The following is a 72,089-nucleotide window of genomic DNA, read 5'->3' on the forward strand; positions in this document are numbered from 1 at the left end:
CATAGACAAGCCTCCCCCCACTCCCTCAACCCCCTGCCCCCAAAGCTGAGGAGATTTTCAGCTAGAGAAAACTGACAACTTTGCCTTGAGGCTTAATTTTATAGCTTTTACCAGGGGCAGCAGCTGTGTTTACTGATGGCCCTGCGTTGCCTCTGAACAAATTCAAGATTAAGTAAAGGATTGGTGTTCTCAGATAATTACCAGCCAAACGAACAATCTCTTACTGTGTGTGGAGCTCCAGGCCTCATGTCCTTACCTTTAAAAATTACCTCAGAAGCTGTTGCTTTTAAAGATAGAAGTTGGTATATCTGCTGTAATAGAATGTTTGTAGCCCTGAGGCTGTGGTTTTCAACCCCAGCTGCACGTTGGATTTACCTGGGAGCTAAAAGCAGGAAAACACCAACCCAGTGCCAGAACTCTACCCTGACCCAAATAAATCAAAAGGCGGGAACACAAATCCTACTTGTTATTAGGTGTTTGATCACTCGCTGGCTGATTCCAACATGTGGCTCTGAGAACCACCGCCCTCTGGCCCAGGATACAGTGTGCACCTGAGTTCCATCCTGGATGGGGTGTCTGGTGGGGTTGCTCACTGATCCTGCTCGCAGGCCAAATTGTGAAGACAGTTAAATTTATCTTTAGTCTCTCATCTGCCTTTCTGTACCCCTCACCCCACCCCTGACAACTCCCCTCCTGACATATTTCTCAGGTGCTCTTATCCTGCCCTGTGCCCGCATTTAAGCACTCAGGCTCCACGGCAATTCTTTCTTGCTAAAAGAAAGCTCTCACCATTTCCAGTGTAATAGTATTCCACTCCCCAAACAAAAAACATGTAACAGAAATGTGGAATGCTCCAGAATGCAACTGGTGAGTTGAGGTAAAATTAGGGAGAGGAGGCACATGCTTCTGGCTCCCATCAGGCCCCTTCTTGTAAACAGCGGTCTACTCAAAAACACCCAGTTCTGCTGGGTGACTCTGGCAAGTTAGTTGACCTCTCTGTGCCTCAGATTCCTCATCTGTCAAACGGGTGACCCACAAAATTGTTGCATGGATTATATACGTAAAGCATTTGGAGAGTGCTTGACACACCATAAGCAGTCAGTGCACATTAGCAGTTATTACTATCACTGTTATTATTATTATTATAATTTCAAATTCTTGAGTTTAAGATTGGGTGAAGGAGAGTTCCACATGCAGCAGGAAAATAGAGAAGGCATTATGATTGACTTTCTTTTGCAGCTGACACACTGATTGAATTTCAAGAAATATTTTGAGCTATGGCATCCTCATTGGTACACATACATGTCTTAACTCCTGTATCCCAAGACAATGTCTAATTTGTGCCATCCATTTAGATGTATAAATTCCAAGATCTAGGAAAAAAAAATCCCCCCATGTTTTTTGTTTGTTTGTTTGTTTTTTGCGGTACGCGGGCCTCTCACTGTTGTGGCCTCTCCCGTTGCGGAGCACAGGCTCCGGATGCTCAGGCTCAGCGGCCATGGCTCACGGGCCCAGCCGCTCCGCGGCATATGGGATCCTCCCGGACCGGGGCACGAACCCGTATCCCCTGCATCGGCAGGCGGACTCTCAACCACTGCGCCACCAGGGAGGCCCTTTTTTTTTTTTTTTTTTAAACTGTATAATCAACCTTATACAACTAAGACTCTTGGGAAATGAAAGTGAGAGTGAGCAACTGCATAGCTGGAGAGAAACAAGTGCCCCTCTAATTGACTAGTTAACACATAAATTAATGAATTCCACAAACATTTAATAATAAACTCGGTGCCAGATGTCATGCTAGGAAACGGGGGTCGGTGTAGGGTGTGGATACTACAGGGAGGAGGCAGGCCGAGCCCTCATGTAGCTCAGAGACCAGTGAACGTGTAGAAGGAGGTGTCGTCCAAGTTCAAGTCACAGACCAGAGCCATGAACACCTCATAGGCCCTGCTATTTTCAGTGCTGGGAGTTGCCCACCCCACTTTGTTTTAAACCTTCCAGGTCAACCATAATATGAGGATGTTGAGAATAGGTTGAACTCATTTCTCCTCTGAAGGATCTTACTTTTCCTTTTTTTGTTGGATTCCATATATAAGTGATATCATATGATATCAATATTTGTCTTTCTCTGTCTGACTTACTTCAATCAGTATGATAATCCCTAGGTCTATCCATGTTGCTGCAAATAGCAAAATTTCATTCATTTTTATGGCTGAGTAATATTCCATTGTATATATACCACATCTTCTTTATCCATTCATCTGTCGATGGGCATTTAATATTCCATTGTGTATATATTCCATTGTGTATATATACCACAACTTCTTTATCCATTCATCTGTCGATGGGCATTTAATATTCCATTGTGTATATATTCCATTGTGTATATATACCACAACTTCTTTATCCATTCATCTGTCGATGGGCATTTAGGTTGCTTCCATGTCTTGGCTGTTGTAAATAGTGCTGCAATGCACATTGGGGTGCATGTGTCTTTTAAAAATATATTTTCTCAGGATATATGCCCAGCAGTGGAATTGTAGGATCATATGGCAACTCTATTTTAGTTTTTAAGGAACCTCCATACTGTTCTCCATAGTGACTGCACCAATTTACATTCCCTCCAATGGCGTAGAAAGGTTCCCTTTTCTCTGCACCCTCTTCAGCATTTATTGTTTGTAGATTTTGATTTGCCTTTCTCTGGTCAGAATGGCCATAATCTCTCATAATTAGTGATGTTGAGCATTTTTTCATGTGCTTGTTGGCCATCTGTTTGTCTTCTTTACCAAAATGTCTATTTAGATCTTCTGCCCATTTTTGATTGGGTTGTTTTTTGAATTAATCCCTTCTCAGTTTTCACATCATCTGCAAATATTTTCTCCCATTCTGTAGGTTGTCTCCTTTGCTGTGCAAAAGCCTTTAAGTTTAATTAGGTCCCATTTGTTTATTTTGGAAAAGATACAATGTATTTATTTACAAAACAGAGACTCACGGACATAGAAAAAAAATGTATGGTTACCAAGGGGGAAAGGGCTGGGGAAGGGATAGATTAGGGGGCTGGGATTAACCTATACATACTACTATATATATAAAAGATAACCAACAAGGACCTACTGTCTAGCACAGGAAACTATATTCAATATTTTGTAATAACCTATAAGGGAAAAAATCAGAAAAAGAATATATATATATATATATATAAAAATATACACACACATACATGTGTATAGATATATATATATGCACACACATATATATAACTGAATCATTGTGCTGTACACCTGAAACTAACACAACATTGTAAATCAACTGTACTTCAATTAAAAAAAAAGAAGGGTCTTACTTTTCCAAACAGGCTGACTGGTCAAACAATCTATGCATTCCTTTGTAGGAAATACGCTTTTTACCTACCAAAGAAAAAGTAAGAATACTGCTTGCAAAGAACTGGGAGTAAAAATGCCCAGGGATGACCTAATTAATTGTCTCTGTCCTTGGAAGAAACATGAATGTTCATCCCTTGACACAGCAGTCTTTTTATCTTCTTAGTGACTGATCTGAATGCACTGAATGTCAACTTCAGGGGGTGTTTCTATTGCTTTCTTTTTGGAAGTTTCCTAGAGAAGGCTTAAAAGGGTATTTTTGTTTTACTTTGTTTTAAAGTTCACTAAATTCTTAGAAGCTTCTGGATGGCTTAAAAATATTTTTAGGTTATGCTAAAAGTGGAGTCAAATTTTATACAAAAGAAGTTCTTAAAATTGCCTAAAAATCTACTTTGGGGGCCCCTATAGGTAGCACAAGGGATTCTTGTGATTGAACTTCTCTGTATCTGATTGTGTTGCTCACATGAATCTACGCACGTGACAAAACTACACAGAACTAAATACACACACAAACGAGTACATGTAACTGGTAAAATCTGAATAAAGTAGATTGCTTGAAGGGTAAAAAAAATCTAAATTTTGTAAATATAATCACTTTGGGACTGAACATTTCTAAGTTTCCTTTTAAAGAGTTCTAAGATCTACACCATAATCTAAGGGATCTTCATTTAATTTTGAGCTTCAACTCACAGTGACCTTCCACACTTGACATTATTTTACCTTTTTCCTATAGCCTCTCTGTTATGAGATAACAAGATTCTAACTCACAGGAAAGTGACTTAAGTGAGCTTACTGTCTGCTGTAGCATCACTGTGACTTTTCTTTAAAAAGTCATTTTTATTTCTATCAAATTTACTCTCTCATCTATTTGTTTTATAAGAAATAATTTGCTTTTAAAACAGTGGGGTGCCATGTCTCAGAGATGGACCCCGATAGACCACACTTTGGAATTGATGCCTTGTGTAGCCCCTTTTTCATTGCCTGTGACCTGGCCTATGACTTGTAGTAACCAATCGAGTGTGTGTTGGGGGGCAGTGATTTGGGGCCCGTTCCATGAATTAGACTTAAGAGGATGGGCAGCTTTTCCTCCTCTGGGAACGTTTGCTTTGGGGACCCCTGGGCTGACATAAAAGCAAATTCACTACCCTGCAGGAGAGAGCACTTGGGGAATCCACATGAGGAGGCTCTGGGATGATACAGAGAGGGGGTGAGGTCCAGCTGTCTCAGTGTCCTTGTTGAGCCTCCAGAGGACTCTAGTCCTAGCTGCCACCTGGCTTCAACAGCATGAAAAACTTCAAAAGAGACCAGCAGAAGAACCACCCAACTGAGCCCAGCAACCCACAGAAAAGTTGGACAATAAGTGGCTGTTATTTAAGCGCTTAAGTTTTGAGGCAGTTAGTTATGTAGTATAATTAACAATATATCTCACATGTTTAATCTTAGGATTTCAAAATGAAAAGAAAGTGAATTGGTGTCCTCAAAATAATTCATATACTACCTTGGAGAATTTTTAAAGGAAGGTAAGCTTTCAATGCACTCAGTTTCTAGGTTAGTGAATAGTATTATTGTTCTTGATCAAAAAACTCGTCAAAAAGTGGAATTCTCTCTGTCCTGGTCCTCACCAGTGCTCGTGGTTTCTTCTCGTCTTTCCCCAACTCATCTGAGTCAGAGCTGGAACTGTCCCAGAGAAGCTGTCCACGAGCCTCTTGTTCACGGAGCCATGTTTCCAATTTGCCAATTTTCTGGGCACAATAGTCATTACTTGCTTGATGTTCCAGAAATTCTGCATTCTGTGTGTTTTCTACAAAGAATTAGAAGTTCATTTAATTTATTTTTTCCCCTGACAATGGTGTATTTGTTTAAGTGCTTAGGTTTTTAGGAACACAAAATAATCTACTTCGTGTTCTTTAAAAAAAAAATACCCACACACACACACACACACATAAAGAATTTCAACTGGTATTTCTGTAAGCATTAAAAATGCTTTCCTTGCTATTTAAAAAACTTTTTAATCTTCTGAAAGTCACAAGAATGGCACAGTACACACTTGTATACCCTAATTCATGAACATTTTGTCACAGTATTGTTTTATACATATATGTACACACACACACACGCTTTTCTTCAGCTGAACCATTTGAGAATTAGTTGCAGTCACTTCCTCCCAAAATACATCACCACAAGTCTCCTAAGGACAAGGGCAATTTTCCTATGTAACCACAATACAATTATTACACTTAAGATATATGACAGTGAGACAACATTGTTTTCTAATATACGGTCTGTATTCAAATATCCATGGTTGTCCCAGTAATGCCCTTTATAACGGCTTTTTGTTTGTCTGTTTGTGTTTTATTTTTTAGATCCAGGATCCAATCTAGGAATATGTGTTGCATTTTATTTTCTTGTCTCTTAGTCTCCTTTAATTCAAGAACACTCTCTTATCTTTTTCTTCTTTCTTCTCTTCCCCTTCCTTCCTTCCTTCCTTCTCTCCCTCTCTTCTTCGCCTTCCCCTCCCCTCCCCTCCTATTCCCCTCCCATATCCCCCTTCTTCTTCTCCTTCGTCTCTCTTTCTCTCCCCCTCCCCAACGCTCTCATTGGCTCTTTTCCTCCTCCACCTTCATTATCTTCTTTTTTTCCCTAACACTGACATTTTAAAGCATCCAGGTCAATTGTTTGGTAGAATGGCCCTAAATTCGGGCTTCTCTGATTGTTTCCTTGTGATTAAATTAAGGTTAAGTGGTTTTGGCAAGAATATCGCACAGGTGATGTTGCGTGGAGCTACTTATTGAACATCTACTACATGCTAGGCACATACTATACACTTTTCTTAACCTTCACGTTAGCTCTGCCTTTCTTAGCAGAATCACCTATGGAGCTTTTCAGAGACACAGATGCCAGATCTACAGAACTAGGGAGCTCAAAGGGTCAGGCACTTATTTTACCTTCTTTTTTTTTTTTTGGAAGAGATTTAATTTATTTTTTGGTGTGGGATTTTGTGCATGTATGTCTTTACTTTAGCTTTTTATTTAAGTAGTACCCAGTGTCCTTTTAGAATGCACTTCAGAACAACACGGCTTTATGCAAGGAAGGTGACTTTTAAGAAAACAAAATCTTAACGACCATTTTCAAGCTTGGAAAATCATCCTGGGTCAAAGTCCAGATTTTCCCCTCAGTCTGGCGGAATCTGCTGTAACTTTATGGATGTTGTTTTCATGATAGCTGTTTATCAAATCTTAAGGCATATTTTATTTAAGCCCTTGATATCTGAATTTGCATATGGTTACAAAAGAATATCAAGCATTTCAACGTGAGGATTCATGCCTTGTGACTCACGAGTTCCCTTTCTGCCTCACTGAGGGGCTACCCTGCTCTCCCCTTGAATGTTACTGTACTTACTAGCATTATCTATTTACACAGCCCCGACAGAAAACTATAGTTAATTTATCCTGCAGCCCTAATCTGTCTCCTGAGCTCTGATACATTTTTTGTACAACTGGACACCTCCTCTTTGATGTCTCCTGGCAATATGTCAGCTCCACCTTCTTTTTCTGTCTTAAACCTGCCTCTTCTCCCAGTTACCCTAGTCCAGCACTTGGTCGTAACTTTGTTCCATCATCTGCCTAGTTCTTCAGGAGAAACCCAAGAATCCTCCTGACCACCTCACTCTCTCCACGTACCCATGTGTAATTCATCACCAGGTTCTGCCAATTCTCTCTCCTAAATATCTTATATCTGGCTCCTTCTCTCCCTCCTCTGTGTCACCCTTCTCTGCTGGTCCAGATGCCACCTCTCTCTTGCACTACTGCTATGTACTTCTCACCTGTCTCCCCACATCCTCGTGCATTCCTCTCCCATCCATGCTCCACAGTTCAGACAGAGTAATATTTAAAATATAAACCCAATAGTTCACTTACTTGCTCTTTCAGTGGCTTCCCATTGATCTTAAGATAGAGTTCAAAGTCTTTATTTGACATGATTTATGAGACCCTGTGTGCCCTGGTCCCTGACTGTGCCTCCAGAGCCATCTCCAATCATTCTCTATCTCAATGTCTCTTCTCCATCTGGTGTCTGGAATCTGTCAGGCTCCTTCCCACTCAAGGGCTTTTGCACATGCTCTTATCAATAACAGTTTAGGATGTCCCAGGACTCTGTTCCTTACGCTCACGTGCTCACCCGCTCCCTTCATGCAGCTACTTCCTGTCTCAATTTAAATATCACTTCCTCACAGAAACTGTCCAACTCCTCAGATTATTAGGTCTCTCAGTTATACTCTCATTGGACTTTCCTTTGTTCATTGTGTGTGCTATTTTGTAAGTACCACATCTACTCAGTTCAGTATCTGTTGAAAGAGTAAATAAGTAAAGGAATGAACAAGTGAGCCATCAGAAAATTTTGGCAGGCGGGAAGTATTGGTAACTGGGACCTGGGAAGGACTTCATTCACTGGGGCCAGAGCGTGTCAATCATCTCTGCTCTACACATGAGCCAAGAACTATTAGAAGCATCACTCAGACTGAGAATAGGGATTTTCTGCAGACTAGAGGCAGGAGCTTTGAAACAGGAAGAGACCATTTGTTAATGGTGGGATCTAATGTAATATTAGCAATAGCTTGACTCTCACTACGCTCTTGGTGTTATGATATTTCGACTCTAAAGTTAGTATGTGAGGCAAAAGTCACATGTTCAGTTTTATCCTTGAAAATCCCTTAAGTCACTCACAAAGCACTATATACAAAGTTTTGTATACTAAGCATTAAAGTCTGAGAACTTCTGAGCTAGATGTCTTATTACTTGTTACATTTTGATAAATCTCTGTTTGATTTTTTATGGTTGCTAGACTTAAAGAAAAAAGAAAACAAGAAAAACACAACCTTTAAAACCTAAATGTGTTTTGGGTGAGCAGAGTAGAGGAAAGTGTATCCTACTTCAAAATTAATTTGGGGAGAGAGGAAAGAAACAGAGGCCAGTGTGGGAAAAATAGGGATTGATTTTAGGTAGTACAAGGATCATACCAACCATTAAAAATGTTTGATGGCTATGTATTTTATAATACGTGTTTTAGAAAAATGTATTACCACTATATCGAACCCATAATGTCACAGGTAATTCACAGGCAAGGCTAAATTATAAAAATAAAACAAAGCAAGATACCTTAAAGGAAAATACTAAGTAAATAATAGTACAAGTGACCAGATAAGAACAGAGTTGTGAAGGTGACATTCAAATGATGTATATGGAGTGACACTTCCCCTGAAGCAGGTAGTTATTTTCACTATAAGACATCAGTTCCATATTTCTTCAGTTTTGTCCCTATCCATATGATACTTTACATTTTACATGAGCTTTTACATGCATCATTTGAATTTTATATAAACTCTACATGGTAGACACAATGCTTTATTCCCATTTTATAGATGTGGAAACTGAGGTTCAAAGAGGTTAGACAACTGGAAGTTAGCTATAATCTCTCTGTAGAATAAAGCTATATGAACAAATACATAGCTAATATTTATTTATTTATTTATTTATTTGCGGTACGCGGGCCTCTCACTGTTGTGGCCTCTCCCGTTGCGGAGCACAGGCTCTGGACGTGCAGGCTCAGCGGCCATGGCTCACGGGCCCAGCTGCTCCATGGCATGTGGGATCTTCCCGGACCAGGGCACAAACCCATGTCCCCTGCATCGGCAGGCGGACTCTCAACCACTGCGCCACCAGGGAAGCCCAGCTAATATTTATTGAGTGGCTACTCTTAGTGGTACTATTCGGGCTTCTATTATTCTAATTCTATTCTAATAGCGGTACTATTGAGCAGCTATGTACCAGGCACTGTTCTAGGAACAAGAAAAGATCCTAGCTCCCATGGAGCTTACAATTAGTGAATGTAGTGTCAGGGCTCAAATAAAGGACTTTGATTCCAAGTCCAGTGCTTTTTCTACTCACTAGACTCATATGGCTTCTGGGAAGTGTAGGAGCCACATTAACTTGTTAAAACTCATAGAATTGTATACCTAAAAGAGCAATGTTCACTTTGTGTAAGTTATACATTATCATGTATTACACAGATATATGTAATTTACTATGTAAATATCTATAACATATATGTAAGGCATGTGTGATTTCATTTTAAAGAGGCAGCAAGAAACAAAGACTGATTTTTATCTCACAAGAGAGCTGAAACTCTCATCCTACCTTCCAAAAGAGGGAATAAAAATGGACAAATAGAGCCTTAAATAAGAGGGACCGGGTACAGAGGAACCTTAATTACCAGAACCCAACTAGCAGAATGCTCATGGAAGTCTATGATCTTAGCGACGTTTCATTTTTAGGAGAAAGCAAAGTGAACTGCTTTTAGAAGACAAAGAAGGAAATCAAAGATGCTACTTGGGAATATGTAAAAAGGAACCATTGCTTGAGCATATGCCTACAGAGTGGTGAGGTCTATAAGGCTTTGCAGAGGGAAACCTTCTCTTGAGAGAGAAATTGGAGGAGTCATAATCTCTACATTTGCAGACTTTCCCAAGGTTTTCCTGGACACAGCTCTGAGTCGCTGGAGTCCTGATGAGGCTATATGAGGGGGTGGGTGGGAGTACACCCTTTGGAATCAGAAAGACCCGGCCTTGAATCCTGGCTCTGTCACATGGGGGCTAATAGTAACTCCTGTCTTATAGGTGTGAAGCTTAAATGCGATAATTCATGTTAAGGGTGGACCACGGTGCCTGGCTTAGAGTAAGCACTCAAGAAGCCTTAGCTGGAACTAAATGAAACAGCTTTAAAAAGTATCAGGAGAGCAGAGGAGAACCCCCTTCTCCATGTGCCTCAGTCTCCCCTGGCCTCTCCAGATCTGGAGCATCTTCCAAATGTTAGGGTTTTTTTGGCCTAATCTCAAGCAATGACTCTAAGTGTCTAATTTTAACTGAGGCACCTTTCTTGGTGGTTTTGCCAATATTTTTTAAATGGTAAAAGTTGTTTTTCTATGTGACTACACAGCATATTTCATTCTGGGATGTGGGGGTATAGGTTAAATAGATGTCCCAAGTAGATTTTTCATTTATTCAGCCTTTTCTTATTTAATTAACTTATTGATTAAGCATCTCGTTCCTCTGAGCTGGGGCAGTGTCTCTTTCAGCTGGTAACTTTGCATCTTAGAAACTCAAGACCTCCAGAGACATGGCCAGCATTTCTGTAGATCTCTAAGTGGTCAGTCTTGCTAATGGGGGATTGACCCACAGCGCAGTAAGTTCTGTATGTGAACAATACCATGCATTTGCAGTGGTGGGTTTGCTCTGGGGGAGTACAGACAGGGAAAACTTAATGGGACGCTAATTGATGGGGCGACACAACACAGAGTTTATGAGCAAAATGTCTGTTGGAAATCACAGAGCCATCTGAGGCCCCTGAGCAACCTGGCCTGACTGCAGTGTGTGGGCTGGGAGTGATCATAGCAGGAGATGAAGCCAGGAAGGTAGGGAGAGGGTAGATCCTGAAGGCTTAGAGGGCAAGGAGTTATACCTTGTCCTCAGGCTCAAGGAGACTCACTGAAGGATTTTTTTTTTTTTCAGCAGGAGAGTGATATGGTCAGATTTGCATTTCATAAGATTATTCTGGTATTAGCGCAGTGCTTCTAGAACTTTATTATGCTTGAGAATCATCTTGGGAGTTTGATAAAATTCAGGTCTTGATTCAGTAGATCTGGGATGGGGCCTGAAATTCTGTATTTCTAATCAACTCCCAGGTGATACAGATGATGCTGGTCTGTGGGCAATGCTTTGATTACCAAGTAGAGCAGTGTTTCTTCAACTTTAGGAGCATTGGGACCATGGGGGGTGAGGGGTTGTTAAACTCAGATTGCTGGGCCCCATCCCTACAGTTTCTGATTCAGTCACTCTGGTTGGAGCCCTGACTAGTTCTCAGTTAATGCTGGTGGTCTGGGGACCCTACTGAGGACTACCAAAGTGGAGGATTGATGAAAGGAGGGTAGGATCTGAGGGAGGATCTCCATCAGGAGGCTGTAGCAATAGCCCTGGGGTGACATGCTGACCTGAGGGTGGTGTGGGGAATGGGAGAGGGGGGAAGCTTTCAGCGCTAGGTGACACCAGCAGGACTTTGTGACTGACCATCTGCTAGGAGAGGGGGCAGCGGGGCTGGAAAGGTGCTAGGTGTCCGGCAGAGCAACAGAGAACAGGGAGGCCACACCCACTGAGATAGTAGAGGCAGCATGAGCAAGCCTGGAGAGGGCAGTGATGCTGGATTCAGTTTTAGACATTCTGAGTGAGCCGAAGAGGGCTGCAGGGGAACGCGTGGGTGGGGAGAGAGTGTTTGCATGTGGCACCAAAGCGGCAGATACCAGTTTGCTGTTTAATGTATCTCCACGTGCTTCACTCTCTTTAACCACAAGATGAGGCCCTTTTGCCTTTTCTCCTCATAGGGATGGTGCAAGGATTGCAATCATGCATGTAAAGTACAGTACATTTCTAAAAAGAGTCATCTCACCACAGTGCTGAAGCTTCTGCCTTTTCTTCCCGGCCATCCAAAACTACATGATATTATATTCCAGGAGTAAAATATCAACAGGAACCCAAGGGCAGCTCTGTCCTTCCCCACTCCACATCAGAAGTTTATCTGATGAAGTTTTTAAAATGCTTGAAATATTTTACTAAAAAAATTGTGTGCCTTACCTGGACTTCTGTTCAAGGTTTCATCAGGCAACAAGGTTAGAAAGTCACTGTCATCATTTCTTGGGATGCTTTGAAGGATTTTCTTGACTTTATGGTCCCTCTGTTTCTGCTTATTAGTTCTTGCCTCCTTGTGAAGACTTGTCTTCAATTCCACTTGGGACTGAAATTGATCAGCTATAAACAGTTAGTATTCTCTCCTCAAGCTACTTTCACCAGAGTAGGTCAACAGATCAGGTGCTTTGCAAATGGTGTGCTTATCTGTAGACATCTGTGGTCCCCTAAATAGAACACGGTTCTCTTTTTTCCTGTTAGAAGGTATGGAAACTTTCTTCACGTGCAGGTTTGTTAGGAGAAAGGGGAGCATGCCTATAATCTCAAAATAGTGAGGACCTTTGTAAAACCATTTCACCATAGGCTAGATGATATATTTGGATTTGCAGAAGACAGGGACTTCAGGCTTATTCACTAGAGTGAGGAATTTGGGTTATGACATTTACAGGAGACATTAGTGTGAAGGGGTTTGTTACAAGAGATCTTGCTTATAAAATGATTCTATGGCTTAAATTATAGAGAGATGCCTAGGTATCAAAATACAGACCAATTCACCACCCTCTTCCTTTTTACTAAACCAAGAAAAATTAACCTCATTTTCCTGCTGGAGCCAGAATGTCATAGAAGCAACAGTTAAAAAAAGGGAGACTTGAGACATGGATACATCCTTGAGAGGATGGAAAACAGAGGAAAGACTCAACAGAATTGGTAGCAGAAGGGATCTTCCTGCTTCTTCTCAACCCCAGTAGTTGAAACTTCGTCTCCAATGACTAACTTTAAAATGCTAGGCAAAGACTGGAGATGAATGCTTAACTATATTCATGTGCCAGGGCGGTGATTATGTAGAGTACATTTGGTAAATATGACCCTCTTCTTCTCATATTTACCTCTTGTCTTTTACGGTTCATTTCCAGCATTTGCATCTTATGTAAATATTGTCTTTTCCCAGAAGGATACATTAGAGTTTGCATCTTCTTTTCCAATTCCTGCTATGAAAGATGACGCACTCGTTAGCATGGAGTAATTAGTTTCTGACTCTGCAATCACAACTTGAAATCCTTTTTGGAACAGAGTGAGATCTTAATCATCAGTCATAATCCACAGAGATCTCTTGTGATGTCAGAGATGGACCATTGCAGCTTCCTGACCAGTTCTTAGTGAAGCTATCAGTGAATGAAGTGGCAATTTGCCATGTGTATCATATCATTTTTAAGGTCCCTGTAGAGTTTTGCAAACCTTGAATGGAAATATGTTACCATATCTCATTTTGACAAGATATCACTTTCCATGTCAACAGCTGCTTTAACTATCTTCCCAGAAATGTGTTCTGGTTTGATGAGACCTGCTTCTCTCTCCCTGCTTCTTCTGTCATTGAGTAATTGTCTGGCTATGAAACTAGAGGGGGGCCAACCTATTTCTGTAGGGTTTACTCCCATATTCCACTATAAGCCCTAGTACACTGCAGTTTAGGAAGGATTTTAAATTGATTATTTGTGACTTGGGTGATCTCCCCTGGTGTATCATAAACTCCAGTGAGACAATGTGAACAGTTAATGGGGCAGCCAAGGGTGAATATACCCTCATTCATCACTTGCTGTGGCCAGGAAGGGGAAGGGACATGCAGCCAAATGTGTTCAGTGATCCCTGTTCTGTTGCCCTGTGGACATGGACTGTGGTGGCTATATGAGCCTCAGGGAGGGGCCCATCTCTATGGGCACTGTCAGTATCACAAACATGGCCTTGAGGATCTAAAAGTACCTGGACATCTTTTATCAACTCAGTCATCTGTGGATGGCAGCATCTAGATGACTCTGAAATGAATCAGGGGAGGAAAGTTCACAAATTCGAACACTTCTAGAATCACCAATTTCCAAATAAAATTTCTCTCTCTCATCTACATCTCCCTGTTTTCACCAGGCAGCAGACAAGGGCTCAGAGTTCAGCTGAGAGGCAAGAGTAATCGCCAGTTGGAAGCAGGCCCAGAAGAGAATGGATAGCTTTGGAAAGTTCTAGCTCTGAATGACTTAATAGCTCTCTTTGCCTTTGAGGTCTTCTGTGTGGGGAGTACAGGAAAAGGATGGCCAGCATCCGAGTTACCCACCCCCTCCAGGTTTTGCTGCCGCTCACCTTGGCTTTGTGAGTCCTCCCAAATTCTTGCTGGCTCAGGAGCCTTTCAGAAGTAATTACTTGTGGCAGGTCAATGGGTTCAAGCTTCTGGAAGTCCAACATTTAGAGTATTCAGCATTCCTCATGCCATGAGATGATGAAACATAAAAGCCAGATATTAAACTATCTTAACACTCTGCACATATTCATGAGAGCACACAGGGAAGGCAGTTTCTACAGGATTACAGCTGTATCTGTGTGAAAGGCTTTTTGACCTATCTGGGTTCTTCAGTGTTCTCTTGCACTGTTGCCAGTGACTCATTGATCTAAATATTGGTCATAGAGTTAAAGGATTAAGAATCATTTTCTGTCTGCATTGAGGGACTATGTCCACAGTTATCAAACAACAAGGGTCTTAGAATATTAGAGATGAAAGAGGCGCCAGGAAGCTCCTTTACTTTATTTATCCCTTAACCACCCAGCTAAACTATTCTGGTCCTTAGGGAAGTAACCTATTTTTAAGCTCTCCAGAGAAGCTCCCTCAGCCTCCTCAGAGGTGCTCCTCACTGGTGCTTATGAGGCACATTGACAAAGTGCACTGTGCTAACAAATCTTAGACATGGATTTTTCCAGCAGGGCCTTGGCTTTATTGGGGAGGTGATGCTGAAGTTTCAAGCGGTCACTAAGACTAGGCACCAGTTGATGAACTAGTGATTTGCCGCCAGCTCTACCTGTCTTAGATGACTTAATTTGGAGCACTAGGAAGTTACTGAGTAGGCTTGGGAGACAAGGGCTGGTCTCTTCACATTGACATGCAATCAGGGACCTGAATTTATTTGTTCACTCAGTGATTACTTATTGAATGACTGCTACCGGCCAGGCATTGGGATGCAATGCTCAACAAAAATGGGCATGGTCCCTCCTGGGGCTTACGATCTATGGGGAAACAAGTACACTGTTGCTTGTGTGATTATTCGATGAATAATTACAAACTGCGATTGAGGCTTTGAAGAAAAAATCTGCAGGGTAGGACTATGACAAGATATAATGGGAGGACTCCACCTTGGGAATGAGGGGTTTTATGAATTGGATTATGTTCCCCCCAAATTCATATGTTGAAGCCCTAAACCACCTCCCCCCAGTACCTCAGAGTGCGACCTTATTGGGAAATAGGGTCCTTGCAGATATAATTAGTTAAGATGAAGTCATACTGGAATAGGGTGGACCCTCAATCCAATGTGTCTGGTATCTTTATAAAAAAGGGAAGTTTGGATGCAGCCATGCACACAGGGAGAATACCACATGAAGATAAAGGCAGCAATTGGGGTGATGCTTTCACATGTCCAGGAATGTCAAAGATTGTCAACAAACCACCAGAAGCTAAGAGACAGGCATGGGACAGATTCTTCCACGTAGCCCCCAGAAGGAACCACCCCTGAACACACCTTAATTTTGGACTTGTAGCTTCTAGAACTGTGAGATGATACATTTCTATTGTTTTAAGTCACACAGTTATTATACTCTGTTACCACAGCCCTAGAAAACTAATTCAAGGGACAGAGGGGTCAGGAGGCAGTCCAAGAAAGTTTCCCGAGGAAGTAATTTTTTAGCAGCAGTTGTAAGTTTGGGAGTTTTCAGGGATTCAGGAGCTCCAGGCAGAGGGAATCACATGGGCAATAGCCCCAAGGCAGGAGAGAGCATGATCTCTTGAAGGAACTATAAGAAGTCAGTTAGCTGCAGTTAAGAGTGAGAGGAAGAGTGGCTCACATGGGACTGGAGAGGTAGGCAGGGGCCAGCTCATGAAGGGCCTGATGGGGCATCATGAAGACGTTGTCTTCTTAAGAGGAGCAGGCAGCCATCAACACATGTTCAGCTGAGTAGGGACATGACTACATTTACTTAAAAAAATGATCACTCGAGCTGCAGTGTGGGAACTATACTGAAGAAGAGCAATTGTGGATGTAGGTGAGCACTTAGGAAGACAAAGATGATGGGCTGGGGGCTCATGGGGGGGGGAAATTGATGGGCTCTACAAATGTTTAGAACAGACCAAGCAAGATTCGTGATGGTTATTGAAGGAGAGTGACATGTCCAAATGACATCCAGATACAAGGGATGGATAGTGCTGTCATTTGCTGAGGTGGGGAATCCTGGAAAAGGGCCACGTTTGGGTGGAATGTAGAGGGGAGGTCTGTGCTGAAGATGCATGCTTGGGAATCATCCCTGGGTAGAGAATAACTGAAACCATAGGATGAATGAGGTCCAGAGTGAGAAGAGCAGAGTCAAGGATATTCCAACACTGAGAGCTGGTGGATGGGGATGGGCTGGCCAAGGAGATGGAGGAACGATTGCTTCAGAAGTAGGAGGAAAACCAGGAGGACACCATGCCACAGAAACCAGTGTAAGCACCACATCCACCTTAGTCCAACACTAAAAGCAAATCCTAATATATTTTGAAAGTATTTTCCATTGTAGTCTGATTGGTTGCCTTATCAAGGGGTAGGCCTGGAAGCCAGTTTGTTCTTCAAGATGACCAGAGTGAAAAGAGAGGAAGAGACCATGGAAAATGGCTGCCGAGCATCCAGCACTCATAAGGGGGAGCATGACTGGGGCCTCCTGCTCCTTCCCTGTAGAACAATTTCCTGGTCCCTGGGCTGGGCCTGAGCTGTTCTAGGGAGAACAACCAGCAGCCCTTTCTGGTAGAGCAGCCCAAAGCTGAGCTGGCAAGGAAGGAAAGAAAGGTAAAGGATGTGGAGATGGGAAGGAGAGACAAAGTGGCAAAAACTCACCTCTGTGTTAGATGTGCCAGGCCATTTGCATTTGTGGAAGGAAGTGGTTCTCTGTCCCGGTCTCACCTCAGGTGAGGAAGTGAGGGATTTTTTTTAACATAATAACTTAGCAATGAGGTAATGAGAGGTAATTAATACTAGCTAGAAAGAGGCTTGTTTGTTGTCCTGTCTCTCAACTCTGCAGAACCTAAAGATGCAGGGTAAATGACACCTGCTGGCACAGGAAGCAGCCACTGATCAAGTCAGAACCCTGAAAGAATGGAGAAGAAAAGGAAGGGGGAGGGAGACCAAGAGGAAAGGATATGCGGGAACCTATGTGAGGAAGACTCAGCAATGACTGAGGGGGATTTCAGGGTGAGGAGAGAACAAGGAAGTGTTTGTGCCGTCCCCTGGACTTGGTTCAAGATTTGGTTCTGTCTGGTGATTAGGCCCATATGCCTTTGCAGCCACTGCCGTCCATCATGCCACGCTCACAATATGTCATTCAATCCCCATGTGAACCCTGTGTATAATTATGGTGATTCTCTGTTTCACAGGGGTTAATGAGTTGTGCAAGTTTGCAGAGCTAGAAAGTGCTGATTCTGGGATTCAAACTCAGGTCTGTCCACTTCCAAATCCCATGTTCCTTTCTCCATACTTGTTTCTAAACCTGGTTTATTGTTAGACTCTCCTGGGATTAAAAAAAAAAATTCCTAGACTATTCATTGGGGATTGAGATTCAATAGGTCTGGGATATGTCCTGGCAGGAGGGAATATATACATATATATATAAAGTACAGGGTTGTTTGGCCTGAGGTGATCCAGCACTGGAAGCTACAGGCCCTTTCTTGAGGCTACTTGTGGGCTCCGGGAGGCCTCATGCCAAGGAGTACTTCCCAGAACTTCTGCTGCCAGTGTCCTTGTCCCTGCAGTGAGCCACAACCAGCCCCAACCTCTGCAGAAGACCCTCCAACACTAGCTTGGTGCTCCAGCTGGCTGTCAGGCCTGAGCCTCTGAGGTGGGAGAGCCAAGTTCAGGACACTGGGCCACAAGAGACCTCCTGGCTCCACGTAATATCAATCAGTGAGAGCTCTCCCAGAGATCTCAGTCTCAACGCTAAGACCCAGCTCCACTCAATGACCAGCAAGCTATAGTGCTGGACACCCCATGCCAAACAACTAGCAAGACAGGAACACAACCCACCCATTAGCAGAGAGGCTGCCTAAAATCATAATAAGTTTGCAGACAACCCAAAACACACCACTAGACATGGTCCTGCCCACCAGAAAGACAAAATCCATCCTCATCCATCAGAAAACAGGCATCAGTCCACCAGGAAGCCTACACAAGCCACCGAACCAACCTTACCCACTGGGGGCAGACACCAAAAACAACGGGATTAAGAACATGAAGCCTGTGAAAAGGAGAACCCAGCACAGTAAATTAAGCAAAATGAGAAGACAGAGAAATATGCAGCAGATTAAGGAGCAAGGTAAAAACCCACCAGACCAAACAAATGAAGAGGAAATAGGCAGTCTACCTGGAAAAGAATTCAGAGTAATGATAGTAAAGATGATACAAAATCTTGGAAATAGAATGGAGAAAATACAAGAAACGTTTAACAAGGACCTAGAAGAACTAAAGAGCAAACAAACAATGATGAACAACACAATAAATGAAATTAAAAATTCTCTAGAAGGAATCAATAGCAGAATAACTGAGGCAGAAGAACGGGTAGATAGACCTGGAAGATAAACTAGTGGAAATAACTACTCAGAGCAGAATAAAGAAAAAAGAATGAAAAGAGTTGAGGACAGTCACAGAGACCTCTGGGACAACATTTAATGCACCAACATTTGAATTAGAGGGGCCCCAGAAGAAGAGAAAAAGAAAGGGACTGAGAAAATATTTGAAGAGATTATAGTTGAAAACTTACCTAATATGGGAAAAGAAGTAGTCAGTCAAGTCCAGGAAGTGCAGAGAGTCCCATACAGGATAAATCCAAGGAGAAACATACCCACACACATATTAATCAAATTTTCACAAATTAAATACAAAGAAAAAATATTAAAAGAAGCAAGGGAAAAGCAACAAATAACATACAAGGAAATCCCCATAAGGTTAACAGCTGATCTTTCAGCAGAAACTCTGCAAGCCAGGAGGGAGTGGCAGGATATATTTAAAGTGATGAAAGGGAAAAACCTACAACCAAGATTACTCTTGGTTGAGCAAGGATCTCTTTCAGATTCAGTGGAGAAATTAAAACCTTTACAGACAAGCAAAAGCTAAGAGAATTCAGCACCACCAAACCAGCTTTACAACAAATCCTAAAGGAACTTCTATAGGCAGGAAGCACAAGAGAAGAAAAAGACCCACAAAAGCAAACCCCAAACAATTAAGAAAATGGTAATAGGAACATACATATTGATAATAACCTTGAATGTAAATGATTAAATGCCCCAACCAAAAGACACAGACTGGCTGAATGTATACAAAAACAAGATATATATGTATGCTGTCTCCAAGAGACCCACTTCAGACATAGGGACACATACAGACTGAAAGTGAAGAATGGAATAAGATATTCCATGCAAATGGAAATCTAAAGAAAGCTGGAGTAGCAACCTCATATCAGACAAAATAGACTTTAAAATAAAAACTATTACAAGAGACAAGGATACTACATAATGATCAAGGGATCAATCCAAGAAGAAGATAAATCAATTGTGAATATTTTTGTACCCAACAGAGGAGCACCTCAATACATAAGGCAAATGATAACAGCCATAAGAGGGGAAATTGACAGTAACACAATCATAGTAGGGGATTTTAAAAAATTTATTTATTTATTTATTTATGGCTGTGTTGGGTCTTCGTTTCTGTGTGAGGGCTTTCTCTAGTTGTGACAAGTGGGGGCCACGCCTCATCGCGGTGCGCGGGCCTCTCACTATCGCGGCCTCTCTTGTTGTGGAGCACAGGCTCCAGACATGCAGGCTCAGTAATTGTGGCTCACGGGGCTAGCTGCTCCGCGGCATGTGGCATCTTCCCAGACCAGGGCTCGAACCCGTGTCCCCTGCATTGGCAGGCAGATTCTCAACCACTGCACCACCCGGGAAGCCCATTGTAGGGGATTTTTAACACCACACTTTCACCAATGGACAGATCATCCAAAATGAAAATACATAAGGAAACACAAGTTTTAAACGATACGTTAAACAAGATGGACTTAATTGATATTTATAGGACATTCCAACCAAAAACAACAAAATACACTTTATTCTCAAGTGCTCATGGAACATTCTCCAGGATAGATCGTATCTTGGGTCACAGATCAAGCCTTGGTAAAGTTAAGAAAATTGACATCATATCAAGGATCTTTTCCGACCACAACGCTATGAGACTAGATATCAATTATAGGAAAACTGTAAAAAACAGGCTTCCCTGGTGGCACAGTGGTTGAGAATCCACCTGCCAATGAAGGAGACACAGGTTCAAGCACTGATCGGGGAAAACCCCACATGCTGTGGCACAACTAAGCCCGTGCACCACAACTACTGCGCCTGCGCTCCAGAGCCTGCGAGCCACAACTACTGAAGCCTGCGCACCTAGAACCCATGCTCCACAACAAGAGAAGCCACCACAGTGAGAAGCCCACGCACTGCAACAAACAGTAGTCCCCGCCCACCGCAACTAGAGAAAAGTCCGCGTGCAGCAATGAAGATGCAATGCAGCCAGAAATAAATAACTTAATTAAATTTAAAAAAACTGTAAAAAATACAAACACATGGAGGCTAAAAAATATGCCACTAAATAACCAAGAGATCACTGAAGAAATCAAAGAGGAAATCAAAATATACCTAGAAAAAAAAAGACAATGAAAACATGACAACTGAAAACCTATGAGATTCAGCAAAAGCAGTTCTACGAGGGAAGTTTATAGCAATACAGTCCTACCTCAAGAAACAAGAATAATCTCAAATAAACAACCCTACCTTACACTTAAAGCAATTAGAGAAGGAAAAACAACCCCCCCCCCCCCAAAATTAGCAGAAGGAAAGAAATCATAAAGATCAGATCAGAAATAAATGAAAAAGAAATGAAGGAAACAATAGCAAAGATCAATAAAACTAAAATCTTGTTCTTTGAGAAGATAAACAAAATTGATAAACCATTAACCAGACTCATCAGGGAGAAAAGGGAGAAGACTCAAATCAACAGAATTAGAAATGAGAAAGAAGTAACAACTGACACTGCAGAAATACAAAGGATCATGAGAGATTAGTACAAGCAACTCTATGCCAATAAAATGCACAACCTGGAAGAAATGGACAAATTCTTAGAAAGGCACAACCTTCCAAGACTGAACCAGGAAGAAATAGAAAATATAAACACACCAATCAAAAGCACTGAAATTGAAACTGTGATTAAAAATCTTCCAACAAACAGAAGTCCAGTACAAGATGGCTTCACAGGCGAATTTTATCAAACATTTAGAGAAGAGCTAACACCTATCCTTCTCAAACTCTTCTAAAATATAGCAGAGGGAGGAACACTCCCAAACTCATTGTACGAGGCCACCATCACCCTGATACCAAAACCAGACAAAGATGTCACCAAGAAAGGAAACTACAGGCCAATATCACTGATGAACATAGATGCAAAAGTCCTCAACAAAATACTAGCAAACAGAATCCAACAGCACATTAAAAGGACCATGCACCATGATCAAGTGGGGTTTATTCCAGGAATGCAAGGATTCTTCAACATACAGAAATCAATCAATGTGATATACCAGGTTAACAAATTGAAGGAGAAAAACCCTATGATCATCTCAATAGACGCAGAAAAAGCTATTGACAAAATTCAACACCTATTTATGATAAAGACCCTCTAGAAAGTAGGCATAGAGTGAACTTACCTCAACATTATAAAGGCCATATATGACAAACCCACAGCCAATATCATCCTCAATGGTGAAAAACAGAAACCATTTCCACTAAGATCAGGAAGAAGACAAGGTTTCCCACTCTCACCACTATTATTCAACACAGTTTTGGAAGTTTTAGCCACAACAATCAGAGAAGAAAAAGAAATAAAAGGAATCCAAATCAGAAAAGAATAAGTAAAGCTGTCACTGTTTGCAGATGACATGATACTATACATAGAGAATCCTAAAGATGCTACCAGAAAACTACTAGAGCTAATCAGTGAATTTGGTAAAGTTGCAGGATACAAAATTAATGCACAGAAATCTCTCGTATTCCTATACACTAATGATAAAAAATCTGAAAGAGAAATTAAGGAAACATTCCCATTTACCACTGCAACAAAAAGAATAAAATACCTAGGAATAAAGCTACGTAAGGGGACAAAAGAAATGTATGCAGAAAACTATAAGACACTGATGAAAGAAATTAAAGATGATATTAAACAAATGGAGAGATGTACCATGTTCTTGGATTGGAAGAATCAACATTGTGAAAATGACTATACTTCCCAAAGCAATCTACAGATTCAATGCAATCCCTATCAAACTATCACTGGCATTTTTCACAGAACTAGAACAAAAGTTTTTAAAATTTGTATGGAAACACAAAAGACCCTGAATAGCCAAAGTAATCTTGAGAAAGAAAAACAGAGTGGGAGGAATTAGGCTCCCTGACTTCAGACTATTCTACAAAGCTACAGTAATCAAGACAGTATGGTACTGGAACAAAAGCAGAAATATAGATCAATGGAACAGGATAGAAAACCCAGAGATAAACCCATGCACATATGATCACCTTATCTTCGATAAAGGAGGCAAGAATATACAATGGGGAAAAGACAGCCTCTTCAATAAGTGGTGCAGGGAAAACTGGACATCTACATGTAAAAGAATGAAATTAGAACACTCCCTAACACCATACACTAAAATAAACTCAAAGTGGATTTAAGACCTAAATGTAAGGCCAGACACTATAAAACTCTCAGAGGAAAACATAGATAGAACACTCTATGACATAAATCACAGCAAGATCCTTTTTGACCCACCTCCTAGAGAAATGGAAATAAAAACAAAAATAAACAAATGGGACCTCATGAAACTTAAAAGCTTTTGCACAGCAAAGGAAACCATAAACAAGACGAAAAGACAACCCTCAGAATGGGAGAAAATATTTGCAAATGAAGCAACTGACAAAGGATTAGTCTCCAAAATATACAAGCAGCTCATGGGGGTCAATATCAAAAACACGCCCTCCCCTCGCCCAGAGGTGGTGGGGCCGTCGGCGTCACTTCCGTCCAGGCCGGAACCCAAGATGGCTGCGCTCTGTTTGAGACGTGTTGGCCATCATTGCCTCCGTGCCCACCTTAGTCCTCTGCTCTGTATCAGAAATGCTGTCCCTTTGGGAACCACAGCCAAAGAAGAGATGGAGAGGTTCTGGAATAAGAACACTGGTTCAAACCGTCCTTTGTCTCCCCATGTCACTATCTACAGATGGTCTCTTCCCATGGTGATGTCCATTTGCCACCGTGGCACTGGTATTGCCTTGAGTGCAGGGGTCTCTCTTTTTGGCTTGTCAGCCCTCTTGATCCCTGGGAGCTTTGAGTCTCATTTGGAACTTGTAAAGTCCCTGTGTTTGGGGCCAGCGCTGATCCACACAGCCAAATTTTCACTCGTCTTCCCTCTCACGTATCATACCTGGAATGGGATCCGACACTTGATGTGGGACCTAGGAAAAGGCCTGACGATTTCCCAGCTATACCAGTCTGGAGTGATTGTCTTGGTTCTTACCGTGTTGTCCTCTGTAGGGCTGGCAGCCATGTGAAGAGCCGACGTTCCCGGCATCATCTTCCTACCAGTTATCGCATTGACCCATCTTCCTGTTTGTTACTCTTATCTTAAGCCAGGGCAAAGCTCTCTTGATTTGTTTAGACCCTTTTGTGCTTGCAGATCCCCTTGGAGCTCAGCAGTAAGAGTACCTTATAGAACCAGAGTAGTGGAAAAGGATCCAGTTTTCTCCTTATTTCTAAAGATGGAATGACTGTAAAGACTCCCCTTTCCTGCCCCCAGCTTGCAGCCTACTCTGGGCCTGGGAGCCCTCATTCTCTCTCCATATTAGGCCTTGATTTGTGCTGAGGGTCAGCTTTTGGCTTCTTCCTAAGACAGTGGAAACAATGCCACTCTGTGGCCTCTGCCATGGGGACTGGGAGTGGGGCTGGGGTTGCCACTGCCCGTGGGTTGCTGGCTTAAAGGACAGTTCTGTTAATTGGTCAGCCCAGGGTCTTTAACACCCACACAGTGTGACTGAAAGAAGAGGGGTGGGGGTGGAGGGGAATTAGCCTGTCCTGGCTAGAGGGAGATGAAGAGAGTAAGTTGGCTCTTGGAGCACATGCTTTGGGGAGAAGAAGATATATAGCTTTTGATGCAAGAGGAAGATCCAGAAAACTATCATTGAACCTATTAAGGATTATTTCTCTTCCTTGCATTTCCAGAAAAACCAAGCCTCTTATTGTCATGTTTTCTAATCCAAATTCATGTGACAGCTTTTTCTGAAACAGAATTAAAATTATTATATTGTCAAAAAAATATCAAAAACACAAGCAACCCAATCCAAAAATGGGCAGAAGACCTAAACAGACATTTCTGTAAAGGAAATATACAGATTGCCAACAAACGCATGAAAGGATGCTCAGCATGACTAATCATTAGGGAAATGTAAATCAAAGCTACAGTGAGGTATCACCTCACACCAGTTGGAATGGCCAGCATCAAAAAATCTACAAACAATAAATGCTGGAGAGGGTGTGGAGAAAGGGGAACCCTCTTGCACTGTTGGTGGGAATGTAAATTAATACAGCCACTATGGAGAACAGTATGGAGGTTCCTTAAAAAACTACAAATAGAACTACCATATGACCCAGCAATCCCACTAGTGGGCATATACCCTGAGAAAACCATTATTCAAAAAGAGTCATGTACCACAATGTTCACTGCAGCTCTATTTACAATAGCCAGGACATGGAAGCAACCTCAGTGTCCATCAACAGATGAATGGATAAAGAAGATGTGGCACATATATACAATGGAATATTACTCAGCCATATAAAGTAATGAAACTGAGTTATTTGTAGTGAGGTGGATGGACCTAGAGTCTGTCATACAGAGTGAAGTAAGTCAGAAAGAGAAAAAAAAATCCCATATGCTAACACATATATATGGAATCTAAAAAAAAAAAAAAGAAAAGAAAATGGTCAGAAGAACCTAGGGGCAAGATGGGAATAAAGACACAAACCTACTAAGGAATGGACTTGAGAATACAGGGAGGGAAAGGGGAAAGCTGGAACAAAGTGAGATAGTGGCATGGACATATATACACTACCAAACGTAAAATAGATAGCTATTGGGACGCAGCCGCATAGCACAGGGAGATCAGCTTGGTGCTTTGTGTCCACCTAGAGGGGTGGGATAGGGAGGGTGGAAGGGAGGGAGATGCAAGAGGGAAGGGATATGGGGACATATGTATATGTATAACTGATTCACTTTGTTATAAAGCAGAAACTAACACACCATTGTAACGTAATTATACTCCAATAAAGATGTTAAAAAATATATATACACATGTATGTATTTATATGTATTATATATTTATATGTATTATAAATATTTATATATATTTACATGTATATATTTGATGAATACAAATTATTTTTTAGAGAGGTTTAGGTTCACAGCAGAATTGAGCAGAAAGTACAGAGTTCTCATACCCCCATCTCCATACACATACAGTCTCCCTACTATCAACATCCCTCACTGGAGTGCTACATTTGTTACAGTCATTGAACCTACAATGACACATCATTATTGCTCAAAGTCCATGGTTTACATTAGGGCTTACTCTTTTTTTTTTTTTTTTTTTGATTCCAGGTCTAGTTTATTTTTCCCATTACATTAGGCTTTGTTTAAATAGATACAATTTTAAAAGTACATGATACCTTTACTCACTGTGGGACAGTATTCCAACATGAAGGTTTTATTTCTATTTGCCTTTCCTTGAACCTAGGACAGTTGAGGAACACACACACACACACACACACACACACTCAGTAAATCTTCATTGCTTGGACTATCAATCCATTAGGGCTTACTCTTGATGTTGTACATTCTCTGGGTTTGGACAAATGTATACTGACATATATCCACCATTGTGGCATCATATAGACAGTTTCACTGTCCCCCAAACACTCTGTGCTCTGCCTACTCATTTTTCTCTCCCCACAAACCCCTGGCAACCACTAATATTTTTACTGTCTACACAGTTTTACGTTTTCCAGAATGTTGTAAAGTTGGAATCATATACTATGTAGTCTTTTCAGATTGGTTTCTTTCACTTAGCAATATGCATTTTGTTTCCTCCATGTGTTTTCATGGCTGGATAGCTCAATTCTTTTTATTGCTGAGTAATATTCCATTGTCTGGATATGCCACAGTTTATTTATCCATTCACCTACTAAAGGACATATTGGTTGCTTCCAAGTTTTGGCATTATGAATAAAACTGCTATAAACATTCATGTGTAGATTTTTGTGTGGATATGAGTTTTCAGTTCATTTGAGTAGATAACCAAAAAAAGTGATTGCTAGATTGTCCGGTAAGAATATGTTTAGTTTTGTAAGAAACTGCCAAACTGTCTTCTAAAGTGCCTGTACTACTTTACATTCCTACCAGCAATGTATGAGAGTTTCTGATGTTCCACATCCTTGTCAGCATTTTGTGTTGTCAGTGCTCTGGGCTTTGGCCATTCTAATAGGTGTGTAGTAGTATTTCATTGTTGTTTTAATTGCAATTCCCTAACGACATATGATGTTGAATATCTTTTCATATGATTACTTGCCATCTGTATATCTTCTTCTCTTCGTATTCTCTTGACATTGTCTGTCACAGAACAGAAGTTCTTAATTTTAATGAAGTTGAGCTTATCAGTTGTTTCTTTGGAATATGTATTTTTCAAAACTCTCCAGAGGATTCTGAAGATTTCCTAGGGTGGTGTCCACTGGCCTCCAGACTCCCTCCACTCAGTAAAGGAGCTACATCAAAATGGACCAGGGAGGATTTGTTTGTGGAGCATTATTGAAAAATTGAGTCTGAAGAAGCCTGCTATTTAAATATTTTCAGCTGTTTAAAATAGTCTATCCATAAGTTCTAGAGCCAGCTTTTTCTTTGAACGTATGAATATATATGATTCTATTTTCAGCCTCATTTTCAGTTCTGATAATGGTTAAGTAGTAAGTATCTGTAAGTACTCTCTCCAGGCAATGACTTTCTTTCTGGCCTTTGATAAGAACCTAAAGAATGCCATTCCTCCACAAACGGCACTAGATGGCAGTAGCTAACATTGCAAATAGGATCCCCCGGTTAAATCGTCTGCACTTGTCCTGAGAAGCACTGCAGAAAAAAGTGTTGGAAAATTGGCGTCTCCAAACAAACCAGTCAAATGAAATTGCCTCAGAATTCTGGGTTCATATCAATGTTTTTTTCCCTGCCTGGGAAGCAACATGCCTCACTTCATCATCTTCGGAGAGAATACAATTGGAGGAATTACTGGAGAATTGGTAGAATGATGCTTGTTTTTATTTCATGATATAAAAAATGATTGTTTGTCTAAAGATTTCTGGATTATTTGGCTTCTCAAACAAAACAAATGGTCAGGATAATCAGTTGGAGTGTCAGCTAGGAGATTCAGGAAAGGAGATTAAATCAAGCATAAGGCACAGAGCCTGGTGACAACCACTAACCTGAGGTGGTTGCTTCTGTTTACTAGCAGGAAGAGAAAGGTGGGTAAGAGCAATTCGAAGAACCATAAAGTTTGTTTGGTATCATGACTTAAGAATGTGTCTTTTAAGTTTCTGGGAAGAAGGTAAAGGTGTCTAAGACAGATTGGAGCAAGAAACCATAAGGCCAAGGAAGAATTTCCAGTCAAGGCATTGCAGTGAGTTCACATTTCAATAACATTCTTTGATTCAAATAACCAGCAATGAAAAACAAAACATAAACCAAAAAAGATGTGGTCAGGCTTTAATACAAGAAAAATATCTCTCTGGATCAGAAAATGGAACAGAAAACTTGGGGGAAGCTGATTAATAAGGCATATTAGAGCTCCTGATGTCTGTGAGTTATTTCTGTAGGCTAAAGGAGACCTCAAAAATGCTCCATATAAGAAGGGAAAGTAGAGCCAGGCTCACAGGGGCCTGAGTTTAAACTCAGGGGCTGAGTTGTTCTCACCTCTTTCCCCAGTCCAAGAGCTGCATCAAAATGTAAGCTGGAAGATTTGTTTTACAGGCATTATCAAAAAGTTGAATAAGAAGTTAAGACTTTATACTTTATAACAATAACCTTAAAAGCTTAGGTAAATGGATAATTTTCTGGGAAATATAAGTTAACATAATTGCCTCGGGAAGAAATAAGATACCTATAAGATATCTAAATCAACTAAGAACCATTCTTTTTCTAATTAAGTAAGCAGGAAAATTTCTCTTTCCCCAAAATTCCAGGTGGTCAAAGATGGTTTCACAGGCCTGTTTTATTAGATTTTTAAGGAACAGATAAGAACTATGTTAAATCAAATGTTTTAGAGAACAGAAGAGAGGGAAAGGTAATCAACTCCTCTTATAAAACTAGTATGACCTCGAGAAAAAAACTGGAAAAAGACAGCATAGGGAAATTATAGAACAACTCCACTTATGAAAATATCAGTAGGTACAAAAATCCTAAGCATATAAAATTCAGCAGTGTATTTATATATGTATCTCATGACCAAGTAGGATTTATATCAGGAATGCAAGCATGGTTCACATCATAAAATCTATTAGTGTGATATATTAGGTCAACTGGTTAAAAAGAAAATCCATAAGATCATTTAAATAGATTATTTACTAGATGGAGGAAAAACATCAATAAAATTTAACACTCGGTCCTGGGAAAAACTCTTAGCCTACCAGGAATAAGAGAAATGAGAGAAATGTCCATAATTTAGTAAACAGCATTGTGACAGATCTTCCATTTGTTTCTCCAGATCCACTTATCACATTTCTCTACCCTGTTCTCTGCCTATAACGAGTAAGCAGTTTCTCCTGCCTTCTGGCTTCCTATTGGGTTCAACCGCTAAAGAATCCTGGTAGGAAATCTGAGAGGAGAAAGAGAATGAGGTCAGGATATTTCTTCTTCTATCTCCTCCCTGCAAAGCATGTTGGGTTGGCTGTGTTCCACTGTTCCCCTCAGAGCAGCTCCCTCTACCTCACTCTTCCCTTCCAGGTTCTAGAAGTCCCTTGGCCTAGATATAGCTACTTCTTACTGCCACTAGTGGTTATTGCAATTCCCCCTCTGGTTCCCTTCATCCAAACCTTGGTACAATTACCTGTAAAGAAAACTTCCTTGAATTGTCCTAATTCGAATGTACTATCTCTTTCTTTTCGAGACTCTGACGAGCATCTATCAAAATCCTATTGTGAATGTATTTCGCTTTAGAACCTGTCCCATTAATGTCACAGATAAGACAAGGATGTCCATTATTACTGCTTGTGTTCAAAATTGCAAGGGAAGTTTTAGTCAATGCAAAAGTCAAGACAACCAGTACAAGGAACAATTGGGAAGAAAGAGAAGAAATTATTTCTGTTTATAGAAGATATTTTCTACATAGAAAGTCAGGAAGAATCTATAGATGATTAGAATTACCAAGGTATTTCAGTCAAGTTGTGGAACACAAAATTTAATACACAAAAATTATTAGCTTTCTTTTTTTTTCTTTCTTTTTTCTTTTTGGCTGTGTTGGGTCTTTGTTGCTGTGCGCAGGCTTTCTCCAGTTGCGGCAAGCGGGGGTTACTCTTCGTTGAGGTGTGCAAGCTTCTCATTGTGGTGGCTTCTCTTGTTGTGAAGCACAAGCTCTAGGCACACAGGCTTCAGTAGTTGTGACACATAGGTTCAGTAGTTATGGCTCGCAGGCTCTAGAGCGCAGGCTCAGTAGTTGTGGCGCACGGGCTTAGTTGCTCTGCAACACGTGGGATCTTCCCAGACCAGGGATCGAACCCGTGTCCCCTGCATTGGCAGGCGATTCTTAACCACAGAGCCACCATGGAAGTCCCCACAAAAATTATTAGCTTTCTTATTCACCAATAATAATCATTTAGAAAATTAAATGGGAAAAATACCTCATTCATTGTAGGATGTAAAAACCAAATGAGATATTTTGATGGCCAGTTGTATGTGTCAACTTGGCTAGGCTACAGTGTCCAGTTATTCAAACACTAACCTAGGTGTTGTGTGAAATTCTTTTGTAGATGTGATTAAAGCCAATAATCATTTGACTTTAAGGAAGATTATTTTAGATAATCTGGGTGGGCATGATTCAGTCAATTGAAAGGCCTTAAGAGCAAAGCTGAGGTTTTCCAGAAGAAGAGGAAATTCTTCTTGTAGACAGCAGCTTCACCTCATGCCCTACAGTTCCAGTCTGCCCTTCCTGACGGCCTGTCCTATGATTTCAAACTTGCCTTGCCAGTCCACCTCCACTGTCATGTAACGAATTCCTTGCGATGTCTCTTAATATATGTCTCCTTCTATAGGTTCTGTTTCTCTGGTTGAACCCTGACTGATACAGGTATTGAGAAACAAACCTAAAAATATACCACACAAGACCCCTGTGGAGAAATTATGAAACATTATTGAAAGATCTAAAAGAAAATGTGGCTAAATGGAGATTTACGTCATGTTCATGGTTTAAAAGGCTCAGTATTGTAAACTTGGTTAACTTTCCCCAAATTAATCTATGAATGCATTCCAATCAGATTACTGACAAGGTTTTTTGTGTAACTTGACAAGAAGATCCAAACTTTACATGGAAGAGCAAAGGACTGTAAATAGCAAAGACAATTTTGAAGAAGAATAAGGTGAAGGGACTTGCCAAACTAGATATTAAGACTTAGCTTAAAGGTACATAATTAGGACAGGATGGAATTCCTGTGGATACACAAGTAGGCCAGTGCAACAGAAGAGAGAGCTCAGAAACAGACTCATTAAGATCTGGATATTGAATACATGACAGAAGTAACATTTCAAATCAGTAGTCACAACGGATGATTCCATAAAGAGTTGTGGGGCAATAGAATAATCAAATGGAAAAAACGTAAAATTAGATTCCAATTTCACACCTGAATACAAAAGAACTTAAGATGGATTAGGACCTAACTGTGAAAAGTTAAAGATTACAAATTTTAGAAATAAATAAGGATATCCCTATGAACTTGGGGAATTAAAAATTTTCCATGACAAAATATGAGATACAAAACATAAAGATAAAGATTGAGAAATCTGACATTAAACTCTTTGTGTACACACACACACATACACACAACAAAATGAAAAGGCACACCATAGATTGAAGATAATTGCAACACATATAACTAACAAAGGACTACAACTAAAATATATAAAGAACTGTCACAGATCATAAAGAAAGAGATCATAGAAAATGGGCAAAGGATTAGAATAAGTAAGGAAAGAGAATAAGTTTGTGACAAATTGTCTAATACCAAAGAGTATAATGAAATCATTCAGGTCGGAATCATTCTCCTCATCCTTCACCAGCCGTCTTTCTGCTCATCTTTCTCTTCTCTCCTTTCATTCTTTCAACACTGATTAACACATACTTAGTGATCACCCGTTATGTGCCAGCTACTGTTCTAGACACTTGGATATTAGTGAAGATGACAGACAAAAATCCCTGCCCCTGTGAAGATTATATTCTAGCATTGAGGTGGAGTGTGCAGGTAGTAAAAAAAAAAACCACACACACAATGAACTTAACACATAAGCAAATTGCTTTGTGTGTTAGATGGAAATAAGCACTCCAGAGAAAAGACAGTGAAGGGTCAAGGGGATCAGGAGTGCCAGAGTAAGGGCTACAGTTGTCAATAGGCTGTCATATAAGCCTTATAGGGAAAGTGAGCTTTAAGAAAATCTTTGGAGATGAGGGAGTCATCCAAGGAGATCACCTGAGGAAACTCTATACATGGGGTGCAGTGGGAGTGGGGGACCGTCTCCACCTTAGGCTGGACCTGAGATGGTTGGATGAGAAGGTGAATCATCCAGAAGGGACGGTGATGATCAACTCTTCAACATGGGGCAAGTACATTTGATTCAGAGTTCCCTGGCAGAGCTTCTCAGATCTTAGCTGCTCTGAGTTGGAGAACCTTAGTTCATGACCTGCTGTTTACTTGAGGAGTAGATGTTCAGGAAGTGGAGTATGCCAAATATGAAACTCAAATTATTTAGGATGCAATTAGATTTGGTTTAATAATTAAAAATACTTTTAGAATTTTCTTTGGCAGAGGTTAGGCTATTAATTAGCATGTCATGGGAACCCAGAATTTATTATTCTCTCAAAAACCCATTTTTGGTAGGAAATGTGCTGAGCCTCATTTGTGAAGATAATTATAGTTTATATCTTTGGGAGTGTCTGCCAAGTTCCCAGTGATTTCCCTCTTCTCTGGGAGCTGCCTCTAGAATCTATGGGGAGTGGCAGTTGGTGGGAAGTGGCATTTGGTGGTGGGGGGGAGGGCTCCCCTGCCCACATTTCTACTGCATGAGCATATTCTCTTGTCATAGCTCATTGGAACAGAGCTAGAATCATGAGCAAAACTGAGCCAATAGCATCTTTTCTCCCAGGAATTTTGAATTAGACCAAAGAGGGCCAGACTAGTCTGTTTGGCTGGAATTATAAGATGCAAATTCAAGGTGGCCATATTTCACCAAGCGGTCTTGAGGACCAGAGAAAGTCGACCTGCAGGGAGAGATTAAAGCAAATGCACAGAGAGAGTTCTTCTGCCTCTCAGGTTCCAAGACATAGCTCTTCCCTGAAGTCTAGATGCCTCCCAGCTTTTGAGTTCCTTAAAACACCCCTATATCCTTATAATTTATCACATTTGTTGCTTTGGCTTGTCCATTTGACTTCTTATACAGTGATGTTACAGATCTGAAATAGCAGGGAGCTCACTTTGATTTTTTTTCCCATCAGGGATAATGTGTCTCATTCATTCATCTGTTCATTCATTCTTTTATTCACAAACTTTTGAGGGATACATATTAAGTGTTAGTAACTAAATATGTAACACTGAATGAGATGTTGTTTTTATGCTCAAATAATTCATCTTGATTCTTCGTTTTTAAGGTGGTTGGCTGAGGTGTGGGGAATGCAGTCTTTGACTCTGAAATACCAAATTTCTCTTTTTGAGTTTGATTGACTTGAGAGAATCAAAGCCTGACTTTAGCTTATTTAGGGTTGATAGATATAAAAAAGTACTTTGTGAACTATAGGCTGGTACACAAATATTTTTCACTGGTTATAGTAATATCTTCTATTTGAGTTATTCGGCTTAGACTCTTCACAAGAATATATATTAAATGAGCTCCTTTGAAAGGATACCTTTGATTTAGGAATAAAACATAAGTTTTTTAAATTGCCACTTTAGCTAGAGATATGCTCAAAAATTTAAAAATTAGATATCAATTTGATAGAATTACACTTTATTTTCCAGTAACTAAGCAATATTTTGAGGTTTCTAATATTTTGGGAAAAGATACTTTTTCTGTGTGACCAAAAGATATAATCACTTCAAATAATGATTGTGAGCTTCTGGAGAAGACAGGTAAATAAAAACTAACGTTAAAAGAAATAATCCCCAACAAATGAGCTCAAATACCCCTGGGATTAGTCCAGACACCTGGGTGAGTTGTGTAGCAGGTGGGGTTTAGTTCCAATTCCCTTTTCAAAGGTCAGTGATAAATCCTGCTCACAAGAGAGCCCCAAACCTTCCTTTTAGCTGATGCTCAGTTTTAAGGACCCACTCAGATCTCTTTCCCCTTCTAGGATGAGAGTTCTTAAAATTTATAGTTCTCTACAGGGAATTCATTAAATATTTATTAAGGTGAATGTATTTAAAGCTCTTGCTTTGCTGCCTTGAAATCCAATGTCCTCAATTTAGACAACTAGTTAACATTTAGAACAATGAAAAGTTAGGGATAGAAGGGTTGTTGAGATCATCTACGCTGATGGTTAAGAGCACAGGCTTTGGAGGCCTGGTTGATATGTGGCTCCTGTTGTCCTTGGGCAAGTTACTTAATCTCTGAAGCACATGTACGAAACAAAGATAATACTTCCTTTCTCATAGAGGGGTATGAGGATTAAATGAATGATGTAGATCATTGTTGCTTAGAGTGTATCAGACTTGTAATAGGTGGTAATTGAATAGTAGTAGTGGTTGTTACTGTTGTTATTTATTACAGTGATTTCCCTACAGTCATCCAACTAATAAGTGCAAGATTCAGGTCCTCTGTGCCCCATTATATTTATGTCTTTAGTACTATACTTCTTTCTTTTGGTGGTGGTCTTAAAAGTGAAATCATTACAAAAGGAAATCCTAAAGAAATATGGCTTTTGCGTTGACAACATTCTCTTTAACAACACTGTCATTCTCATTAGCTTAGTCATTGTCAATATCCCTCTTCTATGATTATAGTTAAAAAGGGATGTTACCATTAAATCCAAGAAATTCCTTATGAAGCCTTTTAAATGCATCTTACTTGAAGTCTTCGAGGTGGATGCCTTTTAATAATACTTGTTTCTCCCTGTTCCAGTGGGATGTCAAAATACATGGCTCTCGGTCCTTGAAGGGTTGGAGAGAAACAAAAACAAACCATTAAAAACAACTTACTATTAAATTAGACTGGTCATTAGTTATTAGAGTTTGTTAACACAATTTTGTATCTTCAGTTCTATATGTCTAACCGATAGGTTGAATGTGGAAATGAAACACATAAAGCAGGGGCCCTACATAACTGCAAATGATAAAATATTAGCCTAGACACAGAACTTAATTTCTGCTTTCATCATTTCCTCCCCAGATTAATATTTAGAAGAAGAGCTGCACAATTAACAATGTATTGAGTACAAGTGTTATTCAGACATAGAATTTAGCTTGGAAAATAGAAACTTATTGATTTGTTTTAATTTCATGAAATCTCCCTCAAGTAAATAGGAAATCCGAAAACATATAGCTGTAAGAAATGAAAATAAGTTCTCTTTTCAGATAAAATAGATAAATAGATGGATAGGTATTAGACAGAGAGATGATAAAGAAATGGAGCTTGAGTGTGTAATAGGAGTATGCAATGTTTAGCATTGAATGTTCCCAATTAAATAGTCCCCCCAACTAGGGAAATGAATTCCCACAAGTTGCTACTATAATACAACATATCAGTATTCTTTCCTGATAAAATAACCCAGGGCTACAGAGTTAAGCCTCATTAGGAAACAGAGAAGCTCAAGAGATCCATATGGATTTCATTTTTCAGTTTGATTATCCTGGGCCCTTGGGACTACTACCATGACCAACGCTACATGAATGATGTTCTTGTCCTTCCCTCTTAACAATCTGGAAGCATTCTGATTTCTAGATTTTTGTGTAGACTATCCTATAGTGCCACTGTGCATTTTAAATGGAAAAATCCATGGGTAATTATGTGTTTCTATCCTTAAGACATTTGAATGATCACCTTAAGAACTTCTCTATGTCCTTATTTTCTTTCGAGAGATGCCAGTATATTGAGCAAGACCAAAAACATGTTGGATTTAAAAATGTAAATATTTTCAGCAAAATTTTTTTCAGCAATGTGACTACTTATTTTTATGCCATGATTTGAATAATATCACCCCGTTATTTAATTTGATACTGCTGAAATGGCATAGGCTGTGTTACTTTTACCCCTGATTTATAGGTGAAGAATATTGATGAAGTAACTTGACCAAAGTCATACTATTTGGTATTTGGTGGAGCTGGGGTTAGAATATGGGCCCCTTGAAAATAGTGTTCAGAATGCTTACCATCCGTTGTTATTTATTTTTAATGAGATTTTGCAATTTCAAAAATAAGAACATTTCCCAGTTGGGACTCTTAACACATTAGAATCAGCTTTTACCTGTCAGTTACCAAAATCTTAAAACTCTAGATGGAAGGTTTGGGTAAAAAAGGAATTATTCAATGAAACTAAGAGGAATATTCCTACTCGCATGCTTAGGAAGTTGAAAACATTAAAAAAAAAAAAAAGGCCATATAGAACTAGTCAAATGCTGTCAGTTTTGTAGAAAGTAGCCATGAAAATCATTCTAGGTAAGATCTACTAGGTGCTGAAAGGGAATATATAGCTTTATGGCCAATAATGGGAACTTATTTGTGTTAATAATCCAGAATGTGAAGAAAAGAAAAAACAACATGCATATATATGTGTGTGTGTATATATATATATATATATATATACACATATATATATATAATATATACATATATATATATATATATATATATATGCATGTATCTCTTCCCGTTAGAATGTCAGTTTAAGTATCATCTGTTTAAGTATCATCATGGTTGTCATAAAACATTCTATGTCTTGTAAAATATCCCAGGAGAATTTATAGCCACTTCTGGCTCAGAGCTTCCAATCATAATAGGAAAAATTCTCTTAGTTTTGCATATGACCATGAAGCATAAGGGGCTGGGGAGAGGGTGCCCCATCCGCTCATCTGTACTGCAATAAATCAATTCAGTTTGGGGTGGTTTCCAAATTCACATCACAATGGATTCACTCCTAAAGTACTGCTTGCAAAACAACAAAGCCTGATGCACGAAACAGTACTGAAGAGAATGATTTAAATTTAGAATCTAACTGAAACATATGATTGTCCTAATTATCCCATCTTTATCTATAGAATTTTAATTGCCTGGCAAAGCTAGGTATAAACATCCAAAGCACTATAAACCAAGCTGACACAAAATGATTTTTTCCTTCTCATGTGGAATGGTGAAAAGCCCTTAGTACACAGTTTACACACCTATTCTAATGTGCCCAGAATACTTACAACTGACAAACATTGTCTCCCTTTGAAGGATGTTCTCTAATATTTCAGTAATTTAGAAACTTTCAGAGATTATAGAGATAGAAAGTCAGGTAAATCTATCAATAGCACTCCTCGGCCCAAATCCACAAATCTCACGCTGGGTTTTACATTTACCTGCAGAATATCTTCCATACCAGGTCTCTCTTAGAGGTGGCAACTGCCCTTCCAAAGCTTTATTCCATTCCTGCAGTCTTGCAAATGAATATGAACTCTTTTCTTCTGGATTCTCAGTGAATACAAAGTCCACAGGGCCGGCTGAGGGAGTCTCTTCCTCTTTGTTTTGCAAAGGTGCTACCTTGGTCACCCTTGGGTGAGCCTTAGAGTGGCTCAGGCCCATTTCACACTAAAGACACTCAGTGTAAAACCATGAGGTTAGTGGTTTGGGGCCTTTAATATAGCTTGTTTTAATCAAGCGATTTCCAAAGTTAACCCAGCTCTAAAGCAGTCGTTTCCTTCATAACATCCGTGTAGCTTTATTTCACTACACACTAACACTTTGGCCACTTCCTGGGAGGCTGGTTTCCATGGAGACTGCCCTTCAACTCCTGCTTTGCCATTTCAGACCCAAAGAATCCAGTTAAACATTGACTTGGTTATGCTACTTTCTGAAAGACTCAGTGGTAGAAAGAGAAACCACTATTGATCATTAAACAAATCTCTAACACCAGGAAGGCCATTAACAGAGATGGAGAGCAGGGGATCAGAGGTCTTAAATTGGACCCTTTCATTGTGTGTACCTTTAAACATCACCTATAAGAATTACCAACTGAGAAGAGCTAAGTCACCTTTGGAAATGACAGGAACTAATCATCTAGGGCTTTGTTAATCTTTCATCTTAATTGAAGAATTTATCTTCCAAATAGGAAAGAAAACAGCAGAGTAGCTAAAATAATTTTTCTGTCAATAATTTGAATTGCCTTTGAAGGAGAGGAATACATTACAGGAGGGCAGGGAGACAATAGCACTTTTTTCCTGGGGATGAGGGGACAAACTTCTTGAATAAATAGTTCAAGTAAAACTCAAAGATAGCCTATTCAAAGGTAGCCTATTTATTATGTTTAAAAAAATTGAAAAAAAAAGACTGAAAAGCAATGTGCTGAAATGTTGAGCAGTGATTTTTGAATGTTGGGATTATGGGTGATTTTTATTTTATTCTTCATATTGATACTTAGAAACAGAACTCACTTTCAAGTTTTAATTGTTCATGACCACAGATTGCTTATGTTTTCATCATGTCCATACAGGGATAGAGAGAAGTTCAAAGAAATGTATTTTTCACTTTTGTAAAATTCATTTTCTAAGATGCTAATATGGGTTTGGAAATTCCTGTAAGCCAATAGAGGTCTTCTAAAAAGAAACCTGAGTTTAATTTTCTCCTACTTGTTCCCTTTGCATTTTACACACAATTTTCTCTGTGGCAGAAAGACTTGTAAGAAATAATCATATATTAATAGTATCTGCAAACAAAACTACCTCTGGTAACTAGAGACTAGTTTAATTATAAAGATTAAAATACTTGAACAGTATCTAGTCAGGTTTATTTTTGGATACAATCAGTTTAAGTATTTCTAAGGGCAGGCAAAAGTATTGCAAACTGACAAATGAACTAGAAATTATACTGGAAACTGTGGACTTCATGGATCTGGACCAGTGAGAAAGATTCAGTTCTCGTTTTTTGCCTTATCATTATTTAATTTCAAGAGACGTATCTGTAGAGAATATGAGCCTCTGTAGAGGAAGTTGGTTAGTTGTTGAGGAAACGATGAAAGAAATGAAGATTTATACCACATTTGTTTCCGTTTATCACTAGCCACTTCCAAGTTTTGAAACTTGTGCAGATTACTTAACCATTCCATACCTGAATTTTCTCATCTGTAAAATGGGGTTAATAAAAATACTTAATGAGTAATGAATCAATTAATTCCACTTATAGCTCTTAGAATAGTACCTGACATACAGCAAGCTTGAAGTAAACATTAGCCAATACACTTGTCCTCCTGAGGAAGTACTGCTACATGTAATAGGATAGTCCTTATCACCTATTGGTCATAATCCATTAAAACAGACATATTCCTGTCTAAAGGAGTTTATACCTAAGTATGGAAAAGACCAGTGAGGGAAGGGTAAATTAATTGGGCCTATTTAACTGGGAAAACAAACAATGCTTAAGATCTAATATTTTAAAAGTCATCATGTGCTAAAAGGGGTTTTTAAGAGTGATAGAGAAAAATAATTTCAATTTCATTAAAAGAGGAAAAGGAGAAGTTAATCTCACCTATGGAGTTATATATAAGATACAATTTCTTAACCACAAGAGTTGGAAAACATTAAAAAGCTCTCATTCACAAAACCTTGCCTACTCCTCAGAGTGTCAGTGATACTTTATAATGATTCTTCCCCAGTTCAAGACTGGTTATGAATATGCAAGATAGTGTGTAAAGATGATTAAATATGTTATTTGTAATACTCAGAATTCTTGAATATGAGATGAGAATATAAGTATATAAATCTATTAAGATGAGGCAGAGAAGGGATTAAACTTTTCTAAAGCTGAAGATAATGCCCAGAGAGAACTTTATTAAGGCAGAGGGCACAGAGAACAGAGCAGGTGGTGAGGTGCCGGAGGAGATGGAGAGGGGCAGGGACCCATAGCCAGGGGTGCCATTTCCACATGTGAGGTATGGAAGCCCCAACTTCAGGCGGCTCCGTGGGCAACCTGACCACACAGTTCCCATGAACTTACTAACCCTGTCCCTCACCTCCTCTTCAGCCTTAGATCTAAAGACAGGAAGGAGAGGCAAATGCTATAATACAAAGCTGCTTTCTGCAGCCAGAAATCTCTGCTTTTGTTCTTGGTTCAGTCTTAACTTGAGCAAAACTGTTAAGGAATCTTGTTTAGTGAGTTTAAATTCTATAGAAACTCAATGTACATTCATAGGAGATAGGTGGATTTTCCCGTTCTCTAATAAGAGAAAATGTTGCATGTGAATACAGAGGGCTGAGTTGGGCAACAGAGAGCAGGTTGGGTGCCCTCTAAGTTCCCTTACAACCTTTTCCAGCCCGATTCACACGACAGTATCTCCTCAGAGGCAGCAAGACTAGAGCATTTTTTTCTTGTGTGGAGACATTACCTACATTGTTCATAGGATTGTGATTTGATAGCTCTTGCCATAGTTTTGATGGACTTCCCAGGCTCATCCACACTCTCTTGTCCCCCCACCTCTTGGAGATTTAAGAGGCTGCCATGAAGAAAGGTAGATTTCCCGCAGGTAGCTCACCAGGTACTATGTGAATCAAGCAGCAAGTGGTGACTGCAGTAGCAATAGGCTCTAAGCAGCTACAGACAAATAGAAAACCATACAAATGCTCAGTGGCTGTTTATAGTAATCTGTAGTAAATTTTAAAATTTATACAACCTAATGTTGGACAAATGAACTTCTTTTTTTAATGGGCTATGGGCATATCCATTTGGATTTTTTTTTTTTTTTTTTTTTTTGCGGTATGCGGGCCTTTCACTGTTGTGGCCTTTCCCGTTGCAGAGCACAGGCTCCGGATGCACAGGCTCAGTGGCCATGGCTCACGGGCCCAGCCGCTCCGTGGCATATGGGATCTTCCCAGACCGGGGCATGAACCCGTGTCCCCTGCATCAGCAGGCGGACTCTCAACCACTGTGCCACCAGGGAAGCCCCATTTGGCTGTTTTATATTAAGCAGATGGTGAATGCGAAGGTGATATTCCCTGGAATAGGATGGTGGTGATCTGGAGTCAGGTTGGTTAAATTGCCTTTTGATCCTTCAGTGTAGTATTTTCTTGGAAAGGTTTCCGACAGGATTAAAAACAACGTTTATATAAATATTCCTTAGGCTTGGATTTAATTTCACACATGGGTTAATTACTATGCATTGGCCATTCAGTAAGTGGGATTTAAATCCTAAATGTTTACAGGATTCCTAAATTATGCATTTAATAAAGTTATAGTCTTTTCTGCAATTGATCTGTAATGAATAAGCAATCACAAGAGGCTTTTCAGCCATGTGAATTATGTGTTTGGAAGCCAACTAAGCAGAGCTGATGTATGATCCAAACCTTAGTTTTCCTCCCAGTGATTATTTCCCTCTATATTTATCCATACATTTGGTATGAGGGTGACAGTCCAACCAGACCTATTTGGTTTGGAAATGCTAAAGCAAAGCAAATGGAAAAAATGTGAATTGAGGCTTCTTGTATAAACTGTTAAATGAGATCAGTTGAATCAAATTTATATCTCTACACTTTAAATGCAATCTACAAGTGCATCACTGAATTAAATGCTAAAACCAAACCATCACATACCTGCTGCTCTGAAGACAGCTAGTGTATGAGTTTCTTAAAATGCATTGCTAGTGGATTTAACTTAGGTCAAAGAAGTTTTGTATATTTTATCTCTCATTGGGAGAATATCAGCTTTTGGTTATAATAATCCTTTTAAAGACATCTTTAGAAAATCTTTTTTCTCTTCTTCCTTCTTTGAAATAAGATTACATTTTAACTGTTAATCCATAGATGTTTGTCTCAAGAATGTACATTGAAATTTAACCTTTAATACATGGTCTCTATCTGGTCTAAACCAGATAGAGTCACTCAGGATATAGGCCTAAATCGATTAACATGCATTTTGTTTTCCCCCTTAAGGCAAAAAGCCTACTCTTGCAGATGTCTACTAAAAACAAATTATGGAGTTCCTCTTTTTTTGAGAAATTTAAATTGTGGACCCAGAGGTGAAGACGTGGGATTCTTTCTATCTTTCAAGGTGCATAAGAACAGGGTAGAGAGGAGCGTGGTGAAACAGATGTACCAAAGTTCAAGGTGGGCCAAAGTGGTCCCAAGTGTCACTTCAGCTGGTGTCATCAAACTAAATGCTACCCGGCCAGAGTAGTGACCCAGCTCAGAAATCTCAGTTGTCAGCCATGTGTTTTAAGGTGCATTTACTCTGGGGTATGCCCAAATCAGGGATGTCTCCCTGTCCTGGGAAACTCTGTACCTTGATTTTTTTTTTTTAACTGTAATGAGATGAAATTTAGGGGACACCAAATAAAGAGACCTTCCCGAAAGATTTCCCTTTCCCTCATTCCCCCTTTTGTTACTTTAAATAAATGTGATACCCAGCAATCCTGAGAGACACCCTCACTTCTCTGGGACAGACTCTTTACCTGTCCAGGTGTCCCAGAAACCCTGATCTGGCTTAGGTCACTGGGCGGTGCAGTGAGGAGAGAGGGCTTCCTGTTACCTGGGGCTGAGCCCCTGCCAATGCAGTCCAGTGACCACCCTGACCTCCTTTATTACTTTCCTTGGGGCAGAAATTATATGTCCATGATGCCACCCAGTCTTAACTCTATGATCTCTTTAGGGACTCTTGTAAGGCATGTTTTGGCCTTTCTTTTCTTTTCTTTCTTTCTTTTTTGAAAATATAAACAGAAAACAAATCGGCATGAGTGCTAAACAAAGGGATAGAGGCAAAGGATTTCCTAATCTTAAATTTACTTCCTTGCTACCAGTTTGTAGCCAAGATACAAATCATGGAGTGTCTTGCTTTACAACAATAGAATAATGGAACAATAAACTTAGTCTGTTTATTCCATCTGCTTCTCGCGAGAAGGGAAAAATTATTACCCAGAAGTGTTGGGGGGATTATCTTAGGTTCCACTGGAAAGATTTTTGCAAGGATCTTCCATCATAATATCCACTCTTTCTGAAGTAGTTCCAAGAGCTGTATACAAAGCCTTGACAGCACGCTGGCCAGCTGCCTGATCTTATTGCTCATGGCTTATTCTGGTCTCATCAGCATGCCTGTGGGCACTGCTGTCAAAGCAGGACAGCGGGCTTAGGATTCTCTTTATTAGAACAGTGCAGTTTCCCACGGGTCTTTCCAGGGCTCTCTCTGTTATCCCGAGGAATAGGTAGGTCCCTGGGCGCCAGATTCACAGGCAGCCAGATACTTCCTCAGACCTGCATCCCTTCCAGATGTTTCTTGCTACAACTGGCATGATGTCTTCTGCAGGACTTTACTCTTAAACTTCAGACATCTCCAAGCGGAAGGCAGCAGTTAATTTCCATGTGCCTGTTTGCAGCCATGGTGTCTACAATGCATAAGCTCTGCGTAACAAGATCCGGGTTATCTCCAGCTTCCGTGCCTGTTGCTTCTGTTGAGAAGCAGAGTGGGGAGGATGCTGTCAAGGAGGAGAAGATGGAGGCAGTCCACTGTGACGGGCACTAGGTGGGGAGTATCTCACATGAATGGGACACAGCCCTTGTTAGTCTTACTGGATAAAACATCTAGCACTGGTAGTGAAAATTCAAGGACTGGGCCAGAGCTTGGATCTCTAGAACCATACGACTATTTGCAGTTTAGCGAGTATTTCAACAGCTTCCTGTTGCCCTTAGGGTAAAATCCAAACTCATTTATGTGGTGTCTTAGTTTGGGTTCCCTTGGACAAAGCTTCCAGCATAAGCGGTTTATTTGGGAGTGGTCCTAGAACTCAGTGGTGTGTGGGGATCTAATTCAGGGAGGGAAAAAAGCTAATAAGAGGGGCTGTATAATTTAGCTTGTTCCACTGTGCTGAGTACACCTTAGGCCTGCTGTGGATTTCTGGGAAACAGTGTTGAACACATACTTCAGAGATATCCCAGCAGAGAGGCAAGGGAGCTGGGATATCTATACCTCCACTCCTGTCTGTCTCTGATGGAGAATTGCTGAGGGGAGGACAGGGTGGGTTGTTTATTCCCTGGCACTTCCAGCTGGCCGTATGCCTCAGGTCAAGGCGGGTTCTAGCAGTCAAAGAAAGCCCTAGGGGGGAAAGAAAAGAAAGAAAGAAAGAAAGAAAGCCCTGGGACAGAGTGATGAGTGCTGGCAGCGTGGCCTGAAATGGTAAAGGCCCCGGAACTGGGGTGGGGCACCGTCTGCTCCACAGGCTCTTGTATATTCCTACACAAGCAGCCCTCTGGTGCCTTTTCCAGCCTCAACTCAGGAACAGGTAGTGTATGAGGGGGCTTTGTGTTTGGGAGGTGATACTTCCAGTAGGATGGGTCAGACATCATTAAGTAAAGCAGCTGCTAAGCGGTAAGTAGGGAGGCCCAGTAGGCCACGCCTACGCCCCAGGATCAGTTCAGTTCATCCGCGGATCTCTGCTATGATACTAATAGCTGCTGCTTTGGAGTACTCAGTATGCCCATGCACCAGGCTAAAGGCATTTGTGCCTTTTCTCAGTTAATCTTCACAGCAGCCCTGTGAAGTAGAATGCATTATTCCCTTTTCGCAGGTAAGGAAATAGGGCTCAGAGAAGTTCAGTGACTTGTCTGAGGCCGCATGACTATACGTGGCAAAGACCAGATGTAAGTAAGCCCTGCTGGTCTGACTCCACAGCCCTTTGTATTGTTCTGTTTTTGTTGCTGTTGTTTTTGTTTCTTTCCTGGTTGTTATATCCCTAAAATGTCAAATCTTTTCATCTAAAGGAATCTCCCCGCCTTTTACATGCCACTAACTTGCTGAAAAAAATGAGTTGTCCCGTGGCGTGTGCGTATTCTGGCTCTGATTGTTTCCTCCTGGTGTCATTTAACTTGTCCCTCCAGTCCCTGGATTTTCTGTAAACCGGGAGTTAGGTCTAAAGGCTCGTTAGACGCAAGTTCCATCATTTAGTGACCCCGATTCTAGCTGGTCCGGTACACAGCATACTGCATCCACGGGGAGGCTGGGAGCTAAGGTTCATCAGTGGGTTCAGGATGCCGCTTACAATCAGTGAGTCGTCTGTGGGTGATACTTTCAATGCCCGTGCTCTTAACCATAATACAATAGAACTGTCTCAACCCCAAAGTTTCAAATTAGATATGGTGATGCCAGATCTGATCCCACCAAGGTGCCAGCCTGAACTGACAGAGGAGTCTCAGACTTCGGACAGCCTTGGCCTTTGTTTGAAAAGAAATGGAGAAGAACCAGGCTGTCTTCACTTCTCTAGACCTGATCTTTTCAGGTTTCAGGTGGAGATAACAATGAGACCCTCGAGGGCTGCAGAGGTTGAGCCCCAGGAGGTAGGACAGGAGGGGCTGGCTTGGGGCCAAGGATACCAGCGTGCCTCTTGCTGTCATTCCAGGGCCTGCCGAGTAGTAGGGGCAGCCCCCCCCCCCCTTTCCTGCACTTGCCCAGATTCATTCCAGATGACACTGGGCCCCTTCGTCTCTCATGCCAGCCACCACAGGTCCCAAACAAGCCAAGAAACTGCCAGCTTCCACTTCCAATTATGTTAAATGGGCCTATTAATGCAATCAGATCTGATTGAGCACCAGAATAAACCCCAAAGCACCAAGTGATTTGATGACATTCCCACACACTCCGCTCTCATTAACTCTGCCTGGCCTGGTGAGCTGCCCTACAACATCCAGATGTGTCCCGGGGGCTGGAACTCTACAGGGAGAGCCCAAGGCTGAGTTGCTGCCGCTGCTCCCCTAGGGCCCCTGAGCCAGTCCCCTCTGGCAGGGCCTCCCATTTTCCCGCACTATCGCTTGACATCTGGGTCCAGGGAAAAAGTTCACGGACCCCTCCGCTCTTAAAAAGTGAGATGCAATCAGTAATAATGTGGTTTGCCCTAAAGGGCAAGCACATGAGTTTGGAGCATGTGAGTGCTGGGCTACCCCACCTGGAAGGGACTCCTAACAGACTTTCTCTCACCCCCTAATCTTGCCAGGTCAGCAAAAGACACGTGGAAAGATCTTTAAGAGAGCAGAGTAGTTGTCGAGACTTTTGGTCACATTTCTGATCTTCTTTTGTTCCTGGAGGGCAGGAAAAGAGTTTGCATTGAAAGAAGCAAGTTTTTAAGGAAGTAAAAAAGATTTTAAGGCTAAATGAGGATGCAGTGTGAACAGTGGAAAACTGGCATAGGCAGCCGTGTGGGCAGGGGAACAGGGAAGGTGGTGTTTAGAAGATTTAAGATCCAGGGGGACTGCTATTGCATTTGGAGGGACAGGGCCCTAGAAAACAAGCCCACAAAGTCAGATCCAGAACAGAGAGTGGCCAGCTGCAAGACACAGTGGGGTTAGCACATGTAGCAATCTAGAGACGGGCTGCACTTTAGGTAACGTTGAAGAGAGGGGTAGTCCTTATTTTGGGAGGACTTATAGCTTTCGTTCTTGTCAAATGTTTTCTGAAACTTCTAATCTTGTAGGGGGGACCAAACCCTTCAAAGTATATTCCTATTCAAAACCCTGAATTTCATCTTTATGGATATCATGATTAATGTGATTCTTATCTGCTTTTTGTTATTTACAATAATAATAACTAGCATATAATGAGCTTCAATTATGTACTAGAGACTTACAAAACTTTTTTAAATTTCTATTTTGTTTTTTTAATTTTTATTGGTGTATAGTTGATTCACAATGTTGTGTTAGTTTCAGGTGTACAGCAAAGTGAATCAGTTATACATATACATATATCCACTCTTTTTTAGCTTCTTTTCCCATATAGGCCATTGCAGAGTATTGAGTGCTGCACAGTAGGTCCTTATTAGTTATCTCTTTTGTATATAGTAGTGTGTATATGTCAATCCCGATCTTCCAATTTATCCTTCCCCTCCTTACCCCCCACTAACCACAAGTTTATTTTCTACATCTGTAACTCTATTTCTGTTTTCTATAAAACTTCTTTTATGCATTATTTTATTTCTTACAACAACCTGGCAACAATGGTCCCATCACTGTCCCTGTTTTACCTGTGAGGAAATGGAAGCCTGGAGAGACCAAGTCACTCATCCAGAGTCCCATGGCATGGATTCACTGGGATATGTCTACCCTACCCTCATCTTTGTACCATCTCTCACCTCCATTGTCTACATACTTAATCCGGAACCTTCTACATAACAGGCCCGTGTAAGTGTTTATTGGAAGAATGGATATATCACTGGACTTTCCCTCTCTTCTGCACTAGGCTCTGGGGAAAGAATTCTGGGTTTTTAATTAGTGCTAGGTCTCCAAATTAACATAAAGAAAAGAAAATCCTTAAATTCTCATTAAGCTCCTAATGAGCTTTATTATAGGCACAAAGTAGACAGCAGTGACCATTTTGGGTCTTGCAGCTATTGATCTGTAATTGTCCCTATTGTCACGTGCATCGTGAAGACTCCAGTGAAGCATTTTGAGCCCCTCCATTTGAAGAAAATCTTGGATGCAGAAGCTGCTTTTTTTTTTTTTTTAATTTATTTATTTTGCTGTGTTGGGTCTTCGGTTCTGTGCGAGGGCTTTCTCTAGTTGTGGCAAGCGGGGGCCACTCTTCATCGCGGTGCGTGAGCCTCTCACTATCGTGGCCTCTCTTGTTGCGGAGCACAGGCTCCAGACGCACAGGCTCAGTAGTTGTGGCTCACGGGCCTAGTTGCTCCATGGCATGTGGGATCTTCCCAGACCAGGGCTCCAACCCGTGTCCCTTGCATTAGCAGGCAGACTCTCAACCACTGCGCTACCAGGGAAGCCCCAGAAGCTGCTTTTTAAAAGCCAAGATGCGTGTTGGAGGGAATATACCATAAGGACTGGGGCATGCCCCCTACCCAGAAAGCTGAAGGACCACTCCCTTCCCGTGTGTAGTCTGTGCTGCATCCATTGCTGCATCCAGGTCTCAGCTGCAACCTTTACTCCCATCTCTGGCCCTTTCACCAAGTCTGCTGATGAGGACACCCATTATGTCGAGGGGGAGCCTTCCTCACTTAGAAGGGGAAGGAGTGTTCCAGTACACTTTGCAGCCTTTATTTTATTTTATTTTTTTTAACATCTTTATCAGAGTATAATTGCTTTACAACGTTGTGTTAGTTTCTGCTGTATAACAAAGTGAATCAGCTATACGTATACATATATCCCCATATCTCCTCTCTCTTGCGTCTCCCTCCCACCCTCCTAGGTGGACACAAAGCACGGAGTTGATCTCCGGCTGCTTCCCACTAGCTAGCTATTTTACATTTGGTAGTGTATATATGTTAATGCCACTTTAAATGGAGGTGATTTCCAGCTGCCACTGAGTTGGTGGACCGGCCTGCTGGAAGCCAGCATGGTCTGCAGCTACTCTGTCATGTGTTTCAACACTCATGATGAGGTACCATAATGGAAGATATAAAATCAATTGTGTTACAACTATCAAACTGAGTAAAATATCTCCACACACCTGGAAAGACTACCAAATGGTGAATCATGATCCCCCTGTATTAAGCAATACTTGACTCAGCCCATTCCAATAGAACAAAAGAGCTTGGGATATCCCTTGAGACAGGGTTTGATCTATGGGCCATGAGGCCCCTATGCTTGAGAATTTCTCATTCTGAGTCATTTGGGTCCTGGCTTCCTCTGTGGGACCAGCGGCCGTTTCTTCTTGTCACATGACCTGATTGAGAGGCAGGAGGTGAATAATTGAGAGCTTAGACTGAGAAGCCAGCTGCCTGCTTTGAATCCTGGTTCTATCACTTTCTAGCTGTGTAACTTAATGTCTCTTCATGCCTCAGTTCTGTGTTGTAAAAAGGGAATAAAAATGCTTCTTATTTCACAGTGTTATTAAGAAGGTTAATACGTGTGAAGCACTAGAAGAGTGACAGGCATGGTAAATCTTTATGTGTTAAGTAATAATAACAGTAATAATGATGATGATGGAAATAAAGCTTTACAACTCTATGAAATAGGCAGCTTTTATTTCTACTTCAAAGATAAGAAGGAATTGGTGGCTCAAAGCAGTTTCTAATCTACTAAGAGATAGAGTCTGGATTCCAAACCATGATCTTACCCACAACACCTCCCTAGACCCAATTTCCTCAACTATAAAATAAGGGGGCAAGGCAGTTCTGAGGTTCCTTTCAGACCCTAACATTTGACAAACCCACTGCCCTCTGTTCCTGTGCTCTCGACAACATCTGCAGTTTCTCTCTTTCCAAGGGCTTTCCCCTTCCAATTTCAAATATACCCAGATTGCCCTTAGTCTAAAAATTCTTCATTGCACCTTCCTGTCTGGGCCAGCTTCAGTATTCCTCCCCTGTCCTTAAAGTTAGAAGGTGTAGTGACCACTCCCACTAATCACCCACCATCCCCTCCCTCTGCAGTCTTTTTCTCACCTCTACTGCTCAGCTTGTAGTGCTGTCATGAAGGTTGGTGATGACTTCCTTCCACCCAAACCCATTCGCCTTTTCTTATTTCTTCCCTGTCTCAGCATCTCTGCAGTATGGACTATGTCAACATGTAATGAGCTACAGTGGCAGGTGTCACCCCTGAAGGACCCTCTACATTTGTCAGACCTCTTTCTCTCTCTCAAAAACATGAACAATTTCAGATATTTCATAATATTGTGCCACTTTTTTACCCCTGCAACTCAACATTATGTATTGAGATTGTCCCATGTCAGTCACTAGGAACTACCTCATTATTTTTGATTGCTGTGTATTATTTCAGTATGGATACACATATTTAATTATGCCTTTATTGATGGACATGTTCTTTGATTGCAAACAATGTTGTTTTTGTCCCCTAATTTAGATCCAGTTCCCTTTAAGTAATTAATTAATTTTAAAAATTGAAGTATAGTGGATTTACAATGTCATATTAGTTTCAGGTATACGGCACAGTTATTCAGATATATATATATATATATGTTTTTTCTTTTTCAGATTCTTTTCCCTTATAGGTTATTACAAAATATTAAGTAGAGTAGGTCCTTGTGCTATACAGTAGGTCCTTGCTGGTTATCTATCTTATATATAGTAGTGTGTATATGTTAATCCCAACCTCCTAATTTATCCCTCCCCCACCTTTTCCCTTTGGTAACCATAGGTTTGTTTTCTCTGACTGTGAGTCTCTTTCTGTTTTGGAAATAAGTTCATTTGTATCTTTTTTTGTTTTAGATTCCACATATAAGTGATATCATATGATATTTGTCTTTGTTGGCTTACTTAGTATGATAATCTATAGGTCCACTCATGTTGCTGCAAATGGCATTACTTCATTCTTTTTTATGGCTGAGTAATATTCCATTGTATATATGGGCCACCTCTTCTTTCTTTATTATTTTTGGCTGTGTTGGGTCTTAGTTGCGGCACGTGGCATCTTCGTTGTGGTGCGGGCTTCTTGCTAGTTGTGGAGTGTGGTTTTCTCTCACTAGTTGTGGCGCACAGGCTCCAGGGTGCATGGGCTCTGTAGTTGTGGTGCAGGGGCTCTCTCGTTGAGGCGTGCGAGCTCAGTAGTTGTGGCACGTGGGCTTAGTTGCCCCACAGCACGGGACCACCTCTTCTTTATCTATTCATCTGTCAATGGACACTTAGGTTGCTTCTGTGTCTTGGCTATTGCAAACAATGTTTTAATGATCATCCTTGAATATGCTTCTTTGGACAGAGGTGTGAGTATTTTTCTAGGGTAAATGCCAAGATGGATTTACTGGGTTATAGGATATTAAATTTTAATAGATTAGTTGTCTTTATTTTAGCTTTCATCTTTTAGCTCAGCTCAGCTCAAATTGAGGATTAAGGCATGTTCCTAGTAGGGAGGCTATTCAGAGATCCTACTTCAGCAGTTTAAGATTCACCTAAGCTGACTCTGCTGCTGTCCCACCTCTGACCATGGTAACTCATTGTCTGAGCTCCTGCTTTTGTGTTTCCTTCTCTGTCTCAGCGACTTGCCCTGACTTCCCCTATGCCTGAGTCTCTGAACACTGTACCTGTATCTCTGAGACACTCAGCACCTATCTGTTGGAATCTTCACCAGTTACTGCTCTTCTCTCCTCCCCAGCACACTGGCCTGGATGAACTCATCAGTTCTTGGCCTCTATGCTGACCGACTTGTGGGATTCTGATCTCATCTGTCCTTTTCCCTTAGTCTAGTGTACTAGTGCTACAGGACCCATTAGAGTCCATATTCTTCAGCTTTAGTTATGATATTAATACCTTAAAGACCCCATTTTTGGCCTCCTACTCTATCCTGAAATTCTGTCTGGACTCTGACACTTCCTGGCCTGGTGGCTGTCCAAGCTTGCACAGTGTTATTGGGTTTCACATTACCCCACAATACTGATTATTTTCTATTTCTAACCATATCTCTGTTTTTTTTTCCCCAGTGAGAAACTTCCTTTCTTTTTCTTTTCCCTGTTGTTTGATATTCTTCAAGGCTAGGTCTTTGTTCTGCTATTCTTTCTAAGCACTTACTTCTTCAATATTTTCCTACTCTTACTTACCTTAACAGACTTAAATACAGTTTATTCCCAAACATACATATCCAGCCTTCACCCTTCCCCATGCTCCATGAGTGCATTTCCAATTGTCTACATAACATCTCCATTTGAATGTTTCCCATCACTTCAGTTTCAATATGTCTAAACCCAACAGAATCATCTGCTACAATTTTACCCCATCTGTTCCCTTTCCAGTTTTCTCTGTCTCTGTAAACGATATCACATTTTCTTGATCACCCAGACTAGAAATCTTGGACTTATATCTGATTTCTTTCTTCACCTCTTATAGACAATCCAACACTGAATCCTGCTGAAGTTTTTCCTTTGAAAATAACATTGTGGGTGACTTCTGAATGAAAAGTTGATTGGGTACATGCATTTATCTCTTTTCTGAAATGCCACTAAAATGGCAGCCAAGGTATGTTTTAAAAGGTAAAACCCCATGCAAGACAGCAAAAGGAGAAAACTACAAGTTGGACAGTACATGATAAATGATAACTTATTTAGCACATCCCTGAAAAAGCTAAACTATAAGCCAAGAGCAAAAGAGATCCTAAGAGCGTCTAAATTTTTTTTTTTAATCTCCAAGCAACTCAATGGTCCAGAAATTTGGAAGCACAAGGTACATCAAAAAGTGTGGGTGAAGGCAGGATTAAAGAGAAGGAAAATTTGTAAGTCTTTTTAAGGCAGTTGGAACCCTAGTTGCCTTTCCTGATCATCCCCGTCCCAAAGAAGACTAGAGCTTTATTCTTTGGAACAATGGATTTCTGGCCTGGGAACACCAGTAACTGTTGTAGGTTGGTGCTGTATCAACTAAAAGTTTATATGCTGAGTGTTGAGAGTATTGGTTCTCTTTCCCTGCTAGCCCCCAGAGCTCAAGCTTCTTTGAGGCAGGAAATGGAGGGTACTTTTCTGGAAACTCTAGCCGGCTCAAGAGAAAAGACCTAGAGATACAAACACCAGTGAGTCCCCAGTGACATGGTCTGGCCATATCATCTTCCAGGAAAACCCACAATAAACAGGCACATCTAATCAACTTTTTAGTGCCCCACTTTTAAATATGAACAGACATAGAAGGATTGCCAGACGTTTGAGGAAACCCTTTAATATGAAAGAACCTAAAACAAAAATATTAATTGGAGGAAACAGAAGATACAGGGAGAAGAAAACCAGAGAAAAAACAACTACCTTATATTAATATTCTCAAAGATCCAGGAGAATATTTTATATCTGTGAAGCAAGCCTACAGATACCATGTAAAAAAGAACATACAGAGAACAAAAAAGAGCTCTTAGAAATTCAAAGTATTATAGAAGATATTTTTTTAAACTGTAAAGAAATTTTGGAAAATATGGTTTAAATTTCTGCAAAATATAAAGGAAAAAGATAAGGAGATGGAAAATAGGCAACGATGGAGAACAACAACAACAGAAACAAACAACATTCCAAAGAAAGAGTAGCAAAAACAGAGAGGAGGAAGGAGGAAGTTATCAAAGAAATAATTTATGAAAATCTCCTAGAATTGAAGGGCATGAGTTGCCAGACCAAAAGGTCCACTGAGTGCCTAACACAAGGGATGAAAGCACCAAGTCCAGCCACTGTGAACTTTCAGAGCACATGGGACAAAGAGAAGATCCTAAAAGCTTTCAGAGAGAAAACTCAAGTTTGAAACAAAGAATACGGATAAAATGGTATCAAACTTCTCTATAGGACTGCGGGAAGCTGAAAGACAATGGAGCAATGTCTTAAAATTCTGAAGGAATATTATTTCCACTGTAGAATTTTACACTTAATCATGCAAACATAATTTAGCATGAGTGTATAATAAAGACCTTTCCAGGCATGCTGTATCTCAAAAAACTTAACTGTCATGCACCCCTTCTTAAGAGGGTAATGGTAAATATGACTTACCAAAATGAGAAGGTATAAAGAGAAGTGAAAATCTGGGACCCAGGAAAATGTGATTTGACATAAGTGATAGACAAAAGAAATCCTAAAGATGAAGGTGAAAGCAAAATCCAAGATGATAGCTGTGCAGGAAGCGTGGAGCAACTAGCCCATCCTTGGAGCAAGTTGGAGGGCTCAGGGCAAAATTTCTTCAGGATGAAACCAATGGCTGTTTTTTCTCCCCCTCCCCATTTGCCTCCTTTGCTTCCTTCCTCCTCTTCTTCCTTCTTCTTCTTGTATTATACTTTGGTTCCTTTAAAATTATTTTTGCTGTGAAATATTTTCCCTTTATTTCCAACGTACTCCTTGATCACTGTAAGAGATCAAACAAAATACTAATGATAGCTAACCTTAATCAAGTAGTTGCTAAGTGTTAAGCACTCTGAAGTGTATTATATTATCTGAAGATTGAGATAATCTTCATCCCAACCCTGTGAGGTTGGAAGCCTTATGATCTCCACTCACAGTTGAGGGAACAAGGCACACAGAGGTTAGGAACTTGCCCAGTGACACACATAAAAAGTGGTAGGGTTGGGATTTGAACCTAGTCTGACTACTAAGCCTATGATCTTGACTACTGTGCTATGTTTTAAAGGAAATGTTAAATTCTCTCCTTATTGCCTCAAATCCATGAGGTAGTTTTTTGTAAAAGTTTGGCATGCATCTTGCCATATTTCTTTCATGTTTATATGAATATATGAACATATATATGGAGTTTTTTTCTTTTTTAAACAGATTGAACCATATTGCATGTTTTCATTTTATTTCAATTAAAATTCACTGAATGAACATTTTGTGCTTGGCACTGTGCTAGGTATTGGGATGAAATAAGAGTTATATAGTTCCTGCTTGTAAGGAGCTCCTAGATTAATCAATTGAATATTCTGGTTTGTGGAGAGTTACTATCATAAAACGTGAGTTTTTCAAAGAATTAGAGCACAATAAATATATTCAATGTTAAATTATACCAAATCTAAGCTTTCCTTTGATTCAGACACCACTTTACTCTCTTGAAATACCTTTGTCTTTTTAGTATGAACATCAGACATCTTTGAATAAAAGAGCAAAAAATTCTGTTATGTGAATTTTCAGGTATTTGGATTCTAGGGAAGTAAGCCTACAGTAAGCGTTTAATCAACCTCTCTGCCAACCCTCTTCTCTTAAATGCCATCCTCCCATGGCCTAATGCTGTGCCAATTTAATAACATTTTCTTGGCCCCAGGCCAGATCTCATGTAAGTTAAAAACAAACAAACAAAACAAAACAGGTAATGTTGTCTAGGTTGTTGATGTGTCTAATCCTTGGACTAGTGACAAACTTTATGGTCTATTTAGCAAAGATTTTTGCTTCATCACTTCACCCTTGAGAGGATAAAATGGTAATAACTAAAGAATAAAGCCTATTTAGTCAAAGACAAATTGTTGACTCTGGATGATGCTTGTTTGCTGAGTGTAGCAAGGAGAAAGTAGGGAGTTCTTGGAACAGATTTGTCTCGAGAACTGCTAAGTTTTTTCTTGTGTGCATTGGTGAAGCTCAGTTAGCCACAGAGCTTGAGTTATAGCTGTTCTTACTGGAATTTGGAGATTGACTCTTTGGCATGACTTGTCTTGGAGGTAATCAGCCACCTTTAATCTGGGTACACTTCCTCATTTTTAATCTTTATCTTGCATAGCTTTCCTATAGCCTTGTATTTTGTCTGATAACAGGAGAAAAAGTATTGATGTTAAACTGTATAAGAGAGTAAGATAATAGATCATTCTCCAGTTCTTTATCTGTAGAATGCAGTATTCCATTGTAAGTGGTAGCGGTCTGTTTAAGGTCAGGGAATATATCAAATCCCCCAAAGACCTGAAATATGACCTCTCCAGCATGACTGATGTTCCAGCATCTGGGAGCATGTTTGCTGGCTGTAATCCAGTTCCAGAGGCTACCGCAGAACAGCTGTGATTGCAATCCACAAATGATTTGTGAAGAGAAGTGTTTGAGCATGCTGGGATCACAACAATTTGTGCTGCTGCTTTTTTTTTTTTTTTTTTTTCTGATCAGCTTTACTGAAGAACAGTTTACAAACAATAAAATCCATAAACTTTAGGTGTACATTTCAACAGGTTTAGACAGATTTATACACCTGTGTAACTACTGCCTCAGTCGGTGTGCAGAATATTCCTATCTCCCCAAAGAGTTCCCTTGTGCCCCATCCCAGTCAGTCTTCTCTCCATTCCCCACACCCTTAGCCTCAGGCAACTGCTTATCTGCTTTTGTCACCGTAGATTAGATTTGTTCTTTCTACAGTTTCATATAAATAGAAGCACACAGTACATGTTCTTTTGTGTCCATCTTCTATAACTCAGTGTAACAATTTTGAGATCCATCCATGTTGTTTATGTGCAGTTTATTCCTTTTTGATGTTATGTGACATTCCATTGTATGAATATACCACAATTTGTTTATCCCTTCACCTGTTGATCAATTGTTTTGGGTTGTTTCCAGTTGTTGGCTATTGTGCCTAGAGTTGCTGTGAATATTTGTGTACAAGTCTTTGAGTGGACCCAAGTTTCATTTCTCTTGGGTAAATGCATAAAAGTAAAATTGCTGAGTCATATGTTAAATGTATATTTAACTTTTTAAGAAACTGCCAACTTGTTTTTCAAAATGGTTGTACCATTTTACATTCCCACCAACAATAGATGACAGCTACAGCTGTTCCACATTCTTGCCAACATTTGGTATTTTCAGCCATTTAAATTTTGACTATTCTAGTGAGTATGTAGTGGTATCTCCTTGTAATTTGAATTTGGATGTCCATTTGCTTATTTTACATCCATCTCTCCTCATTGTTGAAGTATCTGTTATCTTTTGCCCATTTAAAATCTTTATTTGCCCATTAAATTTTTAAAAATTTTCTCTAAGAAAATTTTCTTTTTCTTGAGTTCTAAGTGTTCTTTATGTATTCTGGAGAAAAGCCTTTTTATCAGATATATGCTTTGCAAATATCTTCTCCCAGTCTAGATTTGCCTTTCTGTTTTCTTAAGAGTATCTTTTGAAAAGCAACAGTTTTTAACCTCTGATGAAGTCTAATCTTTCAAATTTGTTTATGGTTTTTACTTTTTGTATTCTGAGAAATCTTTGTCTAACTGTTCTGTTACTTTTTTTTTTTAAAGCTTTTCTTTTGCTCAGCAAATGAAGATACTATGACTATGTACTCAGACAGACCAAGGCAATTAACTTAACAATTATGAGAGCTAATGAGAAGTTTAAATAAGGTGACCAGAATGAGATTCAGATCGCAACTTTCTTGTATCAATCAGGGAGCTGGCAGGATGGCCCACATATTCAAAAGGGGTGACTGGAGGGACTATTTATAGAGGTCTGAGTAGGGTTAAGCACTCAGGATCTAACAACAGCAGGAAGCCAATACTAGCCCTTGGCCAAAGGGGCAAAGCTGTGGTTTTTGGTAGAGGAATACAGCCACTGTCAGCCCATGACCCAGCAGGGAGTGAGTCAAGTGAATAGATACTTCAGTTTCTCTCCTCCCATCCTTTGAATCCTCTGTCAGTGCCTCCGATTGTCCAAACTCAACTGGAAGATGGTAAGGAAGAGCAGCTGACAGAGTCAATAAAAATCAGCCTCTCAGAGCTGACTATTGGTTTGTTGGCACAAAGAACCCAAATTGACTAGAGGGAAATCCCAGCTTCCAATTTAATGGAACATTGACTGTGTTTACTGGTGGAACCATTTCTCCCTTGGACAGGGTGCCTTACAGAACATTAAGCTCAAGATTGCAGCATCAACATAAAGAGCCAGGACTCCTTGTGTGGGTTATTAAGTCTAATAGTGAGAAGAGCCAATCCCAGTTCTATCCCTTGCTTTCCAGACATGAGCACTCTGACTATGAGGAGATAACACTATATATTTACCTTGGGTTTATTGCATATACTCTGTCTTGTAGGAAGGCACCATACCTGCAGAATTAGACTCTAGGCTTGGCTTTCAGAAATCTCAACCCTGAGTCCATGGAGATATGGTTTCTTTCAGAGTAGTCATAGGAGATTTCTGATAACTTCTGCAGACCTTTAGCTGGAAATGCAAAGCCCTAAGCTCATCAGTTTTTTCCTCCAAGCTCTCCAGCTCACTTAGAAGCAAGCAAACAACCCCATAGTTTGTACCATATTTCCACTAAAATATGGGACTACTTGGTCATCCAAAGCCTTTAACTTCTGTAGGGTCTTGACTCTAGGTGACTACAGACAGTACTTGAGGGAACTTTTTGGTCACCGTATGCCATGTGTAACTTTTGCCAGTGGAAACATGGCCATTAATGCCTTTAAATCTAGCCAGTCAGAGAACCAGTTGCAGATTCCCATCCTCACTCTTCTGCTTTCCTGGAAACCTTTCTGGTGTCAATAACTTTTGAAGTCAAGGTTTAGGGAGGAGAATAGAGTCCCTGTGAGAATGGCGGGACAGGGATTTATTACAGGGATTGGACCTTACGTAATTATGGAGGGAGATGCAGAAGTGAAGGTCTGGAGGTGGGAGCGTCTCCCAAGACAATAGCTTTCCAGTTTTCACAGCAAGTTATGTCCATCATCCCATCCCCAAACAGTCTTGCATTCCAAATCCAGCCAGTAGAAGAGATGGTATTTTGTTGCTCTTCAGTTTGTTTCCACAGCAAAATTAAAGACTCTATGATGAGACAAAAAGACATTGTTTTCTTTTCCCACTTCAACCTGCTACATGTTATTGAATCCTCTTGTTCATTCAAGAAATATTTCTGACTCACCTGCTGTTCCAGGAGCTGGAGATACATATGTGAAGAAAACAGGCAGAAAATCCATGCCTTGTGGAGCTTGCATTCTAATTAGGGAAGACTACAAACTAAACAATTCAGTTGTTCTAGGAGATTGGAAGATGAAGGGAAGGGGCTTTTGAAAGGGAGACTAACAAGCCTGGGATCCGAATCCCCCCACATTGGGTGTCTCTGCACCTGGCCTTGGTCTCCCACAATCTTGCCCAGCCTTGCCTGACATACCTTGTCTTTCCCTGCTCCCCAGCACGAGCCCCACCTTCCTATCACATGAGTCCTTTCTCTCTGTTCTGGCAATAAGACTTGTGTTTCCTGAAAGTTGAGCATCGGTGCCCTCACAGCAGTTGCAGTGGGAGCCACTCCCAGTGCCTCCCCAGGCCTCCCCCTTTGATTCTGGGCTGTGACACACTCTCAAGCTAAGTTTTCAGCCTCAGGTATTCCTGGCACATCTCCTCCTTCTACCGCCTCTCTCACACGCACACAGCATCGGGGCAGAGTCACTGCTTCTGATCCTGATTTGCAAATTTACATTTTCCATGGGGCGAATCTCGAGCGGAGTCAGCAAAGTGACACCATATCTCACTTGACAAAAAAATGTTTTGGGTTGCTGGGGCAGAGAGAACGTGTGCAGTTGGGGAATCTAGATAAGAACGGCTGCAGAAAATAGACTGAGGTCAAGCAGGGTGCTGATTTGCAAGTCGACGTCACATATTTTCCTTGGAGAAATTAACAGGTCTTATCTCCCACCCCCAACAGGATTGGGATATTATTCCACCTCAGAAATAAAGGGCGATTGTCAGGGTGCACATCAAACACTCTTTCCTGGAGATATTGATGTTTCTCAGTGCCAGGGACCAGGGCAAGCTCAGTCATGGTTTCAGAACACAAGTCATAGGAAGCACACTTCCTTACACCCAGGGGCCCGAGGGTGTGATAGGTATTCTGTGTGTGCTTGCAAGGTCTAGAGGCAGCGCGTGCTCTGAAGCCTTGGAATTTGTTTCCCCACAGCCTAGAGTCATGCTTCAGATCTTGTCTACCCCTGTTACTCAGGGTGATTTGGGGCCAACACTGCCTCATGAGCTCACCAGTGTGGGCTGGGCTATGGAGCTGACTCAGAACTCATTGACTGTCCCCCTCTCCCAGTGCAGTCAGTCCTCAGGTTTCCAGGCAAGGTGGTCAGGCTCAAACTTGCTTCTGAGTACTCTATAGTTGGATTTTCACAGTGGAGGCAAATTTCAGCTCCAAAGTTAACTCTCAGAAAATTCTCCTGGGAGTCTAAGGAAACAGCTGTAAAGCACTTTTCATGGGAGCACTTCACAGGTGAGAAATAGGCTTAAAGAGGTCACGCAGGAAATATATGGAGGAGTCAGGACTTAGACCCAGATATCCTGACCCCAAAGCTTGTATTTTCATACTACATTTTGCCTACGGGACTGCAAAATATTTGTCAACCATTCTTTTCTGAGACTACTATTTTGCCTGGGAGTTTGTTTATATCAATAATTCTGATGTGATGGAAATCTTTCGGTGGAATGGCAGGAGGCAGCATGTTTTATTGGAAAGAACACTAGATTAAAACTCAGGAGCCTTGAATTCAAGTCCCACCTTGGCCACTAGGCCACACAAAGATGGAAATCTTTCGGTGGAATGGCAGGAGGCAGCATATTTTATTGGAAAGAACACTAGATTAAAACTCAGGAGCCTTGAATTCAAGCCCCACCTTGGCCACTAGATGGCTGTGTGACCCTGAGGGGCTTGACTTGTAAAGTCAAAGATTTGGTCTAAGAGTCCTTGTGGTGTCTGGATGACCATAATGTTGTGTTTTTGTTTCAGTTATCTAGTGCTATGTAACCTAAGAGTAATGGCTTAAAATAACAAGGATTTAGTATCTCTCACAACTCCGTGAGTTGGTTGGGCTCAATTGCGCAGTTCTTCTGCTCGCTCTGGGGTCATTCATGTGGCCGTATTCAGCTGGGCACTTAGTTGGGGATAGAGTGTCCAAGATGGCCTCATTTGCATACTGGGGCCTAGGTTCTGGCTATTGGCTGGAGCTCAACTCAACTTATCTCTCCAGCATGATAGCTCTGACTTGTTTTCAAGGCAGTTCAAGGCTTTGAAGAAGGTGAAAATACAAGTTGCAAGACCTTAGCTTGGAAGTCATATGGCATCACTCTGCCATATTCGTTTGGTCAACACAAGTCAGGGCCATTCCAGATTCAAGGGGAAGGAAACCTGCCTTCTCCACCTCTTGATGGGAATAGTGGCAAAGCCCCTTTGCAAAAGAGTACACAGCATGACATCCTTGGAAATAATCTGCAAAAGGAGAAGGAAACCAACTATGGAAGAACTGGTGATGCAGGAAAATAGCATCAGACCAGAAGACTCAGGATCCCTGCGTGTGTTCTCTCAATCTGGGATCTCCTTAGAGAACATATCAATTCCTAACAAAACCGTGGGCCTGTAGGGGTGCATTGGTAGAATGGATTAATTGTTACCAGTTGTCTGTTTTAAACTGTCACCATCCTTATTCTCGCTTTATTTCCCCATCTTCCCTGTACCTTTTCCCCACCTCTTACCCTCTACCCTGCTCTTATGTGGTCTCCAAATGCTTGTACTTAAGCTACTTGACTTTTCAGGGTAGGGGGGAAGATATTTAGTGGAGAGTCCTCTTCATTTGCAACTTAAATACATGTGCATGTACAGACTCAAGGCTGTTCCTTTTAGGGATTATTACAGAGTGTGCCATCTGGGGACCACACTCTGATTGTCACAGTGTGTTTTTGTTTTTGATTTGTGTTCTTTGCATAGGTTTGCATTCCCCAATTGTTCCATGTGCCCCACCCAACAAAGTCTATTGTTTTACACCAAGGCTGCCCCCTTTTCACTTGTTCCTATTACCTGCCAGGCCCCTGAGGCATCCTTGATCTAGTCCAACACCCGTGATTTGCAAGCAAGGGAAACAAGGCCCAAGAATTGAGGTGATTGACTTCTCTAACCAAAGCAAAGCAAAAAAACATCCAACCTCTGCTTTCTAATTTATTATCTTTTTTCATTTTTTTCAACAGTCCCATGGTAGGGTTCATAGCTGGGGTAATCAATATTTTGGGTGTTAGAAAAAGGCCTACAGCCTGGGCCACTTGTTTTCCTTCGAGTACACTTTCCAATACAGCATGTGCTGTTGGTCTGGAGTAAAAGGAAGGAAGAGTATTTGCTATTCTTCATGTTGGGCCAGCATGTTCCTGGGATTCTATGGGATCATCTAGACTCTCCCTCAGCTCAGTCCCTAAATACTTGCTTGAGTTGAAGAAGTGTATTGCCTCATGGTAGCTATTGAGTGTGGGTCCCTGTGGCCTATTTTTATGTTACAAAGCCAAATCTTGGAACAAATGGAAGTTTGGGGGAATGAGAGAGCCAGAAGAGCCTGTGAGTTTATAGAATTGGTCAACTATTGAAAATATTGTTCACTTAGCAGATTATAAAATAGACCGAGAGAAATAAACTAGGAGATAATTATTTCTAAGCTTTTCTGAACTAGGGCTAAAGGCATTTCCTGAATATTCTGCTCTCAGTGTGAACAGGGACATAGTGCCTGGCATCTAACCGATACTTAATAAAATTCTGCTGAGTGAGCAAATGCATGAATCAATGAGCAACCTATGCTGATTCATTCTCTTTTCTACTTAAACAGGATTGAATCAATTGCATTTTCTTCATTCTTTCTCTCCCTTTCTCCTTCCTGGTTTGAAAGTTATGCACACTTTCATATTTTTAGTGGTTGCCCTTACTTCTGCTTTCCACCAGACACAAGGAAAATGTAAGTCTCCTTAAATTTAATTCCTGGTCCTGTGTTCCCCTCCAAAGAGGCAGCCACTGTTATAATCTTGTTATTTTTTCCTGAGATAGAGAGGTTGACTTTCTATGATGTGAACAAAGCTGAAGTTCAGGGCCCCTCACTTGCATGTTCCAACATCTTAGTACATATTTTACAAGTGGAAGTTAGTTATTATCTCCATCCTACTCCGATGAAGAGATGCAATTCACGCATAAAGAACTGCATGATTTTTTCCAATTTATATGGACAGAAATCTGGAGAATATGTGTAGAAATGGATATTGAGAGTGTGGGATTAAGGTAGAAGGTTGGGAAGCCTTAAAAGTGGGGCTGAGGTTTCAGAGAGAGAGGGTGTGAGGGGAGGAGGGGAGGAAGGGGAAGGAGAAAGAGAGGTAGGAAGAGGGAGAGAGAGAAAATTCTACCCGTGGACAACCACTTTGGCCCATGCCCATGGGTTCCAGTCTTCTCTTGATCTTGCTGTTACCGAACCCAGGTCTGGCTGCTCGCTGCTCAAAAGCCCATAAAGAGCCCAGGTTGGCGGAAAGGAAAGTTTGCTTTATTTTGGATGCCAGCAACCAGAGGGGTGGGGTGGAGCTGGGGAGGATGGTGGATGCCCGTCCAAAAGCTGACTCCCCCCTGACAATCAGGGGGCAAGAGCTTTTATAGACAGAGGGAGGGGGCTACATGCAGAAACAATACAGTCAGTTCTGACAGTCATCTTGAAATTGGTCATCAGTGGTATTACTAGCGTCATCTCGATTGTTTTAGGTACTGTTAATCTTCAGTTCCAGGGTCCGTTTGTTTCCATTTCTTTGAGTCCAGTTCTTGGAATTGTGGCAGCTTATGTCATGGCTACATCCTGGTCATCATGTAGTTAACTTCTTCCACCTAGTGTGGGTTTCAGTATCTATAAGACAGCTCACAGGATATGGCTCAGAATATTATCTATAGCCCTTAAGGAGGAACTAAAGGTCCTTGACTATGCTTAATGACTAAACTATTATTTGGTCTCCTTTGACTGTTTTCCTCTGTTTCTGCATTTTCTCACTTCTCTGATTAAACTTATTCTTTGGCTAAATTTTTTCCACAGACAAAAGGCAGGCTCAGGGCATGGGGGCGGCAGGGGGGGGGAAGAACCTTAGGGTCTTGCTCCCTTTCATTCCCACCCTAACTGCCCTTTCTATGGATGTTGAACTTGCTTAGCCAGCCCCTACAATTATATAAGCCAGTTCCTTGTAATAGATCTCTTGATATATTATCTCCTACTGGTTCTACTTCTTTGGCTGAGCCCTGTTGTTCAGCGTGTCTCCTGATTTCAAAGTGCACTCTTTCAATTTGTTCTGTTCCTGCCTTCTGGTTCTGTTCTGTTGCTTGATTTATCACTCTGAACATTTCGAAAATTTTGATTTGGGAGCCTTTCAAAAATTATATCCTTATTTCGAGTTCTCAATTGTAAATTCTCCCATTTGCTGAGTTGATACCTCCTTATCCCTGTGATGTGTAACTTTTGAGTATGAACTTCACTTCAGCGATAGTTGTTCTCTATGGAGGCCTGTGTGATCTGGGTCATGGAAGTATCCTCTTGTTGGATGGTCTCTATGGTAAAGCTTCACCAGGGGCCAAGTGGGATTTCACCAGCTCCAGACCATTTTTCATGCTAATTTTTAATGAGGGAATCTTCTGATGGGAGGCTTTCTGGGAGGTTCTGCTCAAGAGACTGGACCAAGACCCAGTACCAAGGAAAGAGTACTTGGAGACATACTGAACAGATAAGAGATGTCACCCATGGACTTGACATGGTTAGGAATTCTTCACTGGACCAGAAGTAAAAACTGGCTGAACTGTGTGTACATGCTTTACTGGCTGACAGGAAGATTATTTTGTTCTAAGTTAAACCACCCCTCCCTTTACAGTAAACAGCATAATGGCAAGATTACAGTAGAAAAAGAAAAGTCATGTGTCAGAGTAGAAACATCCATAGATGTAGAATATTCCGATTTCATCACTGCTTCTGACATCAAGTCATCTTGCTTCTTTCTAGCCCCACCATCAACTGCAGCAAGTTGGATTCATGGATATCAGCCATTCTTATGATTTATTAAACCCACTGCATGATATCCAGCAATATCATGGATAATTTGTGTTGAACTTGACACACAGTGGAAAGAATGCAACAGTTATGCTTCATCAGCCAAATTTAAGAGTGACTTTTTGGCCAGTCAACTATTATTTGATAATTGATCCTTCAGTTAACTGTGCACCTGGGTTAAAAGATAGTTGATGATGAAATTAAATGGGAAGGTTTCATGAATCAAGGCATTCACCTCAAAGAAAAACATTCATTTCACAAACTGCAAGCCTTTTATAAATTACTACTGTGCAAATGGGTACTTTAAAAATGATGTTCTGGGCTCTAGCCTAATTTTCAAATTTTCTGCATTTTAATTTTATAAGTGGTGTGCTGTTCTAGGGAAATGGTGCTTTATTTACATTCTGGACATGAAACTTTCCTGGTTTATCTGTAAAAGCAGAATCTCATTCTACTTTCTCATCCAAATAAGAACAAAGACAATAGAAAAACAGTGGTTAGAGGGGAAATATCCAAAGATATTTGCTTACCAATTTGCCATTTTTTATAGGCACTGGCCTTGAAATTCAACAGCATATGGGATACACTGATTTGGGAAGAGAGAACAAACGTTATTGCTTTTGTGAAAACCAATGCTCTTGCCCAGGGTGAAATGGAAAGTTAAGTCTAGTGAAAAGAGCATTGGACCAGGAGTCAGACTGGGTTAAAGCCAGAGATCTACCACAAGCTAATAGGCAGTCTTGGGCAGGCTACTTCTCTCCTCTGGGTTTTGGTCTTCTTGAGCATAAAGTGAGGGGGCTGACTTAGATAAGGTCTAAGATCCTTTCCCTCTCTGCATCCTGTAGTGCCTGATCAATGATGCCCCTCCCTCTCCCATCACTCAAAGCTGTGAGTCTGGGAATAGACAGCTAGTGTGTATGTGTATGTGCGCGTGTGCTTCTCTTTTCCAGCCTCTTCTTTACAAGATGGCATAACCTCACTGTGGTAGGCAGCCCACGATGGCCCCTGGTGACCCTGGCCTCCTGCTTTTCATGTCTACGTGCAATCCCTCCAACCCTTGCCTTGAGTGTGGGCTGTACTTACGAATTCATTTCTAACCAATAGAAAACAGTGGAAGTGATGGGCTATCTTTTCTGAGATTAGGTTATAAAAAGGCTGTGGCTTCCATCTTGCTCACTTGTTCTGGGAAAAGCCCACTGCCATGTTGTGAGCTGCCCTAGGAGAGGATCAAGTCTGTGACAAGGAAATGATATCTCTGTCCAACAACTAGGCAAGTGAGCTTGTAGCAGTTCCCCTAAAAGCCACACCTGGATTCCTAACACTCCAAGACTCTGATATGATAAATGAGTGTTGTTTTAAGCTGTTAAATTTTGCAGTAATTTATCATGCATCATTAGTTAACTAATATACTCATCAAAGGTGTTGCCTTCTATCTTGGAAGCTTCTCGCATTACCATTTCATTCTCCTTCTTCAAATTGGGTATATTTGGAGGCTGGGGATTCCGTTAGAAATGGAAACATCACCTTTTTTTAGTCCTAAACTTTTTTTTTAACAATTTTTTTTTTTTTTTTTTTGCGGTACGTGGGCCTCTCACTGTTGTGGCCTCTCCCGTTGTGGAGCACAGGCTCCAGACACGCAGGCTCAGTGGCCATGGCTCACGGGCCCAGCCACTCCATGGCACGTGGTATCTTCCCAGACCAGAGCACGAACCCATGTCCCCTGCATCGGCAGGCAGACTCTCAACCACTGTGCCACCAGGGAAGCCCTTAACAACTTAAAAAAAAAATTATTTGTTTATTTTAGCCGTGTTGGGTCTTTGCCGCTGCGTGCGGGCCCCCCTCCAGCTGGGGAGGCGGGAGCCACTCCTCGCTGTGGTGTGTGGGCTCTAGGCGCGCAGGTCTCAGCAGCCATGGCACGTGGGCTCAGCAGTTGCGGCCCCGGGGACTCCAGAGTGCAGGCTCAGTAGTTGCGGTACACAGGCTCAGGTGCTCTACAGCATGCAGGATCCCCCCAGACCAGGGCTGGAACCCGCGTCCCCAGCACCGGCAGGTGGACTCCCAACCACTGTGCCACCAGGGAAGTCCCTGTACTAAACTTTGTTTTTTTTTGTTGGTTTTTTTTTTTTTTTGGTATGCGGGCCTCTCACTGTTGTGGCCTCTCCCGTTGTGGAGCACAGGCTCTGGACGCGCAGGCTCAGCGGCCATGGCTCACAGGCCTAGCTGCTCCACTGCATGTGGGATCTTCCCAGACCAGGGCTCGAACCCACGTCCCCAGCACCGGCAGGCGGACTCTCAACCACTGCACCACCAGGGAAGCCCCTTGTCCTAAACTTTTAATGCCAATAATAATAGCTTACTTTTGTTGAGTACTTCCTATGTGCTAAGCATTATGTGACGATGCCCATGGCAGTTCTTTGAGGATTGGTACTATTGTTCTCATAGTATAGATATGGAAATTGAGACTTGGAGAGGGTAATTAATACAAGAAGGTGAATAGTACACATGAAATTAAAGAGTAGGGGAAATAGAGTGGCAATGAAAAGGGAAGTGATACTATCACTACACTGTAAGCTGGTGAACTATAAAATGAGTATCAAGTTCAGGTTGGGGCACCTCACATTAAAAAGGATTTTTATATCACTTAGCATACCACTATCCAGGCATACCCATGTTGCTGCAAACAACAGAATTTCTATGTTTTTGTGTTGTATTATTGTATTGTAAATATATAATAAAACGTTTTCTTGATTCATTCATCCATTGACAGGCACTTAGGTTGTTTCTATACCTTGGCTCTTGTGAATAATGCTGCATTGAGCATAGAGTTCAGATATCTCTTCGAGATAATGGTTTTATTTCCTTTGGGTAAATACTCAGAAGTGGGATTTCTGGATCATATGGTATTTCTATTTGTAAGTTTTTAAAGAGCTTCCATGCTGTTTTCTAAAGTGACAGTACCAAGTTACATTCCCACCAACAGAGTACAAGGACTTACTTTTCTCCACATCCCCTGCAGCATTTGCTATCTCTTGTCTTTTTGATAATAGCCATTCTAACAGGTGTAAGATGATATCTCATTGTAGTTTTGATTTTCATTTCCCTGATGATTAGTGATGTTGAGCACCTTTTCATGTACCTGTTGGCCATTTGTATATCATCTTTGGAAAAATGTCTATTCAGGTCCTTTGCCCATTTTTTAATTGGGCTATTTGTTTTTTTTTTTTGCTGTTGAGTTGTATAAATTCCTTATATATTTTAAATAGTAACCTCTTATCAGATATTTAATTTGCAAATATTTTCTTCTGTTCCCTAAGTTGTCTTTTAATTTTGTTAATGGTTTCTTTTGCTGAGCAGAAGCCTTTTAGTTTGATATAGTTTCACATGTTTGTTTTGCTCTTGCTGCCTTTGCTTTGGTGTCAGATCCAAAAACTCACTGCCAAGACCAATGTCAAGGAGCTTGCCCCCTATATTTCCTTCTAAGAGGTTTACAGTTTCAGGTCTTATATTCATGTCTTTAATCCATTTTGGCTTGACTTTTGAGTATGGTGTAAGATAGGGCAGACAAAGACAAAATACTGCATGATATCACTTAACGTGTGGAATGTAAAAAAAAAAAAAGGGAAACGCATAGAAACAGAGAGTAGAAAAGTGGTTGCCTTGGGAGTGGGGGAAATAGGGAGAGGTTGATAAAAGTGTACAAACTTTTAGTTATAAGATGAATAAGGTCTGAGGATCTAACGTATAACATGGTGACTGTAGCTGATAACACTGTATTGTATAATTGAAATTTGCTATGAGCGTAGAATTTAAATGTTCTCACTGAAAAAGTAAATATGTGAGGTGATAGATGTGTTAATTAACTCAAAAAAAAGATTTTTATAAATTAAAATGGGATGTCCTCAGGGATATGATTATTTAGCTTAAAGGAAAAATCCAGGAGGAGTATGACCTGCCTCTGTGTAAGAGAAATTTGACTTCCTTGTGTGGCAGTGGGAAACAGAGTTAGAATCATCAGGTGGTAGTTTCAGAAAGGCACATGTCAGCTCTTTACAGGGAGGAACTCCCACAATAACCAGAGTCTGAAACAGGGGAGCAATTAGAACTGTCTTGTTTCCCCTGGGTGCTCAGGTGAAGGCTGGATGGCCACTCACTTGGGACAGCATAGAGGAGATTTGGGCGTTGGACAGGGCTGGAATGAAAGTTCCATGAAGAACTTTCCAACTGAGATTTTGTGATTCTGGACATTGATCTGAATTATGATAAGGAGACCATACCTCTTTGCTATCATCCAAAGGAATTATTCTTTCCTTTCTCATCTTTTCATTCCTCTAGCCAGAACTGTTACTGAAGAGGCTAAATAAAATGTCATATCTGAAACAGAATTTTATCTGTGGTCTGAGCTGTTCACAACTCCCTGGCTCTAGTACAAAACCAGCTTGGGTGTTTGCAAAGAGATCCAGAACACCTCTCTCCTCCATGCCAGCCTGGGCCACACTTCAGCCATACACTTTAGGAAAAACAGAACATTGATAAGACCACTGACATTTAAAAAAAAATTTTTTTTTAGCCAGTATCCTTAATCTCTCTGCCTCACAGTGATAATAATTCTTGCCAATTCAATAAGAGATGCAATCCCAAGTACTGTAAAAATATATCAATAAGTACTTGCTTAGGAGAGGAGAGGGTGTGGAGAAAAGGGAACCCTCTTGCACTGTTGGTGGGAATGTAAATTGATACAGCCACTATGGCGAACAGTATGGAGGTTCCTTAAAAAACTAAAAATAGAGCTACCATATGACCCAGCAATCCCACTTCTGGGCATATACCCTGCGAAAACCATAATTCAAAAAGAGTCATGTACCACAATGTTCATTGCAGCTCTATTTACAATAGCCAGGACATGGAAGCAACCTAAGTGTCCATCGACAGATGAATGGATAAAGAAGATATGGCACATATATACAATGGAATATTACTCAGCCATAAAAAGAAATGAAATTGAGTTATTTGTAGTGAGGTGGATGGACCTAGAGTCTGTCATACAGAGTGAAGTAAGTCAGAAAGAGAGAAATAAATACCATATGCTAACACATATATATATGGAATCTAAAAAGAAAAAAAAAAGGTTCTGAAGAACCTAGGGGCAGGACAGGGATAAAGATGCAGACGTAGAGAATGGACTTGAGGACATGGGGAGGGGGAAGGGTAAGCTGGGACGAAGTGAGAGAGTGGCATGGACATATATACACTACCAAATGTAAGAGATAGCTGGTGGGAAGCAGCCACATAGCATGGGGAGATCAGCTCAGTGCTTTGTGACCACCTAGAGGGGTGGGATAGGGAGGGTGGGAGGGAGACGCAGGAAGGAGGGGATATGGGGATATATGTATATGTATAGCTGGTTCACTTTGTTATAAAGCAGAAACTAACACACCATTGTAAAGCAATTATACTCCAATAAAGATGTTAAAAAATGCATTTGCTTAATAAATGCATAAATCTTTAAAAAATTTTTTTAGTCAATTTATAGTATTGTGTTAATTTCATGTGCACCAAAAAGTGATTCAGATACATATATATACACACACACACATACATACGCACACACATATACATATAATTTTCCACTATAGGTTATTACAAGATATTGAATATTATTCCTTGTGTTACACAGTAAATCCTTGTTGCTTATCTCTTTTACATATAGTAGTGTGTATCTGTTAATCCCGTACTCCTCACTTATTCCTCCCTACCTCCCTTTTCCCTTTGGTGACCATAAGTTTGCTTTCTATGTCTGTGAGTCTGCTTCTGTTTTGTAAATAGATTCATTTGTATTCGTTTTTAGATTCCACATATAAGTGACATATTTGTCGTCCTCTGTTTGACTTGCTTCACTTGGTATGATAATCTCTAGGTCCATCCATGTTACTACAAATGGCAATATTTCATTCTTTTTTATGGCTGAGTAGTATTCCATTGTATATATATACCACATCTTCTTTATCCATTCATCTATTGATGGACACTTTGGTTGCTTCCATGTCTTGGCTATTGTAAATAATGTTGCTATGAACATTGAGGTGCATAAACCTTTTTGAATTATAATTTTTGTCTTTTCCAGATTTATGCCCTGGAGTGGGATTCCTGGATCATGTGGTAGCTCTATTTTTAGTTTTTTTTTCTTTTTTTTAAGGAGCATCCATACTGTTTTCCATAGTGGCTGAACCAATTTACAATCCCACCAACAGTGTAGGAGGGTTCCCTTTTTCCATACCCTCTCCAGCATGTATTATTTGTAGACTTTTTGATGATAGCCATTATGACCAGTGTGAGGTGATACCTCATTGTGTTTTTGATTTGTATTTCTCTAATAATTAGTGATGTTGAGCACATTTTCATGTGCCTGTTGGCCATCTGTATGTCTTTTTTGGAGAAATGTCTATTTAGGTCTTCTGCCCATTATTTGATCAGGTTCTTTCTTTTTTTGATATTGAGTTGTACCAGCTGTTTGTATATTTTGGAAATTAACCCCTTGTCGGTCACATCATTTGCAAATATTTTCTCCCATTCTGTGGGTTGTCTTTTTGTTTTGTTGATGGTTTCCTTTGCTATGCAAAAGCTTTTAGGTTTGATTAGGTCTCATATGTTTATTTTTGCTTTTATTTCTTTGGCCTTGGGAGACTAATCTAAGAAAATACTGCTATGATTTTTTTGTGTGTGGATTTTTTTTATTAGTTTCTGCTTTATAACAAAGTGAATCAGTCATACATATACATCTGTTCCCACATCCCTTCCCTCTTGCGTCTCCCTCCCTCCCACCCTCCCTATCCCACCCCTCCAGGCGGTCACAAACCACCGAGCTGATCTCCCTGTGCTATGCGGCTGCTTCCCACTATCTAGCTACCTTACGTTTGGTAATGTATATATGTCCATGCCTCTCTTTCGCTTTGTCACAGCTTACCCTTCCCCCTCCCCATATCCTCAAGTCCATTCTCTAGTAGGTCTGTGTCTTTATTCCTGTTTTACCCCTAGGTTCTTCATGACATTTTTTTCCTTAAATTCCATATATATGTGTTAGCATACGGTATTTGTCTTTCTATTTCTGACTTACTTCACTCTGTATGACAGAATCTAGGTCTATCCACCTCATTACAAATAGCTCAGTTTCGTTTCTTTTTATGGCTGAGTAATATTCCATTGTATATATGTGCCACATCTTCTTTATCCATTCATCCGATGATGGACACTTAGGTTGTTTCCATCTCCAGGCTATTGTGAATAGAGCTGCAATGAACATTTTGGTACATATCTCTTTTTGAATTATGGTTTTCTCAGGGTATATGCCTAGTAGTGGGATTGCTGGGTCATATGGTAGTTCTATTTTTAGTTTTTTAAGGAACCTCCATACTGTTCTCCATAGTGGCTGTACCAATTCACATTCCCAACAGCAGTGCAGGAGTGTTCCCTTTTCTCCACACCCTCTCCAGCTTTTATTGTTTCTAGATTTCTTGATGATGGCCATTCTGACTGGTGTGAGATGATATCTCATTGTAGTTTTCATTTGCGTTTCTCTAATGATTAATGATGTTGAGCATTCTTTCATGTGTTTGTTGGCAGTCTGTATATCTTCTTTGGAGAAATGCCTATTTAAGTCTTCTGCCCATTTTTGGATTGGGTTGTTTGTTTTTTTGTTATTGAGCTGCATGAGCTGCTTATAAATTTTGGAGATTAATCCTTTGTCAGTTGCTTCATTTGCAAATATTTTCTCCCATTCTGAGGGTTGTCTTTTGGTCTTGTTTATGGTTTCCTTTGCTGTGCAAAAGCTTTGCAGTTTCATTAGGTCCCATTTGTTTATTTTTGTTTTTATTTCCATTTCTCTAGGAGGTGGGTCAAAAAGGATCTTGCTGTGATTTATGTCATAGAGTGTTCTGCCTATGTTTTCCTCTAAGAGTTTGATAGTGTCTGGCCTTACATTTAGGTCTTTAATCCATTTTGAGCTTATTTTTGTGTATGGTGTTAGGGAATGATCTAATCTCATAGTTTTACATGTCCCTGTCCAGTTTTCCCAGAACCACTTATTGAAGAGGCTGTCCTTTCTCCACTGTACATTCCTGCCTCCTTTATCAAAGATAAATTGACCATATGTGCATGGGTTTATCTCTGGGCTTTCTATCCTGTTCCATTGATCTATCTTTCTGTTTTTGTGCCAGTACCACACTATCTTGATTACTGTAGCTTTGTAGTA

General features: G+C 40.6%; 2 protein-coding genes across 2 annotated transcripts; one reads left to right on the forward strand and one right to left on the reverse strand.

Moving 5' to 3' along the window:
- Positions 1 to 4,939: 4,939 nt before the first annotated feature.
- CCDC198 (coiled-coil domain containing 198) lies at positions 4,940 to 37,301 on the reverse strand (the record flags this gene model as incomplete). Its single annotated transcript, XM_081228289.1, has 6 exons — positions 4,940 to 5,178; positions 12,055 to 12,214; positions 12,993 to 13,094; positions 14,233 to 14,319; positions 34,591 to 34,673; positions 37,079 to 37,301. 6 exons carry the CDS (start codon positions 37,299 to 37,301, stop codon positions 4,940 to 4,942), a joined length of 894 nt encoding a protein of 297 aa, XP_081084415.1.
- LOC308614204 (succinate dehydrogenase cytochrome b560 subunit, mitochondrial-like) lies at positions 23,255 to 24,134 on the forward strand. The gene has a single exon (XM_081228421.1). The coding sequence runs from the start codon at positions 23,279 to 23,281 to the stop codon at positions 23,786 to 23,788; it is 510 nt and encodes a 169-aa protein (XP_081084547.1). The 5' UTR covers positions 23,255 to 23,278; the 3' UTR covers positions 23,789 to 24,134.
- Positions 37,302 to 72,089: the final 34,788 nt, after the last annotated feature.

Source organism: Mesoplodon bidens, assembly GCF_964165515.1.
Source record: "Mesoplodon bidens genome assembly, chromosome: 3".
In the NCBI taxonomy this organism is placed as follows: domain Eukaryota; kingdom Metazoa; phylum Chordata; class Mammalia; order Artiodactyla; family Ziphiidae; genus Mesoplodon; species Mesoplodon bidens.

Coding starts and splice junctions, on each gene's coding strand:
- LOC308614204 (XM_081228421.1), top strand. CDS start 23,279: ATGGCTGCGCTCTGTTTGAGACGTGTTGGCCATCATTGCCTCCGTGCC.